The 72,089-nt window shown below is 33.1% G+C and overlaps 1 protein-coding gene, 1 non-coding gene and 1 pseudogene across 3 annotated transcripts; all 3 read right to left on the bottom strand.

Annotated features, from left to right (window-relative positions):
• Positions 1–21,054: 21,054 nt before the first annotated feature.
• On the bottom strand, positions 21,055–23,751 carry LOC107648631 (putative serine/threonine-protein kinase). 2 transcript variants are annotated; one of them, XM_016352432.3, is made up of 6 exons: positions 23,283–23,751; positions 23,014–23,147; positions 22,496–22,736; positions 22,183–22,420; positions 21,931–22,078; positions 21,055–21,724 (listed from the first exon to the last, which is right to left on the bottom strand). In XM_016352432.3, the coding sequence occupies exons 1-6, from the start codon at positions 23,341–23,343 to the stop codon at positions 21,389–21,391; spliced, it is 1,158 nt and encodes a 385-aa protein (XP_016207918.1). In that variant the 5' UTR covers positions 23,344–23,751; the 3' UTR covers positions 21,055–21,388. The 2 variants fall into 2 exon arrangements, with proteins under 2 accessions (XP_016207918.1, XP_016207919.1); XM_016352433.3 differs by having other exon boundaries at positions 22,496–22,712; positions 23,283–23,745.
• Positions 23,752–42,586: 18,835 nt separating this feature from the next.
• On the bottom strand, positions 42,587–47,329 carry LOC107646804 (protein FAR1-RELATED SEQUENCE 5-like; annotated as a pseudogene).
• Positions 47,330–56,465: 9,136 nt separating this feature from the next.
• Positions 56,466–56,573, bottom strand: LOC148555187 (small nucleolar RNA R71). Its single transcript, XR_015887279.1, has one exon. It is a non-coding gene; the product is annotated as a small nucleolar RNA R71 (small nucleolar RNA).
• Between the last annotated feature and the right edge of the window lie 15,516 nt (positions 56,574–72,089).

Here is a 72,089-nt window from a genome sequence, read left to right as displayed (position 1 = left end):
TATATATATATATTTATATTTGCTGGGCAAGCAGCTTTTAGTCATTTTAGGCTAGTATAAATATTAAATTATCATTACCAAAAAAAATATATATATATATATATTAAATTATGTTCAATAAATAAATTTTATTAATTATTATATATAAATTTTGATAAATATAAATATAAATTATGTTAATTTATATATATAAATTTTAGTAAATATAAATACAAATAATATATTTTTTGTGTATAATTTTTTATAAATATAAATATAAATATTACTGATTAAATGATGATAAAAAATAATAATATTTATTTATCATGTAGTATTGCTGATTAGAATAATCACATTATGAAGTCTAAACAAATTTTAAATTCATCAATATATAAAATTAGAGTATTCAGTCATCAAACCACTTAGTAGTCTAATTACTGGGTTATTAATTTAGAGGTTTAACTATGATTTAACCAAAATAAATAAATTATAATAAATAATATATAAAATTATAAATAAATATATAAAAATACACAAATTTAAAATACATAATCTAAATTAAAAGTTTATAATCTCATTCAAGTATAATGCAAAAGTCAAATAAAAAAATCAAATTCTAAACATAAAAACGATAATATTAAGATGTGTGTTATCAATATTCAAATCAACTAGTGATAAAAAAAAATACTAATATTAATAACAATAATTCAGCTTCAAGTGATAATAAATAGATTAGACCAAATCATATTAATAGTCGGTTTGAAAAGTAGTAGAAATTATATTTTTATTTTATTTTTTATTTTTGGATTATAAAAAGTCATCATACGCGTATTTGGCACCATTTTAAAAAAACTTTTAATTCCTCGAAAAATTAATTCACAGTTTTTTTAAAAAGTAGAAATATATTATTTCTTTGCTTTTCGATAAGTTATTTTACCACTTCTTTAAAAAAATTTAACTTTAAAATAAGAAAAAATCTATTTTTTTTCTTGACTCTGTGAAAAATGTTTCCTGTTTCTGCTGGTCTGCTAGAAGCACTGACATTCCACCATCATTCTCACGCAATGTTCCATCAGTTGGAAGTACAGGAGTATTGATCTTCCACCACCATTTTCAGACAATGTTCCATCTGAACAACCTACCTGACCTCCTAGGTATTTCTTTTTATCATTTTATCACTCTATTTTTATTATTAAATTTGTATTTAACTGTGGTATGAAATTTTAGTTTTAATTTTATTTTTTTTTACATGTGATTTTATTTTTATATAACTTGCTATTATTTTTATAGTTAATTATAGCAAGTTCTTGACCTCAATAATAAAGGAGAAGGAAGTTCTAATAGGAGTAAAAAAAATAAAAAGCAGCAACAAAATATACATTGACACACATTTTATATTTATTTTTTATTTTCACATACCATATCATACACAATATTAATAATTAGGTTATGTAAAATCAACATTCAATATTAAAAAGTATTTATTATCATTGTTATTTTAATATTTATTTTCTTGTGTAAAAAAAATTGTATTTTTGAGTTATTTATTCAAACGCTAAAACTTTAAAATAAGTATTTATAACTAAAAATTCAAACACAAAATCATTTATTTATAACCTATTATTAATAAAAGTTCTTATGCTTTAAACTCTTTTTCTAAAAGAGTTTATTTAAGTTATTTACTCGTACTAACAACATCATGGAGTAGATTCTTTTAATTGAAAGGCAAATTAAAATGAAAATATTTAATTAAATATAATGGCACATTATGAAACATATTCTTTTTATTCAAAACATAAAAATTCCAAAACTCACTTTAATGTATAGATTGTAATGAAATTATAATTAAAACAAAAAAATTTAAATACAACTTATTAAATTATATTTTATTATATTAATTAGTATGTTAAATTATAATTTTTCGAATAAGATTTTTATATTAATGTTATAATCATTAGTAGTTTATAACCTTTAAATTCTAACTAAATTTATTAACAATCTAAAAGCTTTAGTGGTTTTAAAGTTTTTCTAAACATAAATATATCTTTTCACATGTATTTATTTTAAATTATATGTATTAAGATTTATTTATATTAATATTTTAAACATAAATGTAACCTACTATAAATATTAAAAAAATTAAATTAAAAAACTAAAATCTAATAAAAAAGAAAAGAATTTTTATTGGATCCAATACAAGAGTAAATAAATCAACCCAAATGTAACCTATAGTTGTCAGAAAGAATCAATGATTCAATAGGTCAGATTTCTTATTTACTTGATACATTAATTTAACCGATAGATCATTGGTTAAACTGATTTGATTCGATTTCATATAAATAAAAAATACAAAACAATTAAAAACTTAAAATTAAAATTTAAAATATATATATCTTTATTAATATTTTAAATAATTAAACTTCTCAACGAGTTATAATTTAATTATTATTAAATAATTATATAAAATTTTAGTATTTTTTGTAATAAATATTTTTTATTTTATTTTTATATTAAAGATTATTTTTAATTTTAATAATTAATTAATTAGTTTATATTTATTATTTTATTATATTATTATATATTATATATATTTATTAAAAAAATAATATTAATAAATATTATATAATTATAAAAGAATTATAATTAATACAAATATTTAATATTTTTATTTATATATATTTAATAATATTTATATTTATATTAATAATTATACATAACAAAAATATAATTAATTTAAACATAGGTGAGTATAAAATTAAAATAATATCTATAATATTAACATCCACTCAAAGAAATAAATAACCCACCTAATAAAACTCATCATCAACCTTTGTCGCAAACATGCAAACCACTTATAGAGGGTATTAATGGGTACCCCCTAACAAAATACACATCATCCACCATGGTCGCGCCGTCACAGGCTCGTCATCGCCGCCCCATTTTAAATCTGCCATTACTGTATTGTGCTATTCCGGATCAGTCGCTGCCACTCCTTTTCGGATCCACCGTCGCTGTTTTCTTACTCATTTCACTCTTCTGATTCCTTTCTTCATTTTTCACTTCATCCTCTTCTTCAATATGTATTTGCTTATGATTCTCTTGCATTCTTTTTTTTTTTCCTGAGGAGGAAGATCCAAAATAATAAAATTTTAACAAGAGGTGTAGTTAATTTTTTAACCAAAATGGGAAAACTTCAAATATTGTTTATTGTTTTCAACATTGCGCAAAATCTAAAAAAGTTACTTGAATACCTAATTGTAATAATAATTTTGCAACACCCTAATGTATGTATGATTCAAGGTGCATTCCGCATGATGTAAAGATCCCCCCTCCTCCTTTTTCTTTTTCCTGAAAACACATTTGTATTAGCATATTTTGTATTAGGGCATCTGCGAAATGGCTTGAAAATTTTTGGTCTAAATAAGGCACATTTCGCAACAAGAGTTGGAGAAATGAGGAAGAGTTTTGTTTCACCTAAAATTCATAAGAGGTATTGTGAATTGTGTGGAATTTTTGTTACCAAAACAAAATCCCATGGAAAAGTTCCGAATACTGGCCCCATTGTGGGAATAAAATCACATAGACTGCGTTTTGGTATCGGATATTGGGACTGAAATCAGAGAATTGAGACTCATTATTGTGTTTGGTAGTCAGATATTGAAATTAAAATTTTTGTTTCAAGATACAAAATTTCAGTTCCTTTAGTACTTTTAAAAAGTAGAGACACAGAAAACTAAAATTTTAGAACAAGAATTAAAACTTTAATAACATTTTGTTCCTGAAAAACTTTCATTATATTTTTTATTTTTCAAATTTATCCCTCTACAAATACAAAGACTCTGACCAGGTTTTATTTCTCCTCTGGAGATCGTGCTTCCCTCTCTGGAGATCTCACAGCACTGTTCATAGAGTGGAGCTAGGGACAATGCCGAGGAGAAAAAGAAGAGGAGGGCATCGCTGGCAAAGAAGGTCGTCACACTATCGTCGAGCAAGAGAGGGAAAGACAAAGATAAAGAGAAGGAGAGAGAACCTGTAAAATCCGGATAATTAGCGAATAATTAACTCATAAATTAAAATATATTCTAGAAAATTAGAAATGAGATTTTTATGGTTTAATATGGTAGAGAAAATTAAAACGAGAATTTCGACACTAATTTTAAAGAAATCGGCCCAAGATTGAACCGAACGGGCCAAATCGGGCCAACCAGACCCATATTGGACCCTTGGCCCAACCAAGCTCAACCTAAAATCTTTAAACAGCACTCTCTTTCCTCTTTTAAACCCCAAACATGCTGAATATGCAACGAAAGTGGGAAGAATACTCTTCCAAAGTTCCAACTCTTACTTGATCTTCAGATCACCATAATTTTTGATCCAGAGCTCCGATTGCCGCACCGTTTGTGGCCACGCGTTCACTGTGTCGAGCTCTACAAAGTCTACAAATTTGTTCTTGAGGTAAGCCATGATTTTATCTCTGAAATTCCAATCTTAATTTCAAAATTTTGGGTGAAAAATCTTGAGATTTGTGAGCTTTTGATGTTATAGGATCCAACTAGCTTGAAGGAGAGGCTTAATCTTGTCTCCTTGATCCTTGGGTGTGGTAAGATTCTCAACTCTAGTGGAATTTATTGGTTTATGATGTTTGGTATTGAGTGGGTATGTTTGAGTGTGGTATTGTGCTTTAGAAAGTGTATATATGTGTGTTGGAGCTTGATTGAAGTCTTGGAAAGCTTAGAAAAATGGCTTTTGTGTGCTAAAAATCTGTTCTTGGAGGTGTTGAAGTCTTGAGAGCTTGTGAAAAAGTGATTTGGAGGTGTTCCGGGTTGAGCGGGGAAGCGGCCAAGGTATGGTTTCGGTTTCCTGTATCTAAAATGTAATGTGGTGTGAAAACTTAGGCTAGAGACCCTAAGATAGGATTTGGACTATTGATGTTGTTGATTGATTGAGATGAATTGTGTTGTTATGTATGTGATTAGTGGATTTTGGATGTTTTGATGGTATGATGTATGAGAGACATGCATGTTATGATATATGCTTAATGATTGGTTGAGATTGAATTGTGGGTGAAACTATGTTTATGGTGAGGATAATATTGATTGTATGTATTGATGGTTGATGGAAATGGTATTGTTGGAAATTGGGATGAGGAAAGATATATGACATGATATTGTGTTTGAAATTGAGTTATTTGATTGAGATTGGTTAAAATGGTAGATTGGTGGATTGTGAATTTGATAAAAAATATTAACATATGAATTGAGGAGGTTTGAGGTTGATTTTTGGTAAGTTTTGGTTAGTTTTGAAAAGGGTTGAAATTGGTTTGTTTTGAAAATGGGCTTTTGTGGGTTTGTATGAAAATGTGGTTTTTGGGTCTACTTTGATAGAGCATAACATGGATTCCGAATCCCCGATTTATGTCAAACTTATTTAGAAATAAAATTGGATCCAAGATGTTTATGCCGTTCGAAGAACGGACGGAAAAGGATTTGAAACGAAAAAGTTATGCCCGTCAGAAGTTTGGGGTTTGAAAATGGAATCCTGCAGTTTTTTAAACTTAGTAAAATTTTTGGTAAAACGTACTCCCACGTGTATGCGTGGCTGACGCGTACGCATCACCTACAATTTTACTCCCCACGCGTGCGCCTGGCTGACGCGTATGCGTCGCTGTACTGATGTAGGTGCGTAGTAGAAAATCCAGAGAGTTGCGCTGGTATCGCGCTGGTTTTGTGCGAGGAGTACAAAACGTACCCACGCGTACGCATGGCTAACGCGCACGTGTCACTCTACCTCTCTGCTTCCCATGCGTGCGCATGGACGACGCTCACGCATCACTCTACTTTTCCACCTTCCACGCGTGCGCATGGGCGACGCGCACGCGTGACCCCGTTTTCACTAAAAACTGATTTTTGAGCTTTTAAAACCGGATTTCAGACTTCTAAGCCCATATTCTCACCCTTCATGTCCTAAATCCTTATAGTATGCCTAGCGATGGGAAGAAGCTGGGAAATGTGGTAACTTGTGGATGAAGTAAGGGGAAAATTAATAATGAATTATGGTTAAAGATAATTGTATGGGCTGTTGATGATGATAGTGGAAGTGCTTTATATGCCATGAGCTGAAGGGCTGTAATTGTTTATAAATTGTGGCTGGTTATAGATGGTATTATGAGCCGAATGGCTGAATTATTGCTAAATTATGGCTGAGCTATTATTGAATTATGGTTGAGTATGATTGCATATATGCTTATTGAATGAAATGTGAATGTTGCACTTCCACTATCTGAGATACGAGTTTTCCTGGGTGAAAGCAGTGGCTAGCCACCACGTGCTCTAAGTGGAGACTCGATGCTCTGCTGACCCTATGTCGTAAGTGTGGCCGGACACTGAAAGTTTCGGATGAGCTTGCCCCCGTAGATAAAAACCAATGTGGGAGTTGTGAATATGTATTGATGATTATGATTGAGAATAACTTGAGTTGGGGATTCACGACAGAGGGACAGTCCAATGGTTAGCTACCAGGACTTGTCGGGTTGGCTTTATAACCGACAGATGAGACTCATCAGCCACTAGGACAGGAGGCATACATCATATGCATTATATGTGAATTGTCTGGAATGCCTAATTGACTGCATATTACTTGCTAATTGTCTAACTGCCATATTTGCTTCTTATTTGTGCATTTCCTTGTTAATATAATTGTGTTTGTGATATCAAATTACTGATGGTGGTTGGGAGGTTCGAAGGATTTGGAAAGGGGGGTGTTAGTTAGACTGAAGATCTTTAGCTAGTTGCCTATTTCATTTATGGTTTAGTCTGTTTATAAGCTTTGATTATCTGTTGGAAGTTCTAGGATTGCCTTCGGCTTTCCCAGAACATTGCATGTTAGATATGTGGGCATTGTTACCATACTGAGAACCTCTGGTTCTCACCCATGCGGATTTTGTGGTTTTCAGATGCAGGACGTGAGGCTCCTCGCTGAAGCATGCAGGAGACTTCTGGATTAACAAAGATCCTTAGCTCTCGGGACTTTATTTAGGTTTTTTGTACTTACTTAGATACTTATTATCTCCACTATATACTTATATACTGTATTGACTCCTCTTAGAGGTTATTTTGGAGAACAGGTTCTGTAACTTGTCCTTTGGATTTTTCTGGGGTTCCTTGCTTTATATATATGTATGTATACTTCTATGCTTGGACCGGTTATCTTCGCAAACCAAGTCTTGAGTTTTGATATCTATATTTTTGTCACTCTCTTGTATATATACTTGCGTTAGCTTATCCTTTATCTGTTTTGTTATGTTATCGATCGGAGTGTGGCACTTTTTAATTTACGATTTTGTTTTACCCCTTTTTCTTCAAAGTCTCCTAGTTATAAATATTTTTCACACTACTATATATACTAAATTTTATTTTTAGAGGTCGTAATACCTCGCCACCTCTGTTTTATGACTTAAGCATAAGGCTCTGTGTGGTAGGGTGTTATAGAACCAGAGAGAGGGATTTTAGGGGGAGAGAGAGAGAGAGAGAGAGAGAGAGAGAGAGAGAGAGAGAGAAGAAGAAGAAGAAGAAGAAGAAGAAGAAGAAGAAGAAGAAGAAGAAGAAGAAGAAGAGGAAGAAGAAGAAGAAGAAGAAGAAAAAGAAGAAGAAGAAGAAGAAGGTCGCGAGGGGGCTTGTCTTCTCGCCCTAGAGTTCAATGTTGGTCCAAAGCGTCCTCAAGCCTGTGACGCTAGTGCTGCCGCCAGAACTAGCTCGTCGTGGTCGTCTGAGCCGCGGTGATGAAGGTAAGTCGCCATTGCATCTTCCAATTTAATCACACGGAACATAAGCGTTGGCAAAAGCAAACATTGAAAGCTGCGAAGCTACCACATTTTGGAGCTCATAACTCCACTGATACACTATGCTTCGATCTCTCTTCTACTGTTGTTCATCAATTGTAGCTCCAAACTGTGAAATTTCATTCTTTGTTTTGTAAATTTTGTTGTTTTCGCTACTTCTACACATTTTAAATGTGGATTTAGGATTCATAGATATCATAGTGTTTACTATATTCAGAATTTCAGATTAATAAATTTCAAAACTTTTGAATTTTCACATTCGGGTAAAAAGTATGAAATTAAGTTAATTTTGAGATCTTTGAAGCTCTTGATCAATGTGATATTGTGCTTCAGAAACATAAAACTGATTGATTTCTCGTTCTCAGGTGCAATTAACGTGTATGATTGTCTATATGTAGAACTAATATAGCTAATGAATTTATGTTTCGTGCTTCTTTGATGCTTATCGCAATGATCAGTCTGATAAATTTTATTGAATAGAATGGAAGAAACGAGAAAAGGAGATGGTGACATGGTTAGGTTGTGTGTTTCAGTTTATTTTTGTAAATCAGTTAAGGATGTTTTAGTAATTCAACTTATTTCAATCACTATATTAATCTTAAATCAAACAAGATACTGAGATATAATTCAGTCCTGTATATTTTATACCAAACATAACATAGATACTTAATTTAGTTTTTGTCTCTCAGATTCTATTTTTCAATTTATGTCTCTCAGTTTTAGTCTATCTTCCAAACGCAATTATAGTGATATTATGAAATCAATGGGTATTGCCACTAGTTTTCTTATAAACATAAGAAAGATTTTGCATTGGGTAAAAGAATTTGTATTTTTTACATTTGAGAGATATGAAAAGAGAGAGGTTTTTGAAAAATTTACTGAAAAGAGAACAACAAAAGAACAATAGCACTAAGCTCAAAGTGAGAAATAAGACATGGAAATCTCAATCGATTAGACGAGATATCATATATCTTTGGTTTCTTCACTTGAAGGTGGAAAAAACTTAGCATGAGGAGGGTTGAATCATGTAAGGCTAATTTTTCCTTTAGTAAGTGATCTGAGAATGCTTATCAAGCCTTTGGAGTTGTATGTAACATGAAGTTTCTCAATGGCCTAGATAAGGGAGGATTGAATCTATGGCTTCTTTTAACTTTGTACTCTTTAACTTCAAACTGAATTAAATCAGAGTTGCTGTTAAGTCTACAATGTTAGTTATGCAGGAGACAATTTTGTTTTGTCTCTTAACGATTGATCAGTAACAGTGCAAACACATTACTTTTGAATGCTTTGAGTTGCTGTGATGTCTGCAAGATTGATTATCCGAGATTGTTCGGCGGATTTTGTAAATGATTTCGAGACGAATGCGTGGCCGCTGATGGCTCGTCAATCGGAACTTTTGATTGAAAGTTACGTGAAATTGAATTTTTGGAGCAAGAGTTTGAGTTCATGCTCCTCCCCCTTTCCCGTTTGTTCAGCGTGGAAAATGAAAGAATGAAAGAAAGTGAGCTGAGTTGCATATTTTATATGTTGGGCCTTGACCCAATTTGAGTTTAGTTCAACCAATTTGGTCTGTTGGTTTAATTTTAAGTTAAAATCTTTAAAATTAGTATCAAAATTCATATATAACTATTTTTACTCTTCTAACTTATTAAATTTAATTTTTTTTAATTTTTTTAAATAATAATTAATTTATTGACTCACTATTTATTAATTACTCGAGATTTACAGGAGTCAAGTCTTATATGTAAACAATTATTTTGAATAAAACTCAACTCATAATGCTTGAGAGATAATTACTCAAAATTATTTAATTAAATATTTATATTTTTACGTATGTAATATATATATAATTATATATTTATTATATTTAATATTATTAGTTATTATAGCGGTAATTAAAAATATAAAATAAAATAAATAATAAGTAAATATTGCAAAATAAAATAACTTTGAATTGTTTTAGATTGTTTTTTATTATTTTTCAAACATTTTTTAAATCCAACAATCTGCTTTTTGATTATTTAACTTCGTAGGTATTGTAAAATTTGTGTCTTAAATCTTAAAAATTCTTAATAATATAATTTGATGCATGGTTATTTTGGTGAGTTGCCGGAATTACGTATCAGATATATTTTACATATGATTTGACACTCGTTTAACAAGCGTATTTTCTATATCCAATTATATTTTAAGAAAAAAAAAATACTTCTTTAAATATGTTTAAACATATCTAAATATTATTACATATCTATGTATCCAATTATATAAAAATAGTATATATTATTATTATTTATTAAAATAAATAATTATTTTAAATATTTATATAATTAAAAAATAAAAAATAATTAAAAATTAATTTATATTTTGATATCAATAAAACATTTAACATCTCGTCTCCATGAAACTAACTTCGGAGAAAAAATTAGTTTTCTCTGAATCTTATTATCATCTATCTAAATATAGTCAGCTAAATTGACTTTGAGTAACGATACTTGTTGTTGACTTAAAAATTTAGGTGCAATAATAGTAGTCAACTGTAATATATAGTATTCTTAGCTGTAAATAAACTCATCCACACCTTCACTGTTAAACGAACTTTTTGAATCAGCTATATATAGCTTTTCTTCAGAACAATGCAAATTTTGTAAGCTATAGGATTCTTTTAAATGGTGACTATTTTTCAAAATAAAACTGTGCCGGATTTGCAGAGGCACTAAAAATTGTAGGATGCCCCCCAAGTTATTTACAGTCGCCATTCTTAGTTTAATTATTTGCGGTAATCTTGATTGTTCTCAGTTTCATCAAAATCCAGATTGATCTGTTTACCAGTCTTAAGAATTGAACCATGATACCAGATATAAGTATTATTTAGTTTTGCATTATATTCAATTCTGTGGCTGGTCTCACATAACATGAGTGGCATTATTGTCAAAATTAAAAAATATATTCCAAAAAGAATATTATTAATAAAAAAATTATCCTTGACTATTGTTAAAATAAAAAACGTAAATGTTCTTTCAGTTCCTGATTATTTGTTGGAAGGATGAAACACTTTTCCATGATTCAAAAATTTTATAATTGGTTTCCACCAATTTGATTAATTGGTCTAAATGATTCCTTGTAAACGGTGACCTTCTAATATGTTAGGGGTCACTTAAACTAGTTATTTAGATGGTTAAAAATTTATTAGACTTTTAATTTGTAGAAGAGCAATTTATCTTTTTGATAGTGATTAAAAAATGTATGTATTTACTTTTAAAAACTTGTTTGTTTAATACTACAAATTGGTTTAATATTTTCGATAATATATTACAAATATGTTTATTTTATTTTACATATTCTTGAAAATAGATTCTTAATTTTTAAATATTCTTAATATTAATAAAAAGAAGATTTTTGAGAAGAAATATAATGGTAAATTTACATGCTAATTTTTATTCTCTTAATATAGAAATATCAAATACACTGGGAATAAAAATTTCAATTGAGAAATAAATTAAGAATTAGATTTCAAAACTTCAAACAAACATGAAAATAATATAATTTAATTTTTTAGAATAAATTAAATTTTTTGGAACAAATATCTACTAAATAAAAGAAACAAGATATTATTTTGTGACTGATTTTTGTGTCCATTGCATAGTTGTTATTTATAAGTCCCTACCAATAGTTTAAGTATTTAACAAAAATAATCTCATAGTCGTATTAATACACTAATTTTACTTCATACAGATCAATATCTTAGACAAAATTTTATGATAAAAGATAATAAATACGAAGCTTCTGATCAGAAACAGCAACTCCATACTGTTGAGGATCCGGTTCGTTTAATACGGAAAATTGTTATATTCTCTGTTCCAAGACAATCGATCGGTACAGTTTTTTTTTTTTTTTTTTTTTTTAAATTCTTTTTCAGTCCTATCCAATATCTACTGTTGCTCAATAATTGAGTATTTGGCTATATGAAAAAATTGTTGGTCAATAATTTATTGCAGTTAATGTTTTGGTCGGTTTCTTTTTTTCTTTATGCTAAAACTTAACATGATTATGATGCTCTTGGCTTTTCCTACCAATCACACTGTGCTTTACGAATATGAAAGGACCAATCACTACTTCTCATTACATTACAAATCATATCATACCATTTTTTGTTTTTACCCATCGTAAATACCAGTATTCTAATTAAGATACTTACCAATTTAACTTTATTGCCTCAACATACAGCACCACCTGTTCCTATGGAAAATTCAATTCAGATAAACTCAAGGAGACAATTCAGCAGTTGATTCAATTGTGCACATAAAAAGGGGTTCAACACCAGAATTACAATCCAGGGCTAATGAATGTATACAAACCTAATAAATAGTTGAGATATGTATTTATAAGAGAAATCATATCAAGTGTAAAAACAAAAAAATCAGTTATCAATCAACTATTTATATAAAATATATACATTAAAATATAAAATATATATTAAAAATATGTGAAGTAGCAGATGTGGATATAACATCTTTTATTAACAAAGTTTAATTTCATATCTTATGTTTGAAATTTTGCATCTTTTATCCTCACAAAAGGTGGAGATCAACAATGAAGAAGACAAGACAAAAAAAAATTGTAATTTTCTCTTTTAATGTGTACTTTTTTTTTTTAACATATGTATTATTCTATACACATGATGGCTGGTTTTTTTTTTTTTTTTTTTTTTTTTTTTTTTTATACACCTAGTATAGGTGTTTTATTTTTTAAACAAAAATTTAACCAAATATCATAAAATTATTTAAACGAATTTTATTTTTGAAACAAAAATGTACATATTTATATATTTGCCTTATTTTTCAAATAAATTTTGCATCTTCAGTATTTAACGAGTTATCAACAGGAGGAGGTTATAGTATGAGGAAGGAACGCATCAACGTAAATCTTGTTATTCCTTTTATTGTATTAGCATTAATTAGTATAGTAATGCAAAAATATTGTATTATTTGTACATTAAAATTAACCACTAAGATTAGTCATTATAATTATATATTTGTATATAAATTTTTGTATTAATTTATTTTCAATGTATATTTTATATTATAACATATATTTTATATAATACTAGTGACTAATTTTGATAACAAATTATATGGTTGATAGTAATAATGAGTCTTGGGCCGTGAATCAAATGAGGAAATTCATAAGGTTAATGCATAGTTATCAAATCTGAATCGGACCTGCCAGTTCGATTGAAAAATCGATAAACCAGATCTTAAATTAATTCAGTCTAAGTCCAGAGCTGCTTAAAGTTAAAAATAAGAGTGAACCGGTCAAATTCGATAAAATCGGTCTAATCAAGCCATCCGGGTCGCAAATGCGGGCAAACTTACGCTGCTCTAGCGTTTTGCAAGCCCATGGTACTCCAACACTTGTGTATTGCACCATCGTGTGTTCTTTCAATGCTCCAGTATTTTGCAAGCCCACCGTGCTCCAGCACTTATGTAAAGGCTTGTGATTTTGGAATAAAATGGAATTAGTAAGTTGTTGTTTTCAAAATTTCAATTTGGACCAAGTCTAATTTCATATCCTAACTTTTGCATCTTTTATCTTCATAAAAAGTGGAGATCAACAACGAAGACAGGACAAAAAATTTGTAATTTTATCTTTGTTGTGTCACTATATCTCAGTATTATGTGTTTTTGTCTTTAAAAGTGTTTTAATTAAATTACATTAACCTAAAGACAAAAGAAGAAAAAATAACAATATTGTGAATATATACACTAAAAATAAGCTATTATATCAACTCTATATACAATACATATTGAAATTATATATATAAAAAATTAGCTATTAAAAGAATTACTAATACAAAATATATAATATACATTAAAAATAAATTAAATAATATATATTTATACAAAAATATATAGTGACTAATTTAATAATTAATTATTTATATACACATAATGTTTTTATATTAAAATATAAAATATATGTTAAAATATAAAATATAAATTAAATAATATATATACATAATAATTAATTTAATAATTGATTTTAAGTCTACAAATAAAATTATTTTAAAAACAAAGCCCCTAGATAAAATATAGGGTAGAGAAATTGTGTCACTAATAACTGTTTATAATTTTTAGAAGGATAAAAACGTAAAACAAATTTTATTTATTTTTTAAAATAAAAACTTACATGCTTTTATATTTGTTTGTTTTTTAAATAAATTTCGATCCTCTACATATAAGAAAATTATCAAAAGGAGTTTAGGTAGTGTTTTGTTTTTAGACACCGGAATTAAGATGAAAAGACTGATATCTAATATTGTATTTGGTAATTAAAGATTAGTTCCTTCAATATCTTTAAAAAGTTAAATAGAGGGGATTGAAATTTCTGGGACTGGAGATTAAAATTTTAATAATATTTTTTTTTAAACATATTCTCATTTAATTTTTTGAATTTAAATTCACTCCTCAATCTTTATATTTATTTTAGACCAAACTTGATATTTAGTGTTTGTTTGGGTGAGTTTCTAAGAAAAGATTTTTTTCAAAAGATTTTATGGAAACGTAAAAGTAATTTTATGTTTGGATATCTCATGCAAAAAGATCTTTTTATTTATCAATTATATTTGGTTATAACCATATAAAAGTATTTTTTTGTTTATTTATTACATAAAAACATCTTTTTTTTTAAAAAAAGATCTTTTAAAAAAAGATGTAAATTATAACTTTTTTTTAAAAAAAGATATTTTTTATTTTTCTATTACTTTTATTTTTATTACTAGAAATTTATCAAACACGCTAAAAAAAATATTTTTTATGAAAAAAAAAATCTTTTTTTTATCAACTTAATAACATCCCAAATAAACACTTAAATAATTAGATATAACTCAATTCAGTATATTTTATACTAAACATAATATAAAAATTTAATTTAATTTTGAGTTTCTGAATTTCTATCTCTCACTCTCAATCCCCTTTTCAAATACAGCTTTATAGTATAAGAAGGAATGCATCAAGGTAAATCTTGTCATTCCTTTTATATTGTATTAGCATTAATTATTAGTATAGTAATAATGAAGCGAGGAGATTCATAAGGTTAATGAATAAAATGGAATTAGTAATAAGTTGTTGTTTTCAAAATTTCAATTTGGACAGAATGCATGTGCAACAAGACCTGCTACTACAACATATAAGTATATAAAAACAACACAAGAAAATACTAGCAGGGGGTATGGTATAAGAATCTGCAATGTGAAGTAAAGGATAACAAGTCTATTATTCCAAACACTAGGACAACGCCAAAAGGTTTCGGTTCCCCGTGGAAAAAGAAAGAAATAAAAGAGAGAAGCTCCAATCATGCACAACTAAGTAATGTAGCTCTTATTTCATGTCATAAGCTTTTCATTTTTTATTTATTATTATAAATTTGTATGGTGGACTACTTTTTCCCACAAGATTCTGGTATGGAAAATCTTGCAGCTTTATTTTTCAACTTGACCATGTTTTGTTTCAGGGAATTGTTCTGGTCCTACTTTAGATTCCTGTCTTACTTGAAGGGAACCCTCTCTTTCAGCCAACTATACTTTTGCATGTGACCCTTGTTTATGCAATTCAGGAGCAACCCCTTTTATTATTTTCTACCATCTATGTCTATGTGTATGCAAATAAAATCATTGAACCCATCCCTTTGATTATGCTATTACCATGTTGAATATGGTGAGCGTGTACGTGTTTGTGTGTGGTGTATTTTTTTTTTTTTTTTTTTTTGACAATTTCAATTATTTCATCTGAGGATTGAAGAGCAATTTCTATGCACTGGCGTGTGCAATGTAACTACTGTTGACTTATGTTGTTAGGTTCAATCATTTGGGAGCAGATAAGTATGGACTTCAATTTCTCACCCTTGTCCTTAATACTTTTATTAATCACTTTAGAATCCGTATTGCTATAATGGTTGAGACACATTAAAAATATTCAAATTGTTTTTTAGAAAATATAACAGGTTGAAAGATAAGTTTGATTATATATTTTTAAAAACCAAAACGGGGAGATACTTTTTTTCTCTTTCAACTTAACATGTTAAACTATGCTGACACTACTACCACATTTTATTTAATAAGAGAATATAGAGATAAGTCATAGTTACAAACTTAGAGAATATTTGATCTCTTCTTTTTCTTGCTTGAAATTCCTCTTATTTGGCAACAAGTGATTTGAAATGACTGAATGAAGAAACTGGTCGAGGCTCAATGGAAAAGTATGAGGAAGAAATAATAATGCAGAAGAAGGTAAACAGGTACCTAAGTGTTCCCTAAGGCCCTCACCCTTTTGTTAATTCCCATCAATAGTTATATTCTTATTCCTGCATATATATATCATGTATATATTATGGTTTAAAAAAAAATAAAAGAAAAGAAAAAAGAAAAAGAACAACACAAGGTGTAAGGGGAAAAGGACAACAGAGGGAAATATCTTGTTCTTTATAAAAGAAGTTCAATTGTTGAAGGGAATAGGAATCTGAAGGGATCCAAGCGCTTGAAGACAAATATGTTTCTGAAGATAAAAATGACTTGCCCTTTTATTTAATTGGAAAAAGAAAAAAAGAGAGGGTTTTTGAATGCTGAGACATCCCTAGAGCCATCCTAGACTCTAGTAAACAGGACAAGCCCCTCTCACTATCTCTTCCTCAATATCTTTACCCTTACCCTATCTTCCTCACGTATTTGTATAATAACCCCACAACTTTTTCATATTTGGTGTTTCTATTTCTAACCTTTAAAGAGTTTAAAAGGGTGGGAAAAAAAAACACAAGGTAGATTACTCGGGTATAGTGTCTTTTTTTTTTGTTTCTCCCACAAAAATAGCTTTGCCTTTTGCTCATGCCAAATTGATAATAACTCAAAAAAGAATCTGCCTGGTTTACTCTTCCCAAGTGAAAGCACTATATAGCTATGCCAAGGGAACTCAGAGGGGTAATTTTGTCATTTAGGGGGGGTATATGAGAAGGCCCTTTATTTCTTCGTGCTATATATATGTGTTGCTCAATTTGTCACAGGTAATATACTTGTAGATCACTTCATGCCTCAGTTCAGCTCCACAGAATTTTCAGAAGCAAAAAAACTTGGTCATCTCAATTCATGTTATCATGCATCTTCCATGTTCTTCAAGAGAGAAACAAGGCTAAGTTTGAATTTTTTTCCCCTTCCTTTTTTGGATCATCATACTTGGTGTGCCTGGCTCCCTGTATGCCATTTGTAGAGCTCGTCAAAACATTGACAGCCTTAACAAATGGCGTGCGAGGAGCCATGCATGCTGTCTGTTATTATTAACTGATTTAAAGGCGAAGTGTTGTTATTATTGGTTTTGATCTCCTTTTGGTCCATTCTTCTTTCTTTCCCATGTTTCTTTTGTGAGGGAAGGAAATTAAGAATTGAAATACATTTAATATGTACTAGTAGATATTTATAACTGCTCATTTCTTAATTTTTCTATGTTAATACATATAGTCTAAGCTTCTAATCTCCTAATAGTTAATTATGCTTAATTGTCTTAAGTTAATCATCAACTCAACCTTCCTAATCAACAATGTCATTGACTTGATTAGATATAGTAGATGGGTAGGTTACATTAGGTAAAAGATTACAAAAGAAAAAGTGATTTTTTTTTGAAATATATTTTAATTTCCAGTATTTTCCTTCCTCACTTCCTTTCTTATTGTCAGTTTAGAGGTTGATTAACTTGCGCTGTCCCTCCTTCTAGTCAAGATCCTTGTCATCTCAAAGTTTTATGAGGTATGCAGCACCAATCATTTTCATTGTTGTATTGTCATTTTTGTTATCATTATCAAGGTTAAGGTCTTGGCTTTATTTAATTTATACGTTATTTGAATATATTCAATTCAAATTAGGCTCCTAGTTGAGCTGCCACTAGTTTACCTTTTTGGACTCGTTGAAAAAATAATAGCACCATAAACTGTTAGAGTGTGATAATGAACCTAAAGTTGACTGAGAATTATATATAAAAATAAGCTAAGCTAGGGAACAATGAATTGCATGTCCTTTTGCTACTTATTAAAACATTATTAGTCTTTTTTAAATGTTTTTTGTGTTACCCTTTGGAGTCACCTATTAGGTAAATATGCTCAAAAAAATTGGACCAATGCCATTTCTTCTTTATTTGTGCACCGCTGCTGTTCAGATCGTTGTTCAATAACTGCATATGTATTTAACCTCTTTGTTTTTCACAATAATAATACATGTACGTGTTGCACTCATACACCGAAATTTTCGTAAGACTTTTATATTCATCAAAAGTCATACATATTATTATTTCATTTGCTAGTGTTCTAAGAACTGTACGTACAACTTAATGCGTACTAGTGCAAAAAAAAAAATGAACCAATCTTATTAATTACCACAAGACTTCCGACATATATATACACCAGGACAATCAATATCATTTATGCCGTATGCAAATTTGTTTCAAAATCGTGATGACTATCATTTTCTTTTTAATAAGTTTTTTATTGTTTAGTTTATTAGATGATGTAGTTGAACAAATATAGCTGTTTTTAGCCCCCTTTTCCTTATGTCCATAGCGTTACTAATTCGCATGCAGTTTTACTTTTAAACTTTTAGTCTTTGCAGGATTATATATATAACAGGTTTCGTGAGTCTCTATGTCTCTGCATAGTTTGTTCATATAATTACATTGATCTTTGTACTATTGTCAGCATAGAATTGTTCAATAAGATGATATGTAGGTGGGTTCTACAGTGTTTATAGTTATATAACGAAACCATTTCCGAAACATTTTAAAAATATTATTAAAATTATAATCACATTTTTTTAAATTTTGGTAATACTTTTATTTTTATTTTTAAATTAGAAAATGTCGTTACATAATAAAAAAAATATTACTTTAATTTTAATAATATTTTTTTTTTAATATTGCTAAAGTTCTATAACCATGGTAAACATGGTAATTATAAATATCATTGCATGCAATATATATATGAGTGCCTTAACTAGAATTTGGAATTAAGTCTTGGAAATGAAACAAATTTTCATTAAGAAATATTTATCTCGTTATTTTACTTTAATCACTATCCTATAAAATTATTATGGGAAAGTATGAGGAGTCAATGGAATATTTATACAATTTGTACAATGGAAGTTTAGGGAGTATCAGAGATATAAATCATTAGTGTTACCCTTTTCCATCAGTTGAAGCTTTTGGGATGAGTGGTATCATGCATGGTATTAAAATATTAGATTCGAAAGGTCAAGAGTTCGATCTTTGGTGAACCCCAAAATCAGTTTAAATCATTGTCTCCCTAGCAGAATCCTTTTATTATACATAAAAGGGTTGTTAAATAGGCTAGTAGTCCAGTTCAGTTAACCCTTGCGAGTTAAACTAACTAGGTTTAAGCCAGATGGGTTATGGGTTAGTTGGCCAGTTAGGTTTCAACATAAATGGGTTATGCTATTGGTGTATTGCCTAATAATAAGCAACTTGAAACTAAGTTGGGTTGATATAGTAATTAGCTCACTAATCCACTTAAGTAAATGTTGGAAATTCAAATTCTACCTTATGCATGCAGTAACTATTGGCCAGCAACAAACCTTTAAATGGACTTCAGAAATTGCAATGGATTAATCTTTAATATCGAATTAGAAAATACATTAAAAAAACAATAAATAAATAAATAAATAAGCAACTTGAAATATGTACAGTTGATGGTATATATAGATTGACCAATGTGCATGTGCACATTATAAAGCAATAAAACAATCAAATTGACTAATCTCCATTCAAACCTGCAGATTTAATCACCTGGCCTATTTGTTCCAAACTTCCAATGTATCAATTCATGGGTTAAATATGTCGGCCAGGTTCACAGTTGAATGTGTACTCATATACATACTATAACATTTTGTTGTTATACATAGATGTACTAGAAAACCCTTTTAATTGGTTTGCCTTGTCCAACGGCTAGAGACAGACAAAATAAACCTTCATCACGTCTTTGTCAACGGATAATGATGATTTACAAAATCTTATCCTCAATTAGTTTTATTGACTTTGTGCAAAAGAACCCCATTAGGCTTTAGCCTAAATTGTGGGCCGAAGAATATGGACCGTCCTCTTCTCAGTGGGCTAAAATAAATTGAAATATGGTATTTATATTACCTTTTGTGTACACAATTTTTTACACTTTTTTATGGTAAAAAAAAATTATTTTCTTATATTTTTATCTATCATTTTTAACAAAAACAATTACAAAAGAGATATCAATGAATATTGAATAGGAATCTTCTTAATTTATTTTCCAATGATAAGATGACAATAGATATTTTTGGAGGCGAATTCCGATATTCTATCACATCCTTATTTAAAAAAAGATTTCGTCTCCTGCCTGCTTATCTTTACCGCAAATTCTTATTTAATTGTTTCTACGGAAAAGATAAATATTCTTGGGTATTTATAGATATTACCTTAATTTTTTTGTTAAGTTAACATAAAAAAAAACATAACAATCATAAATTAAATGGAACACAATTCAACATAATCTAACTTTCAATGCAAACTAAAAATACATGACATATTTATTATGAAAATATAATAATTTAAAACAAAAAAATATGAAAAAATCTTCTAAAATAATAATATAACATAATTCTTGGTGGCGGGAGAGATATTTAAATTGGAGACAAGAATAAATTAATGTATAAATAAATTAAGACAATTTGATAATCACACATTCGCGGAGATTATACAAGTTACTATATATGGAACGGGAACCTACATTTCTGCCCTTGCCTCCATTTATTCACATTTCACAGGACAGATTTTCATTCTTGTGGAGTTTCATGTGTCCCCATCTAATCTTTCTTTACAAGTATTATTCACACTAGTCATTTCTTAGGGTTTTTTATTTATTTTTTTTATTTGGTAATTCTAACATAATTATACTCCTAACATTTAATTAAATAAAAGTTTAAATATATGTTTATTTTTTAAAAATATCAAAACATATATTTATTTAAAAATTGAAAATATAACTAGAAAAATGAGTTAAGATTTTCAATTATTTTTATAGAAAAATATAATGCACATAACATTTTTCAAACAACAAATAATCTCAAATTTGACTTTAACTCAATAAGTAACCACTTGGTTTGACACGGAAACCAAAAAATAAAACAATTTGATAACGAATAATAAGTAAAATAAAAACAATTGAAAATGGAAATAAAATAGGTTAGGCTCAAGTGTTACACCAAATTGTCATTTTCTTTAGGTTATGACCTAATTTACATTAAAGATTTGACCATAAAAAGGAGTGACCCACCATTGTGGGTTGTGACCACGGAGAAGCAGCTCCACAAAGGACTTCCCAGTGGGCAAGGGCAATGTGACTCTGCACCCAACTCTTCAACAAAATAATGATTGAATAAATAGAATTAAATGCAAAGAAAAAACAAACCGAGAAAGGAGATCGCAAAGACTTTGACTAAGAATTTGGTGTGATCCAACTCTACAATTTAACCTCAAGCAATGAATTGCAAAGTTTTTAACGGGCAAGAGTAGAAGTAGTCAATGATGAACTACTTGCAAATGTTGCTCCACCAGAACTTGATTCTTCCGATGAGTGCATTACTTCCTGCCTGATTCTAATGTTCCTTAGATCCTCAACAAAACCTGGTTTCGAAATCTGTACACATTCCATGTCCTTTTTGTTCTTCAACATGTCTACAACCTCTGGCATCCGCGGTCTAATCTTTGCAGTTTCTTGAACGCAAAGCAAACCCACCATGAGGAATCGTTTCGCCTCCTCCCCAGGATAGTTCATATCTAGCACTGGATCAACCATTTTTAATAGATCATTCTCTCCATATGCTGCCCAAGCCTAAAACACATACATGTTTAAAACGTTTTTAATTTTGTTCTAATATTTTAGATGAAGTTAATGTCTAGTGATAAATTTAAAACAGATCGAAAACGTCAGGACAAATTAAGTAATTTATCCTTTTTATAACATGACAAGTTATTTACGTTCCTAATCCTAATTATGTCCAAAGATGTGTAAATGGTGAAATGTTACAACTTTCATACCTTCTCTACTATGAAACGTTCCATGTCTTCATAAGCACCAACCACGGGTCTTCCACTAATAATTTCTAAGAGTAGCACTCCAAAGCTGTAAACATCTGATTTTCGCGACACTTGTCCGGAACTAGCATACTCTGGAGCAAGATAACCCCTGTGCCAAATGATTTGAGAGAAAACCCAAAAGGATCAAATATAGCTTTCCTAGTTTGTACATATATTCATCTTAATCAACATATATATATGAGTAGCACTCACAATGTCCCAGCAACTCGAGTGCTGATATAAGACTTGTCATCTCTTAGTAGCTTTGCGAGACCAAAATCCGAGACCTTTGGTGTGAAATCTCGATCAAGAAGGATGTTGCTTGATTTGATATCTCTATGCAGAATATGAGGCTTAAGTTCCTCATGAAGAAACGCAAGAACAGAGGCCACACCTATGGACACTTCCTTCCTTGCTTCCCAATTGAATCTCATCCTACTTTCCTCCGAACCTATAAATAATAATAATAACAATTTCAAGGCTTTCTTCGTTACAAGCTCTAATTCAATAAATTAGGTTAAAGTACCTAAGAAAGTGTGGTGAAGGTTGTTGTTCTCCATGTAATCATAGACTAGATATCTTTTTGCTCCTTCTACACAGCACCCTCTAAGAATCACCAAATTTTGGTGCTTGATATTTGCAAGCGTAGCCAATTCAGCCACAAACTCCCTCTCTCCTCGCATGGACTCCATCTCTATGGAAAGCACTTTCACTGCCACCAATGTCCCATCCCGGAGCCCCCCCTTCACAACAAACCAATCAATCCCCTAGATCCACCTCACACATAATTTCATGCCATTCCACGTGACATTAAATACACAAAAGTACATATAAAAGAGTACGATATAAACAAAATTCAAAATACATGTAAAATATTATGTCGTCAGTGGATTTGTAATTGGTTCGGAAGTATATTTTTGTTCATCAAAATAAATTTTATATATTTATTTTAATATTTATAAATTTTAGTGTGTACTTAAACTCTGGTATATTTTTGTCTATTTGTTCCATAACTAAAAGAGTGAGAGGTTTATAAGTTATAACCTTGTAGACAGAACCAAATCCTCCTTCTCCAATTTTGTGAGAGGGATGAAAACCACGGGTGGCTGATGCCAATTCCCTGTAAGTGAAGACCCGAAAGCTTTCATCACTCTCGTCTTCCTTATTCCGCTCTTCTTCTGTTTGGTGAACCACACAAATAAACCAACTATAATTGGATGAAATTCAGACGTGGAAATTAAAGAGAAGAGGAATAAAAGAACACATTAATAATCACGTGGTTAATTACAAAGTATACATAATGATAATAGTACCTTGTTTGGTTTCTTCTTTGACAGAGAAACAAGTAGAAAAACATGAATGAATAATCTTCATCTCGCCAGAGAAGTAGAACAACTTCCGAGGATCTCGGGTTTTGGTGTTAGATTATTGAAGATTTTAATTTGGAGAAAATAAGTGTTGTGAGAAGGAAACATGTTTGAAAGAGTAATATTGGTAACTAGAGTAGTCTCATTTTTTGTCCGTAATAAACTAATAATAGAAAAACAAGAAAGGAAACACGGCACTCTCTAATTATCGTATAGTGGTGGAACCTTAGCTGTCTGGAGCGTTGAGCATTCATACATACATCATTCATATTTCGTTGACCAACGGAGTTTTCCAGTTTCCACAGCTAAAATTTCCATTTTTCTAAGCAAACAATTAATGCTTGCTCGTTGCAACCAAACCTTGTTTTGGATGCTTCTTCCAAAACTATTCCTCTAGTACTGCGGATTTAAAATTAGACTTTTGCTGGACTCAAGTAACTTATATAAAAGAAATTTTGATTTTTTTTTAAAATATTGTTTTATATAATAAACATCTTAAAATCACTTTTTTTTTTTTATATCTTTCACTTTGAAAATACTTTAGGACATTCATTAGTTAAATTCTGAAAGTCAAACTAATATTAATATTAATGATATTGGATTAGGCATATGGATCATCTTTTCAATGGCGTATTATTATTATTATTATTATTTTAAGGACATATGTTAAGATTACAAATTTAAAAATTTTAGATTTAGCTAATATATATTCTAAAAGTACATGATAAGCTTACCACTAGTAAAAAAATTTAAATATTTTTATTTAACGAATACAAAATAAATATATTAAAAATTTAAATTTTTTATATTTTTAATGAAAATTATCTTATTTTGTAATATTAACATGTGTCCTTAAAGTATATGATTTTTTTTTTTATGGTTGGTAAGATTCTCGACCCGAACAAGAAGAAAATGTTAGCATTCCGTGCTAACAAAACGACAAACAGAAGTTCACAACAACTCAAATCCAAAAAATAACAAACAATCAAATATACAAATAACCCTAAACATAAATTACTAAAGATTCCTACACCCTTATTAGCCGCAATAGCTAAGTAAAACACTACAAAATATCAACTAAGCAATCTGATACCACCTATAAAAAATTTTACTATGTAAGATCTCTTCTTTTTACATGAGAGAAAAGTCCTTGAAAGATGTCACCTTTACTGCTTACGGTTCGCCATTATTCTCTTTCTTATTCTTGTTATGATGGAAATCTCATCTATCTTCTTAGTTTTAGCTAGTTCCTTTATGAGATATGCTACTTCTGTTTCATCATTGCTGCAGGTCAACTTTAATTGAGTTCCCACTCTCCAAGTTTTGATAGCTTCATCTTCAGACTCTACCTCTTCATTTTCGCTACTAAGGTCTCGCACAAAACTAGTCTCTTTTTTCTCTCTGGTGAGCACTCGTCTAACTTCTCTTTTTGCTGATTTCTCTTTTGCGGATCTCTTCCTATTTCTAGAGCTATTCGCCTTCGTTCTCTTATCCATCACATGTTTATTAGCCACGATATCTGCTCTCAATCTTCTTCTAGGTCTCTCTGATATGCACTTTCATTTTTCTCCATATCTGATTTTAGAACATATATCAAACTCTACTCTTTTTGACTTTGTTGTCATTACTTTATCCATTAAAGAAGCTTCTATTTATAATAGCTTCTTCAAAATTCGGTGGATATAGGAGACAAATATAGATTCATCATCGTCCACTATGTAACCACCCTACCCCATAAGACCTTAGATTTCTCATTTCTTATGACGTTCACCGACACGCATAGGTTTAGGTATATATATGACATAGGTAGTAAGTTAGAATTATAACCCATGGCGCTAAAACTTTTTAGCTTTTCCAAACAACAAGTTTTGTGTAATTAATTAATTACCGCTATAATCAAATTTTCTTTATTTTGTTAATTTATTAAGTTCACTGAATAATAAATTAGCAGAGGAACAACCCTAGATGCATCATCAATTAACAATTAGTACACGATCACAATTTCTATTCTTAACCCAAAATACTTTTGCCATAAGATAAATTCAATCAAAGCTTTAGTCATCCTTATGTAAAACCCTAAGATCAACTAAACCATTAGCTTACCTAACCCAATTATAGTTTAGCCATGATTAGAGACAACAATATTAGTTTTTCTTTTCTTTTGATTTCCACAGACAGCACCTCCTTCCCTCCCCCCAAAACCATGATTACACCTCATGGTCAACTAACCAACTAACCTAGTGAATGCTTAGTCACTGCTCTTAAACATATGTATTACTTCATCCCTCTCCTTGAGCCACGAAACACATATGAAACTTACACCTATCCCACCTTCACTCATTTAAACACTTACAAAGTATATCACCTAATTCAAAGAAGGAAAAAGAGAGAAGACCAATAGTGACCCAACAGAAGAACACGGCTAGCATGCAACCTTCTTCAACCCTTCAATTTTCATAGGAGTTTGAGGACATAACTCTCATCTTCCTGCATCAACCTTTGCTGACTTGGAACCCCTCATTAGGTAAGTTAGCTTCGATTCTTTCCCCTCTATTCAATTTGGTTTTTATCATCATCAAGTAGTCCAAGCTTGTTCTTCCTTCCAGTTTGTGAAGCTCAGGGGAATTTTTCTTAATTTTCCTGAACCACCGAACCATCTAGCTTGAGGAGGTGAGTATTTTATCTTTTCCTTTTTTGTGATCATAGGTTCGGCTTCAAGGCCAAAATGATGATGATAAATGAAATTAAATTATAATGCATTAGGTGTTGTAGCCGAGCAAGTGAACTTAAGAGTAAAGCCCCTCGATTTTCGATACCAACAAGTAAGGGGTAGGATAGTTAGATTGTTATTCTTGTGGTTGTGCCTATTATGAGAATTGATGGACTATCATATGCTTTTTTGATGTTGAATATAGCTCTAGTGTGTGTTTGAATGATGGTTAGAATATATGAATTGTTATGTTTGATATAATGCTGAAAAGTGGAAGTTTGATTATGATAAAGTACTTGAAATTGTGGAATTCATTGAATTTGAGTTCTTAGGCTGTGTTGGCTATGGAAGCATTTTTGAATAACTGAAGAAAGGTTAGAAGTATGATTTTGGAAAGGTTATAGGTTTAAGTATGGAATATGGTATGTAAGATTGCTGAAAAAGTCTAGACAAAATTTCTGCATAATTGACAGTAGAATAAATCCATTTCTGGGAGCATTCTAGGCCCTCCCTTTTTTGAATGAGACTGTTTTTTTATGAAACTTTAAAATGTTTTGAGCATCTCATAAAAAATTCAGAATTTATTGATGAGTGGTTTGGGAAAAATAAATTTTTAAAGATTGATGGTTTCTGCAGAAAATTATGTTTCTTTACTACACAAACACCAACTTCTAATCTACCTAATTTACATTTCTGATGAGTATTTGAGCTAGAACCAATGGCAATTCCAAGCTTTGTGTTCCCATAATCTTCAATTTAAATTTTGTATCAAAACTCTTTTTAACCAATTAGATATGTTGCAAAAAGTGTGAGTTGCTCGCTGGATTTTGAAAACAGAATTCTAAAAGGCAGAGCTGTGTTTCTAACCTCATAACTTTTTCATGTGGCATGGTAATGATCTGGAGCTTGATTTGTTGGAAAACTGAAAGAGTCTTGTTTAAGGTCATAAATTTTGAAATGATATGGGTAAAAATTAGATTTTTAGTGAATTTAATAAATTTACTTCCCCTATTGTTTTTTCTGCACTTTCTTAAAAACAATGACAGCATCTTTTTTAAAAGAGATAGTACAACTTAAACTATGACCAAATTACCTCAATACCAAGTTTTGGATTCTAAAACAGTAGCATTAGAATAACCAAGGAAGGTTTAAGGTTAATTGGTGATGCGGAGGTATGTGTAATTAGGTGGTGATGCAGAGGAATGTTTAATAATGTAGGTGATGTGGGGGTGTGTATATAATTGGTGATGTGGAGGCATAGTAAAGAAAAAGGAAAATGAGAAGTCACGTATGAAAGAGATAACTGAAACGGATAATAATTTATGAAAAGTGTATGTTGAATGGGCCTTGTGCCAAACTGCTATGCGAAAGTGCATGCCTAACTGATAGCCTGAGATTGCTAATGCGAGAATGTTTGCCTAACTGATAGCACTGTTTCTTACTGTGATGCACATTAGAATGTTATTATGATGAGGCCTAACTGACACGGGTAACCGTGATGCCAAGGTGTCTGACTGACACAGTAAGGAACCATATTCGGGGTTCACTCCGAGTAACGTCGAGTTGCGGATAGACAACCGACGCATGAGCTCATGGCCTGCACTAGGAACAGGCATGCATCATCTTATTTGCATATATGAACTTCTTGTGAATTATTTATTGCTATTTCCAAATTGTTTATACTATTTACTTGTTGTATGTATATTTGTGCCCTGTGTTTCTGTGCTTATTCTTCTTTTTGTTCTACGACAACTTAGAGACAAATATCTTAGATTCCCTTTTTACCTTGCTGAGAACTCTAGGTTCTCACCCTTCTTCTCTTTCTTTTTTCCCCTCCCTAGATGGGATCGGTAGAGGAGTCCATTGAGTTTCGGATTTGGTACATCGCCCTTGTTTCGATCCCAGCATGTCGTACGTGTTCACTCTAGATGAAGACCATTTCGGAGATTGACCTAGCTGACTTTTTACTCCTTTTGATGATTAGTAGTATTACTTTTTCCTCGCTTTTGTAGTACTTTTAGAGGGGTAGGACCTCTTAGTAGTTTGGTTCCATTTTAGGAAACCCGTATGAGGGTTAGGACTGACTTTCTCTTTTGTATCTGTATACATATATAACTTAGTGTAGTCTCTTTTAGTAAGGGAAACATATTCGGGGTTCACTCCGAGTAACATCGGGTTGCGGGTAGACAACCGACGCATGAGCTCATGGCCTGCACTAGGAACATGCATGCATAATCTTATTTGCACATATGAACTTCTTGTGAATTATTTATTGCTATTTCCTAAATTGTTTATACTATTTACTTGTTGTATGTGTATTTGTGCCCTGCGTTTCTGTACTTATTCTTCTTTTTGTTCCATGACAACTTAGAGACAAAGACCTTAGGTTCCCTTTTTACCTTGCTGAGAACTCTAGGTTTTCACCCTTCTTCTCTTTCTTTTTCCCCCTCCCTAGATGGGATCGGTAGAGGAGTCCGTTGAGTTTGGGGTTTGGTACATCACCCATGTTTCGATCCCGGCATGTCGTACGTGTTCACTCTAGCTGAAGATCATTTTGGAGATTGACCTAGCTGACTTTTTACTCCTTTTGATGATTAGTAGTATTACTTTCCCCTCGCTTTTGTAGTACTTTTAGAGGAGTAGGACCTCTTAGTAATTTGGTTCCAGTTTAGGAAACCCGTGTGAGGGTTGGGACTAACTTTCTCTTTTGTATCTGTATATATATAACTTGGTGTAGTACTCACCTTTTGATAGATGACATGAATCTCTAAGTTTAACTCGTATATAATTGTTGTATGATATTTTCTGTTACCATGTATTTATCTATGATATGGCTTTAAGTATTAACTTTGCGAGTAACTAAACGATTTTTTCTTGATAAATAAGTTAATTACGCTGAACCGATAAAGGCTTATATTAATATTTGTTTACAAAATTCGAGTCTAGAGTCAAGTAGGTCCTTACAACAAGTAACACCTAAATGATTGACATTGGTCATGACGTGTCAAAAGTTTGGGTGTTACACACTATATGAACTGAAGCATCCTGTTTCACTTCATTTTGGATCACTCCTTGGCTTAGACCACCAACCAAATCCATTTGGGTTTCTTGTATCACCTCATCCTAATATCTGTCATCCTCAAAATATTTAGTTGAGATAGAACTATCAACACTATTTCTAAGTTTTAATCTTGCATATCTAAAAAATTACCCCTTTCATTCTCCACGACTTTACTTCGAGACAAAACTATTAATATATCATCATCTGCACCCACCTTATAAATAATATTGTCTCCTTTTCTCCTCTTCACATGTTCGTTTTCTTCTTTCACTTGTTAGTCTGGCTATTCTGTATCTCCGCTTGATATTCACATGTCTTTCATAATCAAAATTATTCCTCCTTCTTCTAAACCTACCTCTCTCACTTTTGTCATCATCAATAAGAGAATCATCATTTTTTTTTTGGACAAAAATTTGATATTTTACTTTATTTATTTTTAATTGAAGTCTATTTTATATTATTGGTATCAATAAAATTTCCACCATGATACTTATCGAATTAAAGTTTGAAGCTTTAATTTTGAAATGAATTTTTGTTCCATTTTATAACACATTTTCTTAGGATATATGATAGATAAATTTAATTTTTTTATTAAAAATACAATAAATTAAATTTAAATTTTTAGTACATTATTTATTATTATTATTATTATTATTGCCAAGCAGAGTCGTGGCATATGAATGGGAATTAATTTTCAACGGATATTTTTTTACCTGATCATTTATGGAAAAAATTTAAGTTTTTAAGCGAAAAAGGAAACAAAACAAAAAAGGAGGGATCCCGCCGCGGGGGTTTAATTCTGTTAAAGGCTTAAAGCTGCTTTCTATGTGATAACGATAGTTATTAAAATCCTATTGACAATCCATCCAGTTAAATGGTTGGTTTCTTAGATTATTGATTCAATTAGAATTATTGATTGAATTGTTTGATACAATAATAATTAAATAAATATAAAAGGTAATAATAAATTAAAATTTAAATGATAAAAATAAATAAATTATTTAAACTAGTGTATTTAATCTATTTTTTATAAATTAAATATAGATAGCAATAATAATAATATATAGTATAGATAATAGTTAAAAAAAGATAAAATATAAAGAATAATGTACTCCGAGACCAATGTATAATATTATTATAGCATAGGAAAGTTTTCACCTGTTCCATTCCACTTTATTGGAACTAAGCTATATCAAATTTAATCATCGTCCATTTTATGAATAAATTAAATGGAAGGATCAGATTTGGTGGATATAAATCTTTGTGTGCATAACACGAAATGGATCAGGGTGGAATCAAACTGATTGATCCATTTACCCATTTATTGAACATGATAAGGTCTAGCTTGTTCTAATAAGCTTTTAAGCCAGCCGTGATATTAATGTGAGTCGATTACTATATTGTTTGTTCAGGCTAGTGGAATTGAATGGGCCACATTTTGGACCGTTTACAACAACATAGGTAAAAAATATGTTTTTTTAAAAGAAGAAACAAATTAAGCCCATTTACATGTTTTGAAAATAATGATTTTAAATATTAAAAAATTATGTTATTACTGTGTTTTAATGTATTTCAAAATAGTAGGGAAGTCTATTATTATTGCCAATATATTGTTGAGGTAGACGTTGAAAACCCACATTGCATGAGAAGTGAATATTGAATAATTTATTATTTTTTATTATGAATAATTAAAGTTTGATTTGAAATTAATTGTTATATTTTATGTTGTTTAAATTCATCTTTACTAATGTTTTTCCTTTTTAAAATTTTGTTTTAAAGACGGACACAGTATTACGTGGTGAAAAGCACAAGCAGGGACATGTAACATGTAGGTGAGTCTCATTTTTTTATAGATAAATATAATTAATAAACTAAACAAATTTAAATATTATATGAAAGTCCTAAATAAAAAAACATACGCATCTTTTATATATATTTGTATGTAAATCGAATTTTTGAATTATATTTTTTGGTATTAAATCGAATCAAATGTGACTCGAATTAGTTAGATAAATAATATATAAATCGAAATTGGTAGTTTCGATTTATGAAAAAATGAAATTCGATACAAGTAAATTAATACATCTAGACTCAAGTAAATTTGCATGTGTCAATTTATTTGTATCGAATTTCATTCCTTCATAAATTTAAGTTATCAATTTCGAGTTCCTATTTATCCTACTAATTCGAATAAGATTAATTCAATTTAACACTAGAGAAAGTAATTCTAATTTGATGAATTCAATTTACATAAAAACTAGCGGCTCAACAGATACTATCATACATATGCTGCTTTCCTATTATGTTTTATTTAAAATAAATTTATTTATTTTTTTAAGTATATTATTTAGACTTTATTTTGTTAATTAAATATTTTCTATCATTTTAATATTGTCCTAACTTTATTTATATCATTATTTTTTTGTTAAAATAAAATCAATAAAAAATAAAGACATTTAAAATACTAAATTATAAAAGTACACAATAAATATATCTATCTTATTTAGAAATAATAGTTCAAAAATTAATAGATATAATTTTTTTATCAAAAAATTATATATAAAATAAAATACACATTAGTTATTTATGAAAGATAAATTTTACCTAAGTATTATAAATATTTATCTTTGTCTTCATCTTTTAAATATGTTAGGTAAAAATATAAATTTAAGAAGACCTTATTTTTTTAGAAATAGTAAAAAGTAAAAAGATAAAATAGTTTCTTTTTTGTCTTCTTTATAATTATTCACGCAGTAAATATAAATAAATAATTTTTATTATCTTAATAATATATAATTGGATATATATATTAAAATTATTTTTATATTTAAGATTCATCATTGATTAATTTTTAAAAATGATGAAATAATGTGATTTTGTTAATAAATATTTAAAAAAAAGTTTTTAATTTTTTAATAAATATTTTTAAGACAATTTTAAGTAATATTTATAGGATGATATTACTGATAATTATTTTCTTTCTTAAAGCCCCAAATTGTTGTCTTATTTTTTTAAAAAAATTCTATTCTTTTTACTATTAAATTTGAGTTGGAATTTCAAAGAAAATGTATGTTTTAGTCTTTGATGGTTATCAGTGGCTAAGAGAAGGGGGTTGAATCTTAGCCCCTTTTTGTTGCGAACACTTTCTGCCCTTTAAGAAACCTCTAGGAGATATTTCTGCTTTTTGTCTCGTCACTGGCCAAAAGACATTTTTTTTGTCTCGTGACTGATGAAGATATATTTTTCAATTTTGTCTCCTATTCAACAGAAACAGTAATGTAGTAGAAGAGAATGAGAAAATCACACCAAGATGTATCCTGGTTCAGCTGTTAAGTGCAATGTAGCCTACATCCAGTCTCCATCACAACTATGATGGAATTTCACTATAATAATACAGATTACAAACACTAATTCTTTCTGGGAACTACCCTTCCTATCAAGGACAAGTCCAGAATCTATCCCCAATCTTGAACTTGACTTGGTCACCCACCAAGCTTTCAACTGCTAAGTGCTAACCCAATTTGCAAGGGGACTCCCACAGAATGATGATACACAACACATAGATGTACAAAGCACCTCTAAGAAACGTATGGCTTTTTCTTTAATTTTGTACACTCTGCCTTTTTTGGCTCACTGGATTTTTCTTACAAATCTCACACTTGTTTACCTTTTTCACTATGAGACTCAAGACAGACAAAACTAAAGAAAATACAAAATGAAACACATTGAAGGAGAAGAACTTCTGTTAGCTTTGGGTAGTTATGATAACCCTGTGCTTTCTCTCCTTATCTCAAGCCTTGTCCGTTCACCCTTATTATAGAAGGGGAAGCTTCCTAGGTTGAAACGGTTCAACCGAGCCAACTTCTTCTGTTTCAATCACCAAAACCGGTTCGGACAGAGAGAGGAGAGAGGGAAACCGAAAGCAAAACCAACATGCAATTACCTCTCTCTCATCCCTTCTCATCAAGTTTCATCAATTGAGCCTTCCATGTTGACATGGTCACCAAGAAGGATTTCTGACCCTTGATGAATCCTTGATCCTTGTCAGCTCCATCTGTTCCACTTCTACTTCCTCCTCCACGTAGCTATAATAGCTACCTTCTGTGATGGATGAACAAAAAGTAGAGACAAGCCACACCTAAGGGATCTTCTTCTCTGACCGAATCGGATAGCAACTATTTTTGGGCATGGAGATCTTGAAACTTATTTACCACATCTTTGGGTTTTAAGTTGCACTAAGTCCAATAACAAATATGCACAATAACAGAATTATTAATCAACAACTGTGAATTAAAATTCCGTTTAATAATTTTGTTATTAATTATTTTTAACAATGTTTGATCATTATAATATTAATTTGGAGTTTTTCAAATTCATCAGTCTTCGTTATTGATATTTTATGTTAGCTTTTTTTTTTTCATTTTAGTCCCAATCTAATCCGCTAGGTTGATATACTATCATACATGCAAATTTGGATAAATATGATGTATCTAGATCAATTTTTGTCAAAAAAATATTAGGGGTGACAAAACGGATTGAGCTATCAAGCTAACCCGCTAAAATATACGGGTCAGATTATGATTTGGAGTCCACCAAATTTAAGAAAAAAATGCCAAATTCGCACTGTAAAATTGGCTAATTTTACTGATATCGTATGTAATATGAGTATCTAATTTTATTTAGATCACTATAATATTATCATTTACATTCGAATATGCTATTGTTATTTACATTCAAGTAATAAAAAAAATAAATTTTATCATCTCACTACTTTAAGTACTTATACATGTTTTAATAATGACATTATGATATATATAATATGATAAATATTTTTAGTCAATTATTTTTTTATTGAGTATGTTGGTTTTTTTTTATCTGCTACTAATAAAATAATGTAAAATAAACTGAAAGAATTTTTTTTGGTAATTCTTAATTTTTAAAATGGTCATTGATTTAATTTTCTTAAAAAAAACGCAATTGTTTGACGTAATTTTTAATTGTTGATTCTTAATTTTTATTTGTATATATTTTTAAAAAGTTTATTATTAAATTTCTTTTGTAAAAAAAAATTTTACACTCCTCTTTAATTTTTTATTAATACGATTTAATATATGTGAATGGTCAAATATGTCAGATGCACATATATATTTATATCATTGTCTAAATTTATTATGTATTAAATAAAATAAAATATTATTATTTATAACATAAATTAAATAAAAAATGTCCAAAACTTTTATAATAAAAAAAATTAGAATTTTAAAAATAAATAAATAAATATTTATCTTTTTAATATATTAACATAATTTTTTTATGAGATATAAATTATAGACTAAAAAAGTTACTTGATGGAGATGAAGCGTGGCAAACCACTGCTGATTATGAGAAAAATTAAAGTTGCCAATTATATTATGAAAATATTTCAATTAAACTATATTAAAAAGAATTTTTTAAAATTAGAATCTAAATTTATTAGGTATTAAATAAAATAAAAGATTAAGTCACCAAAAAAAAAAATAAAATAAAAGATTACTATTTATAGCATAAATTAAATAAAAAAATATAAATACATAAATTCATCATTTTTTTTAAGAGAATCTTTATATATGTTTATTCACTGTTTAAGGTATACAGTGTAGAGATAGGGCTGACAACGGGTAAGGAAGAGTAGGGTTTAGGCTCTACTCTAATTTTATCCGTAAGTTGAAAACTTATTAAAAATTCTACCCTATTTTACCTATGGGTTGACAATTTATTAACCCTAACCCTACCCGCACCCAAAAATTCTAAATCCTATTCTATCCGAATGAGTTGGTCCGGATTGAATAGCCGCAAGTAAAGTATAGATTACCAATCCTAAGAGGTACAGACAAATTCTAATGAGACAGTGGCGCAAAAAAAAAAAAGAAAAATTATATGTGATGCATATGATATTTGTGATGCATATATTTTCATACTTAAAATAGTGTCAAATTTTGTTTTTTTGATAAATTTAAATTTTTTTTATTCATATAACCCTCAAAAATAATATATGCTATTGTAGTGTCATGTAATATTTAAATCTGTTTAGTTTATTAATGTTGTTTAAATCCTAAAAATGTTATAAGTAATGACAAAAAATATATGAAAACAAAAATTAACTCTAAACTAATTTTAAATTATTAGTAAATTAAGTAACAGATAAAAAATATCTTACTTTACACATATTAAAGTAATAATTGATAATTATTTTCAGTTTAGGTTCAACAAATTTAAATATTTTTAAGCTGTATATATTATTTAAATAAGTATTTAATTATTTATTATTTTATATTTATTTACAAAATTGTACTTGCTACATAAATTTTTTATTTAAAATATTTAAATAATTTAATTTTGGAAATTTTGTAGGTGTCCCTCTAAGCATTATTTTGTTTATTAAAAATAAGCATTTATTAAGATTTTTATTTTTTATAAACAACGGAATTTATTTTTTTATTACTTAAAAAAAGTTCGTTGAGCCCTATTTGTCACTCATATTTTTTATCTTCGCTCGAAATAAAAGAATTATAATGTGTCTTCCCTCCCCCTAAATTCATCACTAACTTTTGTTGTTAGTAAATAGGCACAAGCATGAAATTTTAAAACCCAGGGCATGAAAGAAACTCTTGCTATTCTCAGAATAGGTGTCAACATAGAGAAAAATTACGTGATTTTTCTGAGGACTACACAAAAGTTGGAGATGACTATCAGTCCAATTTTTTTCACCATGTCAAACCTATTAATTTTGGCGGGAAATGATGCATTTTCTTGAAAAGGTGCAGCTGTTGCAATTCAATAATGATGCTGCTTTTGTCAGTCTAGGTATAGTGCAATATAGATGAAGAAAGTCTACAAAACTTGTATCCTCCCATTCAGAATGCCAAAAGGTTTTCTAACAGGGATCAACGACCAAATCTTTTAGCTTGATTTGGTTAATCCCATGCTCTGTAGTATTTAATCATTTCTCTTTGAAAACACTCCTAATTAACAATTTTTATAGTGTGATGAGACTTCAAGTTTTGGCAACGGTAGGATTGAAAAATAAAGTAAGTGCATAGAAAATAAGTTATCATTGTTTTATTTATTTTTATTTTCGACAATATATCCTACATTAATTTTTTTTATATATTTTTGATTCTGTTATTCTGATTGTTTATTTGGATGAAACTTGCTAAATTAAGCAGCACACCTTATATTTTGTTTTTATTTTTGTTTTATATACACATAATATTCATCAAATTATTTTACGAAAAAGATGTTTTTCTAAAATAATTTTTTTGAAAATTTTTTTTACAAAAATAAAAATAATTTTATTTTTTGAAATCTCATGTAAAAATATTTTTTTACTCTTTCAAATAATATTTGAATAAAATAAGATAAGAGTACTTTTTTTAATTTATTATCATGTTTGTTAATAATTTTTTTTAGAAAAAAATCTTTTTGAAAATAATGTTAGTTGTAGTTTTTTAAAAATGATGTTTTTTTTATTTTAGTCTTACTTTTATTTTTATTATTAGAAAATTCTTAAATACAGTAAAAAAATCATTTTCATTTAAAAAAATATTTTTTATCAATTTCATAGCACCCAAATAATCACGTTATCTTTAATGGCTTATTAGTTCTTACTTCTCTAGGTTTTATTGTACTTTATGTATATGTTTCCATGTATGACATATGTTTTCCTGTCTAACATACATTGTGATATAATAACGAGAAATAACAAGTAAATCGAAATGACAAATTTATATGTCTGTACTCCTAAAATGTTATGTATTTATTTCGATGATCATTTTTGATTATGCATGTAAGACTTATATTAATGTGATCTAAGTCAGTCAAGTTCTTTTTGATGGGTAAATTAGTAAAATTAGTTACTATTATTTAATTAAAAATATATATATTTTATTGAGATATATCTAAACCTAGTATAACAATTCTGTAAACATTAGATATGTCACATTAATATATATCATCAGATGTTATTAAATGAAATTTAGAAGTTGATATAAAAAAAGAATTGAGGTATTTTAATAAGTATAGAATTTTTTAGTACATAAATACCCCTTTTTTGATATATAATACTTTAGATGATAGTTTAATTTTTTATTTTTAATTAAAAAATATAAGATATATTAATAGTTTTATATAGAAGAATTTTATTCGTCAAGATTAATAATTATGCAATAAAATTATTATAATATTAAAAAATTATATTAAAACGATGTTTTAAACACCATCCAATATAAAATAAAAAATTCTTTAAATTAAAAAATTTTATTCATTCTATGTTAGTTGAATAATAATTAAATTATTATAAAAAATATTAATATCTATTTATTTTGTGATAGTTGCTAAACCCACCGTTTTAAACAACTCTAATATTAAGTCGGTTCTATTTCTCACCGTTATGTTAAATTAAAAAAGCTTGATGTCGATTGATTAACCCAACAATTGTGGGCCATGACCTTTGAGCAATAGAAGGTACGGAGTAAGCAACTGTGGTTGCCTTGAAGGAACCATCCTCGCCTTATAAATAGGGCATTTGAGGCATGGTCTTATGCACCAGTCTACATCTTTCTCCCTCCTTTACTTTCAATCTTAATATTTGTTGTGTTCTGAAGTTGTGACCATGGAAGAATATCGGCCACTTCCTGCGGATGACTCACAGGAGCCTCAGACGGATGATGCGTAAGTGCCACAACAATGCTTTAAGTTTTTTGTTAATGCCTTTTTGTTATAAGTTGTAGTGCATTTTTCGGATCACACGTCCAACCACCCTAGTCTTTGTTATACTTTTTGGCTTGAGCATACTACATTACTGTTTGTACTGTAGGGTTGTTCCAGCACTGAGCCCCACGTCTGTCCTGAAGGTGCATTCCGTGGAAGACAACAATAACTTAAATCTGGAGCTTATGATCCAAGGGGTTACGTGTCTAACTTTTGTCTATTCGTTTCGTTAATTTTATAGTCATTTACTTAATGATGACGTGCCGCACGTTATTTGTGCTGATGTCTCGCTTTTTCATGACTCTAACAGTCAGTAGATCAATTTGTGCATAAGGACTCTATCGATGATGCTGTTGACGTTGTCGATAAAGCCTCTATCCAGAAGGTGCTAGATATTGTGTAGGTTTGTATACTGTACAAGTTTTGAGTGTTTTTTTCATTGTTATATGTGGTACATGTTGTGTTCATATGGGTAGACAAGGCCTTCCGACATAGACAAATGCTTTTTTAATCTCATGCATATTTTTATTCCGACACTTCTTTTGGAACTTCATCCCCTGATAGTATAGTCAAAAGTAATGCTAGTTGTTTTTTTGTGTAGAACCATGAGGTTAGAACTGCTGTCATGGAGGATAACATGCAGTGTTTTGAGAAACGCCTGTTAAATATTGAGAAGAACTTCACTGACCTTCATAATAATTTACCCCATCTTAAAGGAGGTGCTGAGACATTCACGTCGGGGATCTGTAGAACCAATACTCAGGGCATGCGGAACTCATCAGAAGCACAATTAACTGGTCCAAAGTTGTACTCTAACACTGATGAATGCCTCGCCGGTGAAATCCCTATGCCAGCAGACAAAAAAATAAGAGAAACAACTGCACTCAAGTCGCATGACAAGGGAAAAAGTATTGCAGGAGAATGCCTAGTAGGGATGTTTGACATTATAGTCCCCAATTCTCCTGGCTACGACGACGATGTTATCATCGACGAGCAACGTTCTACACCGAGGCCTAACTCTCGTGTAGCAAATTCGAAGCCCCCACTAGCTCGCAAACTGCATTGGTCGACAGGAGTCCCGAAAGTCGGTATCTCCCGAACTGTCGCCAGGAGTTCACCTGTCATAAGATCCACAGAGATGGTATAGGTTCTGTTAAAAAGTTGTTGTCTCTTTCTTTATTTTTCAGATTATCCCCAATCAATATTTTACACTATCTAGTTTGCTGTAAATGATGTAAGGTTTTGATGAACTAGATAATGCATTCTGTCACGCAACTTCCGAGCCTAACCCACATGGATTGCAACACCCAGGTTGGTGAGTTGTTTTCAGGTTCACCTTGTAGGACTAGACCAACGAAACTATCCAAGATGGAGCCTGTAGACAATGACAGTGTTCCTCATTCAGCTGAAATTTCACCCTATATACCAGTTCTTTCGATGAGAGGGTGTGTGAACAATCAAGTCCCCCTCATAACCCAAGTTGGTCCACTCACAAGTGTCCTGCAACATCCACTCTTAAACAGCTACGATTCCCCTGTTTTTCTAATTCCACAGGCAAGTACATAAGAGTATTTTATAGTAATAAATAACCCGACTCAAGGAAGAAAGAGTTGATGCATTTCTTTTGTTGCTATTATGTGCAGACCTACGACATGGAGTTCAGGCCGACCCCGGAGATGGACGTTATGTATGATGAAGTCCGATTTGTTGCTTATATATTTCGAAAAACTAATGAGACTAATGACTACGGGTACTTTCTTTTGCACCCGTTTGCCAATATGGTTTGATTTAGTTTTTTTACTTTTTTTTTATGCCATTATTTAACAAATGTACTCACTTGTGCCATTCATGCATAGGGAAATTTTGTTCAAATTCACTCAACTTGAGGTTTCCAGAGGGCAGTTATTTTCTCTATGTCCACGTTATGTGCCCCATTCTGATGTGAGTTAATTCATTTCGGTATTAGAAATAATATTGACACGGGAAGGCACAGAAAATACATTGACGTATGGTTTCTTTTAAAAAAATTTGCAGATTGTTAATATTACTGTAATGATGGCTTCGATGAAATCCTCAAGAGCATTACCACCTCGTAAATGGTTTGTTCCTTCTACCATGGCAAATGATATTCTCCTTCTAAAACCTTTGGAGGTCATCATCAAACGGTACCTTGAGCGATGGATGCCTGAAATAACCCAACTGGAACATGTAATATTTATCATCGAAATCTTATTGTAATTGAGTATCTGTGAAATTAATTTACAAATAAAGTTTTAGTTCATAATTATCTTTCAAATGATGAGTTGTAGGTGTTTGTGCCAATTTGCGAAGCAAGTCATTCATGGTATTTGATGGTCATAGATGTATCAAATACAAGGGTGTACTCTCTTGACGTGACCAAGGCACCGGATACAATAGAACGGCGAGAACGCAACATGCGAACCATAGTAGGTTTTAAAAATTTGTTTTATATTCATAAACTACTAATGTAACACCTAATTTCCTGGTGAGATAAGATGGTAATTTGAGCTATTTATTAATTAAATTTTATTTTACCTTTCAAATGATTGCACTATCACAAATTTTTAGGCTAGACCGCAATGCTGGAAGCTTCCAGCTTGTGTCCCCTGACCCTACTACATGGGGACCTATTCAATATCCACAAGGAGTTCCTACTCTGGATGACAGGTATGAGAAAATCAAGCTCGTGAATGATTGTTTACAAAAGAATGATACCATTGTGAACGTGAAGTAATTTATGGTGAAAACAAATGGCAGCTTTCAGTCGGCAACATGGATGTTATATTGGCTTCAACTGGCTGGAAAATTCAACCTCACTGACATAGGAAACATGGTAAGATATACAAGATTTATTTTAAAATTGGGACAGAAGTTGCCTTCCTCGACCGATGTTTCACTTCGTTACTTAAATTTTGTGTGAATTTCATGAATAGACAATGCCGGATAGGGTGCGGATGAGGACAACTATAAACATCGTCTGCTTTCCAATCAACGAGGTTCTAAAGAAGGTTGACTTGAATAGTGCAGCGGCATGGAACACCATTCTGCACATCATTGAGTAGCAAACATGGATTATGCCTATTTATCTTAGAATTGCAAAATGTTAATGAATTATTTAGGTCTGTCATGATATTAAGATGTAATGCTCTACTTGTTTAGTTATTTTGGTGTGGAGAATAGTGATCTAGGGTACCCGTCATAGCACACAATCCACATTTCCAAGCTTAGGTATACTCTTTTAGAGTTACCTCTTTTGAACCATGGTGAAATATTAGTCTTTAGGCTTCACTGTTGTTAAATCTATCTATGCATATGTATTTTGAATCTGAATCATGAAGACCACTAGTATTGATGGTATGTGATATTAATCTGCTTAATTATGGGAATTGTCTATACTTTGCAAAAATGGACTCTTCAATTATGTTTAAAGTAAAACTAAGTTATCTTCCTTAACTATTACCGACTGCTATTTTAAGAGACATTTTTAATATAATAATCATAGTAATAATTTTTTAGTTTCAATATTTTATTAGTTCTTATCTTTACCAATTTTTAAATTTAGTTCTTATACTCTAACATTTTAAAATAAATTCATTGTATTAGACAAAAAAAAGTAATTAGATCGTTAGTAGTTATCATCTTTAAAAGAAGAGAGACTAACTATAAAATATTTTGTTTTTAACATATTGTATAAGACATCCTAGTTTAAATATAAAACAGTTGATAACAAAAAAATTAAAAAGAACCAACTTAAAATTTTTTATCCAATATACAAACTTAACATAAAGACAAAATTTTTAATTGTGAGTACGTAAATAAAAATTTTGCGGAAGCTATAAAATCTAATAGAGTATTTAAATCTAATTTGTATAAAGTTTTTTAATTATGTAACTACAATCATTTTAGAATTTATCTCCCTTACGATCAGCAGACCGACTCTTCTTAATATTGAAAACTTATATAATTGTTTCAGATGATATGAAAAAATTAAAGCTAATTTTAAAAAGTAAAAACAACCATGGACACACAATATTCTATCAAATCTCAACCAATTTCTAATAAGAAATACATTTTTTTAATTACCTCCAAGAATTGATCATGAAAATGCATATCTAAAAGGAAACTCTCATGACTATCAAGTACACATGATTGAGGTAAAAAATTCCAGCAATGACAAATGAATGAATTTAATAGGGATAAATAGTTATTATTGTTATATACTGCTCCAGAAATTTCATTAATGGTAGTGTTAGCATTTTGTTCCCACACTCTATTTCATAGATTCGTCCCTACATACAAGTATAGTTTAAAAGTCTCCACTGACATGTGTTAAGTGGAAAATTTGGTAATTGTTACGAATCGGAACATTAAAAAAAAGTCTTTCGAACCATGACAAAATATGGTGATACAGCTTAAATCCATTTGAAAACGAATATTTCACAATTTATACCTCAAATAATTATTCAAAAGCATCAAAGGTGATGCAAGTACTCTCATCTGCATTGGAATGTCACCTGCTTAGTTTAATAACTTCCACCAATACATATAGAAGCAAACAGATTACATGACTCAATCTAATGCAACAAATAAACCCTTCATTATCGTACAAGTACTTATCCAATTTAAATAGAGGTAAACACAAATTATCCAAAATATAACTTTGACAAGTATCACAGCAAAATTTAACCCTAAGGGTCACACCTCTGGCAACTAACTACATTCACCAATACATGTGGTAGAGTCGGAGAAAATCCGTTGGTGGACAATAGAAGGATCACAACCAATCTTCCGCTTCTTGGTCCGAACTGCTTTTTCGCCACCCTACGTGGTTGAACAGTTTTGTCAACAGAGACCTTCTTAGTTAAAGTTCGGTAGTGCAACAAAAGAATAAAACATAATCACTTTGTTTAAAATAGTTTTGGATGATTCAATAGGATTGGTATTCGATTAATGATTTAGGAAAATAAATGATAGTATGCATACACCGAGGTAAGCCTGAATTTTATAATATATTCTAAAAACTAAAACTAATTTAAATGGTTGAGAATGATCACATGAAACCAAACTTCGAAAGATGACAACAGTAGTAAAAATTAAAAGATGTAAGAACTTATGCCACAAGTTACTTCAATCTTGCCTAATATTCTTTCATTTAATGTTACTTTTTTCTAATAGTCTTCCATGATCCCATCCTCATTTAAGGTAACTCATTTAAGATACAATAGCCTTTCTTATTAGTCTAATAGCTCATTTCATAAGATTGGACATATGCACTCAAGTGTTGCTAGTGCCTGTCCTGTCATTATATTACCACCTAATTTTTAGATTGAATTCAAATTTTTATAGCCTTACCACCTAATCAATTCTTTTACAATTTAAATATCACCAACATTAAAAAAATTCACTAGTCAAGAGTCACTAATTAAAATATGAGAATAATAAAGTTGAGTGTCAATAACTATGAACTAAAACTAATCAAGTACCATCTTTAATGTATCTTAATATTTTAGTTTCATAGCAAATTAGGTTTCAAAAGTTAATTCATTAAGAACAACGTTATACTTACCTGAACTTCTTGAGTCATCCTATTAAGCACAAAGTCGTCTCTTGGCCGTAAGGAAGCCTGGCTCGGTGCATTGGGACATCGCGTCCTTCGATGTCCAAGTCGGCCACATGTGCTACACTTTCGTCGCTTCTTCCCAACTGACGGAGCAGCCTGGGAACATCGTCCGGTGCCCTTTGTTCTAACACGGACCGGGTCCTTTATCCCTTGACGGACTAACCCGCTTGTCACCATAGGTTCAGCGGGTCTCAACCTGTACTAAATTTCCAACACAACTGCATCACTTAGAAGCTTCTTAGAGTATTGCTTGAAGTCCTCATCACTCATGCATGCGACCCATCCTAACCTCTTGCATATCTGAGAAAAGGCACCCAACCTGCTTCTATAAGTTGCTGCGTGATCCGTTGTTTCTTCACCTGATCCAATCGTTAACTTTGCTGTTTTAGCCCACCTGCGCAACACAAGGCTATCGGGCAGTGCACATAAATCCAACTTAACACATACAGCAAGGATATGCACACATGGTAGCCCGAAGGACTCCATCCGCATGCATGTGCACCTGAAATTATTTGTGACAGGTTCCCACACAACAATCCACCTCATATCCGGTCGCCGGTACTTTTCAATCCTGTAAATGTGGCACTGATCTGTAACCTTGCTTTCAAATATCCTAACCCGAACACATCGTCTGAGGGACTCGCGAAATCTCCAAAACATCTCTTGTGTGAATTTACTCCATCCGGATTTTTTCAGCTCCACAAACTCTGTTTGCAACACGGGAGTACCATAGCATGACCTAAATTCGAGCTCATCCTCGTTATCATGAAGAAAATCTATACATCTTTGAAAGTTAGTGACAAACTCCAATACTCTATACCTACTCTCAACAAACCTCCCAAGCTTAGCATGTAACGACTCACAACGAGACGTGGTTCTTATACCGGCAAAGAACCTCCCTCGTATGTAGGCGGTCGCCCAGGAATTCTTTTTCCTATACAAGTCTTTCACCCACTCTACATCAACAACGCCACACTCGTCGACCATTGACTGCTAGTGCATTTCGAATTCTTCAGTCTCCATGTCTGCCAACATACAATGTCTTAGCAATTGCGTGAAACGCGGATCACATATATTCTGTGTTGCATTTCTCAAAAGATGCCATGCGCAGAGCCTGTGATGAGCTTGGGAAAAAACAGATTGTATGGCTATTCGCATGGCAGGATCACCGTCTGTGATCACTGAAATTGGCGATTTTCCTTGCATGCAATCGAGAAATTATTGTAAAACCCAAATATATGACTCTTGAGACTCACATGAAACCATTGCCGTGGCAAACACATAGGTTTGGTTGTGATGATTAACTCCTGAGAACACCACCACCGGTAGGTTGTACTTATTACGTCCATAAGTTGCATCAAAAGCAAGCACATCCCCAAAAACAGCATAATCATCCTGACTACGACCATCACTCCAAAAAAGATCGTGTAAGTGCTCTTCCGATCCCACCTTATACCGCCAAAACATTCTACCATCTACACGAGCAACCCCCTCCAAAAACCTAATAGCAGCATTCACATCTCCACCTTGCAATTCTCTTTGCCTCCTAATCTCGTTATACATATCTTGTTTCGTGAAAGAAACCTTATTAAAACCTCCAAGCTGTGCTGCAAAGGATTCGTATATCTTTGGAATACTAATCCCAATTCCCCTCATATTAGTCAGCTGAGCAATCTCAACCTCTGATATCTTCCTATGTGATCTTAGATAATTTACAAACTTTTCAGATACCATCTCGTGGTTATGTTCATCAATGAACCGCGACACGTACCAATTCCCGGTTTCATCTTTTTTCTTAATCCTCATCTCAGCGAGACACCCACAACGAGTGACTACCTTATGCTCCCTTTTCCTATCCAATTTTTTCCAACCATTTCTTCTCTCGAAAACCCTGCCTGTTACATACAAATGTATATCTAACAATCTGCCCTATGCTATTCCTTATTTTCTTCCCTTGCCTTGATGCAAAACCTTTCAGTCGATTATAGTTGTTGTAGAAACCACTTGCTTCTTCGGGAGTGCTGAATTCTATTTGAAGAACATCATCTACAGTAACACCTTCCAGGTTTATCAACTGGTCTGGGGATCCACTAGCTGTCCCCTCCACCTGCACAAGAGCTTCATCTGCCTCAACTCCCATATCATACATTTCATCCTACATTATAACACAAAACAGATTAGTAAAATTAACTCAACCATTTTACTATCAAATGGATAATGTATAAACACTACCCATGTAAATATTTTCAGTAATCACGTTTCTTTGATCTCACCCCAGCTAGGCAAAATAAAAGAGTTTTACAATTTAGAAAATAAAAAAAATGATAAATATTCCATTATGCTTTCATTGAATGTCTTTAATTTATCCTAAATAATAATTTTTTAGGGTGATCATATTTAATATCTTGCAAGTGAAGTTTGAAGTATTAAACTATTAATGTTATTTTATTTGATGAAGTGAAATGCAAAATAACGCACAAATTAAGTCTCAAAGTAAAGAATTTGAGTTGATCAAATATAGGTAAATTTGACCTTTTTTTTAAGTTATTTTCCGTTCGAGTCTAAAAAAACAAAAAAATTATGAATCCTAAATGGGACATTTAAGAAAATAAGTTGCTTTTGTCTAATAAGAAAATAAGTTGCCTTTTTCTGAATCCTACACTATTCATTATTGAATCTCATGCACTATATTTGAGATAATAAAAAAATTTCTTAGATTTTGATTGTTGATAAAAAACTTATTCTCTACTGCTCTTATTTAAGATCTAGAATCTATTTTATAACAAACATTAGTGAGTCGATTTAGTGTATAACAAAAAAATGAATGCAAATAAGATTTTTTCTTTGAAAAATTTGCCAATCATTTCAAATAATAAATCAATACTTCAAATTTTGAGTCTACAGTAACATTCTTAACTTTTCAAAAAATTACTCCAATAAAATATTACCGACGTATAGGCAGCATTTGTTTTTAGTATATATGTTCATCAAAATATAAACACAGGAGTACACGGGAGTACATATATAATATTTGTTTATTTACACAAAAAATGATTAAACACCCATTCATTTTATGTATCTCTTGTAGAAAATAGTTTTTTCGATATTAATTTTTTTTATAAAATATATTTGTTCTTAGTTCTCTAATTAAGAATTACGTATTTTACAATAATTTATATACATGAATACATAATTATATCAACAAGAGATAGCTAAATAAAAAAATAATTTAAGGTTATATGTGTATTTTAAAAAAAAAAAATTTAGCCATCCAAAAAATCTTATACAGTGACTTTATCTAAACTTTTTTTCTCCAATAATTTTATTTTATTTATTAATTTTTATCCAAACATGTAACATGTTCTTGAGCCTGTGACATTGATTCTGAAAAGATACTTTATTATTTGAACTAAACTAAAATGTCAAAGAACAAGACATAAAAAGCTATGAAAATTATAAGCATATAATATCTAGTAAAATTTGGCCTGTATATTACTGTAAAAATTTAACTTTTGATAAATTGCCTAAACTAATTAACTAACCAAGCTGATAAAAATGTGATTGTAACACAAAAAACTATAACAGCGAATCAAATTTTTTTATGCAATAATAGTTCAATACATCCACATAAATCAGTTCAGTACATCCACATAAATAGTTTTGTAGTAAATCACATATGCATGCACAGCAACATACGGGAATGGTATCACAGTATTAAAAGTCACACATACCTGCATGTCAACATCACCAACATCGCTTTCTTCCGTCAATAAAATTTTTCTTGAACCACTCCATAACCATGCGTCCTGGACGACACTGCTGCTGGCTTCCATTTTTTCCAGTTACAACCGAGTGAAATTCACAACAAACAAACTTGAGAAAACAATAACTACAGTGATGATTTTGAGGACTTCATCTTCTCATACAAACACACAATGTGTTTCATCCCAAATCACAAATGGTCGCCGCTTAGGTATTATTACTAGACCCTTATTTTTTTTTGTAACAAGACCTTTTTCTTTTTGGCTTGGGCTAAGCCCAAAACCTTATCTAAACCCATAACCCAACCCATTCAAACCCCAATCTGATCTTCTCTCCCAACGCATCGAATTCTACCACCAAGAGTCAAGCTCCCATGGCCTACACAACATGAACATGTTTAATTCCACTTAACGGTTCATCCTCAACTTTGGAATCAAGGCGTGATCTGATTCATGAAATATGCATTAGGTCTCTCTGTTAGCTTCACCTTGGCAAGAAGCTTGTTCGTCTTTGCTCCCTTTGTTTCAGTGTCCCGATTTTTGGTATTGATTGAAGCTCCGCCTACCCCGCTTTTTCTGCAACTGCTGCTACCTTGTAACAATACCCTTGAATACATTGAAGGAACAAAGGCTTCTTCCTACACCATGGGCTTTCCCCAGCTAAGAAATCTACATGTGTTCCACTGAAAAAAAGAGTTGGGTTTGGGTAAAAGAAAAATCAATAATGACCCAATGCCATTCAGCCCATCGGCTTAGAGCCGTTTATAGTCAACTACAACTATGCATATCGGCTTCCTTACTATCCTTTTTGTAATTTGCCTTCTTAGCTCAGGGATAAGTTTGAAATTACACTATATACAACACGACAAATAAATTACCTGCAACCGTTTTGTCCCTGGTATAGCTTTGTTCCACTATAATACATTGGAACATGTGAAAACCTTCCTATAGCATATTACATACTTACATAGTAAGAGCTACATTGGCTTGGTGGCTCTAACGATGGCCGTAAGACCTTGGACCACAGTTCACACGTCTGACGTCTCAACCGTTTCATGACTTTCTTTGGTTTCGATTTGTAATGACCCAATTTTTAGTATGATATGATCATATTGAAATATTGAGTGTTATCAATTTAATATTATACTAATACTGTTATTAATAATATCAAATCTGTAATCAGTTTAACGAAACTCGATTTTTATGAAAAATCTTTTTTAAAGAAAATTAAAACCACAAATAAAAAGAAACGCGAGATTACACAAACTAAAAAGATAAATAGATACATGCATAAACAGGATAATATACTATAATATATATACAGCACCTATTACTCCCTCACAGTTATGTATATATATACAACTCAAAACATTTTCAGAGTCTGGTCTATATAAAGAACTCCTAATCTGACGTCCAGACTAGTCTAGTCTTTTAACCTGATCTCTTGAAAAACGAAAGTGAGAGTCTAGAACAAAAGTAACACTAAACTGGAGCGCTGCCAAAAGAAGATGCTGATGTCCCTACCTAATCGCTGTCAGAAGTCAAGTCCATGATCTCTGTATCCATCTCGGGATCCTCATCGTCCTTAGAAGTCAGATCTACAATCTCTATCTCCTCAATATCCTCATTGTCAGAAATAACGATCTCCGCTGGTATACTCTAGAGACTACCATCACTGTGGTCACCTGCGAAAGCTATACTACTAGGAAAATCTGCTCAACAGCAACTGAGGTAGACCAGACGCAACGACTGAAGTCCCGATAGGCTCTATGGTAAAAGGTCAGAGATGTAACACTCTAATTAGCCTAAGCTTTACCTCGCGTCATAAAGCAAAGGATAATCAAAGGTTATGACAGTTCTAAGCTCATACGTATAATATATAGAAAGAATTAATATAATCTAGAAGTCCGATGAAGGATATAGCTCAAAAACAGGATTTGAAAAGTGCAAAACGTACTAACAAAGCTACTAACTTAAAGCACAAGATATAGACAAGATATAGCAAAAGATAATAGTATAATATCATAAGAATCTAGCCACGGCTCATGGAGTTTAAGCCGGCTAGTCATATTTACAGACATACAGAAACCAGAAAGTAAAATCAGCTTATACAAGTTTTGTTCTCTCAATACATGCCTCTAGGCTAAAGCAAAATACAAAAGTGAGAGATGTATAACAAAATAAATAAAAAAGACTCCAAGAGTAACAGGATCCTCCGCTTTTGTCACCATCCAAGCAACTCACCGAGGTGGGTTGCGACCTGCATCTGAAAAACACAACAGAAATATGGTATGAGAACCGGAGGTTCTCAGTATGGTAACGGTGCCCAGTGATGTAGGATATAAGACCCCGGGACACCAAAGGCAATCCTAGACTTCATATCCATAACAAGATTCATTTTAGACATACTAAAACAATAAAGCATGATATATAAATCTTAACATAAATAAACAGGGAACTCTATCTTAAGGGATTTCTATTCTAACCAAACACAGTTGTCCCACAGCCTTCACCAACCTATCCTCCATGCGATCCCATCGCCACCGCCTTCCGAACCTCCGCAATTCCAGTAGAAATCACAATTAATTACAATGTAAGTAAAACACAAGTAGAAGCATATAAGGCAAGTAATTCAAGTAAGAAAATAGGCATCTTATTCAATTAGGCATACAATTACAAGTCGAAAAAGCAAACAAACAAATAGAAGATGCACATGATGAATGCCTACCCTATTCGCTGTGATATCACATTGTCGGTTCAACTGCCAACCCGACACATCACCATGGAGATGTCGCCCTTCAGAATCATCATTGGGAACCCCCGAGATATAGTGCTCGGATCACTGTCCAGGGTTTTGTGCCTGCACACTCTATTGATCCGAAGGGATGCGAACGGGATACTCTTGCCACAGACCTCACATCTCAACGTAAGGGGGATTTAACCACCGTCCTTATGCCGCCGCTACTACCTCGACAGGTGGGATCCAACCGCCGTCCCTGCCAAGCGCATAGCGTCTCATCATTTCTCACTATAAAACAGTAGTTCAGTGGTTTTTTAGAAAACATTTTCAATACATCAATGATTCATCATTGCACATTCAAGTCCTCGACTCATCTCAACCACTGTAAATCAACATTTTCATTCCGAGTCCTTGACTCATCTCAACTACTGTCAATCCACATTTCAAATCCGAACTCAACAGTTCATCAGTTCTCATTTCACATACCAATCATTCTTCACACGCTATCAAACCCATCCTCAGTACACCAAAAACCTAGGCCTCCATTTTCTAATTTTTCAAAACAATAACAAATTAAACCTTTTAAATTCTTTCCCATGCTTTAAATGCCCAAAACTAGGTCCAAGAGTCTTAAAATGGTGTCATAGAAGCTTACAATCTTGTTGGGAAGGTGAAATAGTTGAAGACAAACTTAAATTTGAGAAACAGGATGTGTGCGTACGCACAGGGGTGTGCGCGCACACGCCCATAAGATTTTTAAAATGTGTGCGTACGAATAGAGGTGTGCGTACGCACAGGTACAAAAATTTACAAGTCTGTTCACTCGCACAAGCTATGCTAGCGCCCTCAACAGACTGCCCTTCCCGACTTGTGCATGCGCACAGCGCTGTACGTACGCACAGGTCGTAAATCCTCGTTGGGTACGTGCGTGCACAAGCTATGCTAGCGCTCCAAACAGAAAGCCTCTCCCTGCCTGTGTGTACGCACAGGTCTGTGCGTGCGCACAGGTTTAAAATTTTGCAGGGTTGTGCGTGCGTACATACCAGAAATCATAAAATTCTGTAACTTTGCAGAATTTCAGATTTCGATACCAATCTTTGAATGATCATAACTTCCTCTACAAAAATCCAAATTTTGCAAACTTTATATCGATTCGAAGAGTTTTCAATAAGCTTTAATTTCAAACAAATCTCAACCAATGTTGAAAACTGAGGCATAAGTTATGATCACTCAAAGTTCGCCAAAAACCAATTTTTACTAAAAGTTCATCATTTCGTCAATTTCTTATCATACACAATCAAAACCATACCAAACCATTCCAAACTCCATTTTTCATCAAAATCAACCCTTTCTGTCATATTACACTAATCTTACCACATTTTCCTTCACATTTCATTGTTCTCAACCTCAACATCAACTATATAACACTTATAATCAATCCACATTCAAATTTACCATCCACATTACCATTTCATCAACCTCAACATCACATCTATCATAACAACCCACTTTTCCAATCCACACAATCATTCAACATCATCATATCATTATCAATCATCGTAATTGAACTCAAAATTCATCAACTCATCATAAACTATCATACATCAACATTCAATGACTCATCAACCATTTTAATTCAATCCTATCCTATAGGTCACTAGCCTAAGTGTCCATGAATATTATATACTACATAGAAGAAACCGAAACCATACCTTGGCCGATTCCCAATATGTCTAAAACTCAGAATTGAGCACAAGCAAGCTCTCAACCACAATCCAAGCTTTCAATTCCACTTCAACAAGCACCAACAAGTTCCAATAGCTCTAAAGCTCACAATTATTCAAGCTATATATACGTAAATCATCACAAATCAATCTAGGGCTCAATATAAACATAATCTCACAAGGGTTCAATGCCTCTTACCTTGTCCAACAGTTTTGATAGTCAAAACCCAATGCTATGTAAGGATTAGAGTGAACCTAAACACCCAAAAATCACAAAACCTCACTTAATCCAAAGCCCTAAACTCGAAATTTTGAAGAGAAGAACTGAGAAGATTTCGTGGTTACCTCTCCAGTTTTTTGTATGGGTCTTGTAGAGCTCTTCACAAGGAACACGTAGCCGCAAACGGTGCGGCGATCGGAGCTCTATAGCTCAAGATATGAGCTTGAGAAGATGAAGATGAGTAGTGTCAATAGAGGGTTTTCTTCTTCTTCTCTTCTCAACTGTGTGGTTGTGATTGTAAGTGTTTCATGCTGAAATGGGTTCACTTATGAACCTTTTATATGTTGGGCTTGGGCCCAACTTGGGCCCGGTCCAATCCGTTAGCGTTTTTAGCCTGTTCGGCCTAACTTCGGATCAAACCTTTAAAATTAACGCCCGAATTTTGACTTCTAATATTTTTCTAAGGTTTTTGACTATTAGCGGGCAGATTTGAACCGGTTGAACCGGTTCGACTGCCGGTTCGCGTTTTTTCGCAATTTTTCGCAAAAAACATATTTTTTAACTCAGAAAAATCTACTGAGTCCAAAAATCACATTTAAATCCTCAATTTCTGATGAGCGGATAATTTATATGCTTTTTGGCATTTTTTTAGTAGGATCTAGTTACTTTTAGGGATGTTTTTAATAGATTTTGTGTTAAATTCACATTTCTGGACTTTACTATGAGTTTGTGTGTTTTTCTGTGATTTTAGGTATTTTCTGGCTGAAATTGAGGAACTTGAGCAGAAATCAGATTCAGAGGTTGAAAAAGGACTGCTGATGCTGTTGGATTCTGACCTCCCTGCACTCAAAGTGGATTTTCTGTAGCTACAGAACTCGAAATGGTGCGCTTCCAATTGCGTTGGAAAGTAGACATTCAGGGCTTTCCAGCAATATATAATAGGCCATACTTTGGCCAAGAATAGACGACGTAAACTGGCGTTTAACGTCAGCTTTCTACCCAAATCTGGCGTCCAGCGCCAGAAAAGGATCCAAAACCAGAGTTGAACGCCCAAACTGGCACAAAAACTGACGTTCAACTCCACAAATGGCCTCTGCACGTGCAACACTTAAGCTCAGCCCAAACACACACCAAGTGGGCCCTGGAAGTGGATTTATACATCAAATACTTACTCATGTAAACCCTAGTAGCTAGTTTATTATAAATAGGACCTCTTACTATTGTATTAGGCATCCTGGATTGTATTTTGATCCTGTGATCACGTTTTAGGGGGCTGGCCATCTCGGCCATGCCTGGACCTTCACTTATGTATTTTTAACGGTAGAGTTTCTACACTCCATAGATTAAGGTGTCGAGCTCTGCTGTTCCTCAAAGATTAATGCAAGTACTACTGTTTTCTATTCAATTCATCTTATTTCGCTTCTAAGATATCCATTCGCACCCAAGAACGTGATGAAGGTGATGATTATGTGTGACGCTCATCACCATCTCCCCTATGAACACGTGCCTGACAAACACTTCCGTTCTACATGAAATAAGCTAGAATGAATATCTCTTAGATCTCTTAACCGGAATCTTCGTGGCATAAGCTAGAATGATGGCGGCATTCAAGAGAATCCGGAAGGTCTAAACCTTGTCTGTGGTATTCTGAGTAGGATTCAATGATTGAATGACTGTGACGAGCTTCAAACTCGCGAGTGCTGGGCGTTAGTGACAGACGCAAAAGGAGGGTGAATCCTATTCCAGCATGATCGAGAACCGACAGATGAATAGCCGTGCCGTGACAGGGTGCGTGAGCATATTATTCACTGAGAGGAGGGGATGTAGCCACTGACAACGGTGATGCCCTTGCATAAAGCCAGCCATGGAAAGGAGTAAGACTGATTGGATGAAGATAGCAGGAAAGCAGAGGTTCAGAGGAACGAAAAGCATCTCCATTCGCTTATCTGAAATTCCTACCAATGATTTACATAAGTATCTCTATCCCTATTTTATTAATTAATATTCGAAAACACCATTATCAATTTATATCTGCCTGACTGAGATTTACAAGGTGACCATAGCTTGCTTCATACCAACAATCTCCGTGGGATTCGATCCTTACTCACGTAAGGTATTACTTGGACGACCCAGTGCACTTGCTGGTTAGTTGTATCGAAGTTGTGACAAATTATGAATGTGTAATCACGATTACGCATACCAAGTTGCTCACGTGCCAGGAATAGTTTGAGCCTGGACATCACAATTTTGTGCACCAAGTTTTTGGCACCGTTGCCGGGGATTGTTCGTGTTTGGACAACTGACGGTTCATCTTGTTGCTCAGATTAGGTAATTTTCTTTTTTGTTTTCTTTTCAAAAATTTTTCAAAAATCTTTCAAAAATCTTCTCACCTATTTTTGAAAAAAAAAATGTTTTCAAAAATATATTTTTCTTCAAAATTTTTAAGAATGAATTCTAGTGTTTCATATAACATGTTTTAGCTTGACTGGCTATTAAGCCATGTCTAATTCCCAGGATTTTGATTGAGGACTATGAATTCATTACTTCCTTTTTCCCAAGTGTTTTCGAAAAAAATTATACAAAAATTCAAAAAAAATTAGAAAATCATAAAAATCAAAAATATTTTTGTGTTTCTTGTTTGAGTCTTGAGTCATATTATAAGTTTCGTGTCATTTGCATGTGCATCTTGCATTTTTTTTTTCGAAAATTTCATGCATTCATGGTGTTCTTCATGATCTTCAAGTTGTTCTTTGTAATTCTTCTTGTTTGATCTTGATGTTTTTTTGTTTTGTGTTGTATGTTATTTTTCATATGCATTCTTGAATTCTTAGTGCGTAAGCATTAAAGAATTCTAAGTTTGGTGTCTTGCATGTTTTCTTTGCATTAAAAATTTTTCAAAAATATGTTCTTGATGTTCATCATGATCTTCATAGTGTTCTTGGTGTTCATCTTGACATTCATAGCATTCTTGCATGCATTCATTATTTTGATCTAAAAATTTCATGCATTGCATAATTTTCATGTTTTCATAAAAATTCAAAAAAATAAAAAAAATATCTTTCCCTTTTTCTCTCATCAAATTCGAAAATTTGAGTTGACTTTTTCAAAAATTTTTAAAATCAAGTTATTTCTTATGAGTCAAATCAAATTTTCAATTTGAAAATCTTATCTTTTTCAAAATCTTTTTCAAAAATCAAATCTTTTTCAAATTCTTAGTTATTTTCGAAAATTCCAAAAATATTTTTCAAAAATCTTTTTCTTATTTTTATATCAAATTTTCGAAAATAACATAATCAATTAATGTTTTGATTCAAAAATTTGAAGTTTGTTACTTGCTTGTTAAGAAAGATTCAAACTTTAAGTTCTAGAATCATATCTTGTGATTTCTTGTGAATCAAGTCATTAATTGTGATTTTTAAAAATCAAATCTTTTTCAAAAACTAATTTCTATCATATCTTTTCAAAATATCTTCTTATCTTATCTTTTTCAAAAATTTGATTTCAAAATATCTTTTCTAACTTCCTAACTTCTTATCTTTTCAAAATTTGTTTCAACTAACTAACTAACTTTTTGTTTGTTTCTTAACTTTTTCAAAACTACCTAACTAACTCTCTCTCTCTAATTTTCGAAAATATCTTCCCTCTTTTTCAAAAATTTCTTTTTAATTAACTAATTAATTTTATTTTTTTATTTTTGATTTCAAAAATTTTCGAAAATTACTAACATTTTTCAAAAACCATTTTCGGAAATCACTAACTCTTTTTCAAAAATATTTTTGAAAATTCTCTCTCTCCCATCTTATTCTATTTATTCATTCATATCCTAACATCTCATCTCACATCTCTAGCCTCCTCACAGTTGTGTTTCTTCCATTATATTACATTCTTTATCTCCCCCTTTTTTTCCACTTACAAAGGGATCCCTATACTGTGGTATAAAGGATATCCATTATTATTATTATTATTTTTCTGTGCCTTCTTCTTTGTCATATGAGCAGGAGCAAGGATAAGAACATTCTTGTGGAAGCAGATCCAGAACCTGAAAGGACTCTGAAAAGGAAACTAAGAGAAGCTAAAATACAACAATCCAGAGATAACCTTTCAGAAATTTTCGAACAGAAAGAGGAGATGGCAGCCGAAAATAATAATAATATAAGGAAGATGCTTGGTGACTTTACTGCACCTAATTCCAATTTACATGGAAGAAGCATCTCCATTCCTGCCATTGGAGCAAACAACTTTGAGCTGAAACCTCAGTTAGTTTCTCTGATGCAGCAGAACTGCAAGTTTCATGGACTTCCATCTGAAGATCCTTTTCAGTTCTTAACTGAGTTCTTGCAGATATGTGATACTGTTAAGACTAATGGAGTAAATCCTGAAGTCTACAGGCTCATGCTTTTCCCTTTTGCTGTAAGAGACAGAGCTAGATTATGGTTGGATTCTCAACCCAAAGACAGCCTGAACTCTTGGGATAAGCTGGTCACGACTTTCTTAGCCAAGTACTTTCCTCCTCAAAAGCTGAGCAAGCTTAGAGCTGATGTTCAAACCTTCAGACAGAAAGAAGGTGAATCCCTCTATGAAGCTTGGGAAAGATACAAACAGTTGACCAAAAAGTGTCCTTCTGACATGCTTTCAGAATGGACCATCCTGGATATATTCTATGATGGTTTATCTGAGCTATCAAAGATGTCACTGGACACTTCTGCAGGTGGATCCATTCACCTAAAGAAAACGCCTGCAGAAGCTCAAGAACTCATTGACATGGTTGCTAATAACCAGTTCATGTACACTTCTGAAAGGAATCCTGTGAGTAATGGGACGCCTATGAAGAAGGGAGTTCTTGAAGTTGATACTCTGAATGCCATATTGGCTCAGAATAAAATATTGACTCAGCAAGTCAATATGATCTCTCAGAGTCTGTATGGAATGCAAGCTGCATCCAACAGTACTCAAGAGGCTTCTTATGAAGAAGAAGCTTATGATCCTGAGAACCCTGCAATAGCAGAGGTGAATTATTTAGGTGAACCTTATGGAAACACCTATAACTCATCATGGAGAAATCATCCAAATCTCTCATGGAAGGATCAAAAGCCTCAACAAGGCTTTAATAATGGTGGAAGAAACAGGTTTAGCAATAGCAAGCCTTTTCCATCATCCACTCAGCAACAGATAGAGAACTCTGAACAAAATACTTCTAATTTAGCAAACTTAGTCTCTGATCTATCTAAGGCCACTGTAAGTTTCATGAATGAAACAAGATCTTCCATTAGAAACCTGGAAGCACAAGTGGGCCAGCTGAGTAAAAGGATCACTGAAATCCCTCCTAGTACTCTCCCAAGCAATACAGAAGAGAATCCAAAAGGAGAGTGCAAGGCCATTGACATAAGCGCCATGGCCGAACCTGTGAGGAGAGGAGAGGACGTGAATCCCAAGGAGGAAAACCTCCTGGGATGTCCAGTGGTCAATAAGGAGCTTCCCTCTGAGGAACCAAAGGACTCTGAGGCTCATCTAGAGACCATAGAGATTCTATTGAACCTCCTTATGCCCTTTATGAGCTCTGATGAGTATTCCTCTTCTGAAGAGAATGAGGATGTTACTGAAGAGCAAACTGCAAGTTTCTTGGTGCAATTATGAAGCTGAATGCCAAACTATTTGGCATTGATACTTAGGAAGTTGAACCTCCCTTGTTCATCAATGAACTAAGTGATCTGGATCAACTGACATTGCCTCAGAAGAGACAGGATCCTGGAAAGTTCATAATACCCTGCACCATAGGCACCATGGTCTTTAAGGCTCTGTGTGACCTTGGTTCAGGAATAAACCTCATGCCCCTCTCTGTAATAGAGAAACTGGGAATCTATGGGGTGCAAGCTGCTAAAATCTCATTAGAGATGGCAGACAGCTCTAGAAAATAGGCTTATGGACAAGTAGAGGACGTGTTAGTAAAGGTTGAAGGCCTTTACATCCCTGCTGATTTCATAGTCCTGGATACTGGAAAGGAAGAGGATGAATCCATCATCCTAGGAAGACCTTTCCTGGCCACAGCAAGAGCTGTGATTGATGTTGACAGAGGTGAAATATTCCTTCAATGGAATGAGAACTCCCTTGTGTTTAAAACTCAAGGATCCCCCTCTGCAACCATGGAGAGGAAGCAGAAAAAGCTTCTCTCCAAGCAGAGTCAACCAGAGCCCCCACAGTCAAACTCTAAGTTTGGTGTTGAACTCCCATATCCAAACTCTAAGTTTGGTGTTGGAGAGTCTCAACAAAGCTCTGCACATCTGTGAGGCTCCATGAGAGCCCACTGTCAAGCTATTGACATTAAAAAAGCGCTTGTTGGGAGGCAACCCAATGTTTATCTAATTCTTATTTTTATTGTTTTTCATGTTTTCTTAGGTTCATGATCATGTGGAGTCACAAAATAAATATAAAAATTGAAAACGGAATCAAAAACAGCAGAAGAAAAATCACACCCTGGAGGAGCATCTGCCTGGCGTTCAAACGCCAGAACAGAGCATGGTTCTGGCGCTGAACGCCCAGAATGGGCAGCATCCTGGCGCTGAACACCCAGAACAAGCATGGTTCTGGCGTTCAACGCCAGAAATGGCAGCAAATGGGCGTTGAACGCCCAAAATGGGCACCAACCTGGCGCTGAACGCCCAGAGTTGTGTGCAAGGGCATTTTACATGCCTAAATTGGTGCAGGGATGTAAATGCCTTGACACCTCAGGATCTGTGGACCCCACAGGATCATCTCAGGATCTGTGAACCCCACAGGATCCCCACCTACCTCATCATCTCTCTTTCCATTCATGATCATCCCTTCTGTTTTCCATTTACCACTCACATCCTTACACCCACTTACCTTCAAAATTCAACATCTCTCCCCCACCCAATCCCACCCATATGGCCGAATACACACCTCCCTCCATCTCCTCTATATCTTCTTCTTCTTCTATTCTTTCTTCTTTTGCTCGAGGGCGAGCAACATTCTAAGTTTGGTGTGGTAAAAGCATAGCTTGTTTGTTTTTTCCATAACCATTGATGGTACCTAAGGCCAGAGAAACCTCTAGAAAGAGAAAAGGGAAGACAAAAGCTTCCATCAAGGGTCTATAGCTCAGTGGTAGAACATTTGACTGCAAATCAAGAGATCCCTGAGATACCTCAGGGGATACATTTTCTTCCACACAATTATTGGAAGCAACTAAGGGTGGAACATCAAGAGCACTCCATCATCCTTCATGAAATCAGAGAAGATCTAAAAGCACTGAAGGAGGAGCAACAAAGGCAAGGAAGAGACATAGAAGAGCTCAAGGACATCATTGATTCCTCAAGAAGGAAATGCTACCATCACTAAGGTGGATTCATTCCTTGTTCTTAATTCTTCTGCTTTTCGTTTTCTATGTTATGTGCTTATCTATGTTTGTGTCTTCATTACATGATCATTAGTAGTTAGTAACTTTGTCTTAAAGTTATGAATGTCCTATGAATCCATCACCTCTCTTAAATGAAAAATGTTTTAATTCAAAAGAACAAGAAGTACATGAGTTTTGAATTTATCCTTGAACTTAGTTTAATTATATTGATGTGGTGATAATGCTTCTTGTTTTCTGAATGTATGCTTGAACAGTGCATATGTCTTTTGAAGTTGTTGTTTAAGAATGTTAAATATGTTGGCTCTTGAAAGAATGATGACTAGGAGACATGTTATTTGATAATCTGAAAAATCATAAAAATGATTCTTGAAGCAAGAAAAAGCAGCAAAGAACAAAGCTTGCAGAAAAAAAAAATAGGCGAAAAAAAATAGAAAGAAAAAGAAAAAGCAAGCAGAAAAAGCCAAAGCTCTTAAAACCAAGAGGCAAGAGCAAAAAGCCAATAACCCTTAAAACCAAAAGGCAAGGGCAAATAAAAAGGATCCCAAGGCTTTGAGCATCAGTGGATAGGAGGCCTAAAGGAATAAAATCCTGGTCTAAGCGGCTAAACCAAGCTGTCCCTAACCATGTGCTTGTGGCGTGTAGGTGTCAAGTGAAAACTTGAGACTGAGCGGTTAAAGTCAAGGTCCAAAGCAAAAAAAAAAAAGAGTGTGCTTAAGAACCCTGGACACCTTTAATTGGGGACTTTAGCAAAGCTGAGTCACAATCTGAAAAGGTTCACCCAATTATGTGTCTGTGGCACTTATGTATCCGGTGGTAATACTGGCAAACAAAGTGCTTAGGGCCACGGCCAAGACTCATAAAGAAGCTGTGTTCAAGAATCATCATACTGAACTAGGAGAATAAATGACACTATCTGAACTCTGGGTTCCTATAGATGCCAATCATTCTGAACCTCAATGGATAAAGTGAGATGCCAAAACTATTCAAGAGGCAAAAAGCTATAAGTCCCGCTCATATGATTGAAGCTATGTTTCATTGATAGTTTGGAATTTATAGTATATTCTATTCTTTTTATCCTATTTTGATTTTCAGTTGCTTGGGGACAAGCAACAATTTAAGTTTGGTGTTGTGATGAGCGGATAATTTATACGCTTTTTGGCATTTTTTTTAGTAGGATCTAGTTACTTTTAGGGATGTTTTTAATAGATTTTGTGTTAAATTCACATTTCTGGACTTTACTATGAGTTTGTGTGTTTTTCTGTGATTTCAGGTATTTTCTAGCTGAAATTGAGGGACTTGAGCAGAAATTAGATTCAGAGGTTGAAAAAGGACTGCTGATGCTGTTGGATTCTGACCTCCCTACACTTAAAGTGAATTTTCTGGAGCTACAGAACTCGAAATGGCGCGCTTCTAATTGCGTTGGAAAGTAGACATTCAGGGCTTTCCAGCAATATATAATAGTTCATACTTTGGCCAAGAATAGATGACGTAAACTGGCGTTCAACGCCAGCTTTCTACCCAAATCTGGCGTCCAGCGCCAGAAAAGGATCCAAAACCAGAGTTGAACGCCCAAACTGGCACAAAAACTGGCGTTCAACTCCACAAATGGCCTCTGCACGTGTAACACTTAAGCTCAGCCCAAACACACACCAAGTGGGCCCCGGAAGTGGATTTATACATCAAATACTTACTCATGTAAACCCTAGTAGCTAGTTTATTATAAATAGGACCTCTTACTATTGTATTAGGCATCCTGGATTGTATTCTGATCCTGTGATCACGTTTTAAGGGGCTGGCCATCTCGGCCATGCCTGGACCTTCACTTATGTATTTTTAACGGTAGAGTTTCTACACTCCATAGATTAAGGTGTGGAGCTCTGCTATTCCTCAAAGATTAATGCAAGTACTACTGTTTTCTATTCAATTCATCTTATTTCGCTTCTAAGATATCCATTCGCACCCAAGAATGTGATGAAGGTGATGATTATGTGTGACGCTCATCACCATCTCCCCTATGAACACGTGCCTGACAAACACTTCCGTTCTACATGAAATAAGCTAGAATGAATATCTCTTAGATCTCTTAACCGGAATCTTCGTGGCATAAGCTAGAATGATGGCGGCATTCAAGAGAATCCGGAAGGTCTAAACCTTGTCTGTGGTATTCTGAGTAGGATTCAATGATTGAATGACTGTGACGAGCTTCAAACTCGCGAGTGCTGGGCGTTAGTGACAGACGCAAAAGGAGGGTGAATCCTATTCCAGCATGATCGAGAACCGACAGATGAATAGCCGTGCCGTGACAGGGTGCGTGAGCATATTATTCACTGAGAGGAGGGGATGTATCCACTGACAACGGTGATGCCCTTGCATAAAGCCAGCCATGGAAAGGAGTAAGACTGATTGGATGAAGATAGCAGGAAAGCAGAGGTTCAGAGGAACGAAAAGCATCTCCATTCGCTTATCTGAAATTCCTACCAATGATTTACATAAGTATCTCTATCCCTATTTTATTAATTAATATTCGAAAACACCATTATCAATTTATATCTGCCTGACTGAGATTTACAAGGTGACCATAGCTTGCTTCATACCAACAATCTCCGTGGGATTCGACCCTTACTCACGTAAGGTATTACTTGGACGACCCAGTGCACTTGCTGGTTAGTTGTATCGAAGTTGTGACAAATTATGAATGTGTAATCACGATTACGCATACCAAGTTGCTCACGTGCCAGGAATAGTTTGAGCTTGGACATCACAATTTTGTGCACCAATTTCTCACTCTAATTTCTCGGAACCCAATTTGGGAAATATTAATTACTTAATTAAACAGGTAATTAGTCGCAGTTCTTACATAGAGAAACACGTAGAAAGCGACTCTATCGACATATCCAATCCTACTGGAGGAGACTCAGGCACTACCTGTAAGATCCAGAACATTTGGAAAATCTTATTATGAATCAATTTCAATTTATTTATTCATTTAAGACTTTAGTTTTAGGAGAAAATCTTGTTATGAGTCATTTTCAATTTATTTATTAATTTAAGAGTTTAATTTCAGGAATTATTTTATTAAAGGTAATAAAATCAAGTTTTGATTATTTAAATTAGAATTTTTATCTAATTTTACAATTATTGGATAATATTTTATATTTAAATTATAAAGTTTAGTAATTGTAAAATAATAAGAATTTTTTTATGATTTAATTTAAATAATTGAGGTTTTGGAATTTAGCACTCTAGTTTTTATAAATAAAGAAAATTAATTATATTATCTAAACTTCTTGCATTAGAGTATTTATTTAAAAATAATTTGTAAATTGACGAACAAATAGTATTTTTATATATAATTATTGTTGGATTAAAAATTGATTTTCAATTACTATGTTACCCCTAATTTTATTAAAATTACTAAACTACCCAAAATCCTAATTTATGAAACACACAACTCAAATCCTAGCTCACTTTCACCTCACACACTCAGCCGTCACCCGCAACCTCCCTTCCTCACTTTCTGATAAACTCCAATTTTGTGGTTTATCTTGTACTTAATTTAGGGGATTTTATCACCTTTTCTCACATTTATTCAATGAAATAGCATGGTTTTGTAATTCTCCCTTAATTTGTGTTTAAGTGTAAAAATATGCTTTTTAGGCCCTTAAATTGGTGATTTTAATTCACTTTAATTCCATTGGATGTCTTGATGTCTTTGTTGAGTGATTTCAGGTTCATAAGGCAAGTATTGGATGGAAGAAATGAAGAGAAAAGCATGCAAAATAGAGAATTCACAAAGAAATGAGCATTTGGAGAATTGAGGGCCACGCACACGCATCATCCACACGTACGCGTGCATTGAAGATTTGTAAGCCACGCGCACGCGTCGCCCACACGTACGCGTGAGTAAGAGTTCGGCCAGCGACACGCACGCGTCACCCACGCGTACGCGTGACACTTGGCACGTGACTCACTTAAAGTGAAATCGTTGGGGGCGATTTCTGAGTTGCCCAGGCCCAAATCCAACTCGTTTATGAGGGTATTTCATGCAGAATTCAAGCTTGGGCAAGGGAGGAGCACTTGGTTGTAGCTTGGCATGGAATAGTTTAGTTTCTAGAGAGAGAAGCTCCATCTTCTCTCTAGAATTAGGGTTCTTAGGCTTATTTCCATTTTAGATCTAGGTTCAATTTATTGTTCTCATCTTGTTTTCTTCACATTTTCATGCTCTAGTAGTTTGATTCTCTTAGTTTTCATGATGATTTTCCCTTTATGCCTCTTTTATGTTGTTGATGAAATCTTGTTGGATTTGGATTCTCTTTAATGCAATTAATGTTTGATGTTCTTTTATTGTTGATTTCAGTTGTGGATCTTACTTTGCTTGTATTGGGTAGTTGTAGAATTTATCTTTCATTGGAATTTACTATGCTTTCCTTTTATGCCTTCCAAGTGTTTGACAAAATGCTTGGTAGGATGTTAGAGTAGATCTTTGAACATTCTTGGCTTGGAAAGAGGAATTAGGTGACCTTGAGTCATGAATACCCAACCTATGTTGGTGATCTAGAGTTGTTAGCTAGTATTGTTTTCATTGACTCTAATCTCTTGCTAATTCAATTAGTGAGTTGATTAGGACTTTTGGATTAAGATTAGTTAGTCCTATTTGACTTTTTCTCATGTGAAGATAACATTATACCTTCTACCATTGTTAGGGATGACGAAATAGGATAAATTCTTGTTAATTATTGTTATGATTAGTGACTAGGATAGAAAGCCTATGATCTCAACCTTTGCCATGAATGTCTCTCTTTATTACTTGCTTTCGTTAGTTACTTGATTTACTTTTGTTGCTATTTATTTTCTTGCCCTTTTACCAATCAAACCACTTTGCATCTTCATAGCCAATAATCAAACACTTCATTGTAATTCCTTGTGAGACGACCCGAGGTTTAAATACTTGGTTAATTTTTATTGGGGTTTGTACTTGTGGCAACTCAAATTTTTTATGTGAGAATTGTTTGTTGGTTTGGAGCTATGCTTACAACAAAATTCTTATTTCTACAAGAGAAATTCTAGATCGACACAACAATTTCTCTCACTATCAAAATAGCGCCGTTGCCGGGGAATTGCAATGGTGCTATGTTATGGCTATTGTATACATTGTGAATATGTTTGCCTTTTTTCTTCGTTGTTAGTTGTTGCTAGTTGTAGGACTTTGCTTTCTTTATTTCTTGTTAGTTTTTGTTTTTGTTTTCTCTTATCACCATCAATTCTCATCACTTTGGCTATGAGTGTGGTTCAAACTATGTTGTAGGAAATGGAAGCTTTAATGAGGATTTGCATCAAGGATTTGGAGATCAACGGTGGGAGGAGCCCCGAGCTTATGGACAATCTTCTTGGCAACAACCTCCTCCCGAATCAAGTTTGACAAGAGTGCTTGGGGACATGACTACTCTCCTCACAGAGATGCGCAAGAAACAAAAGGCATTTTATTCTATCCAAGCCGTTCAAGCGCCACCCCAACATGATTACTCTCTGGTTTCTTATGGGTACAATCCAACTCTTGATGCATACTAATCTAATGTGTGTGATGACCCTTATTGTGATTGTCAACCACAACCACCACATACATATAACCCTTTCCCTCAACATGGTCCCCAACAATCTCATTCACAAGCCTCATACCACCATTCACCCCCATATAACCCTAATCTATATCCACCGTACCAACCACCATGTGAACCATACCTAGAGCCACCATTCCAACACCAATACTCCCAAGAACCACAAACTCCATACACACTACCTCAAGACTTTCACCAATATGGACCACCTTTCAACTACAATACCTTTTCCTCAAACAATGAACATTTTCTTCTACCACCACTTTCATCGGACGACCTAATGTGAGAGCAACAAGAACTTCTAGCTAGGTGTCTAAATCAAGATGAAGAGCTCAAGGAGATAGAAGCCAAGGTTGCTATTGTGATAGAAGCCGTTAGCAACATGGTCTCATCCCGCCTAAGCCTATGCGATCAAGGCACTTCCATTGTTGAATGTCACTCAAGGAGCTTAGTGAGGGAATGGACTTAAAGCTTCAAAGGGAAGAAGATGAGTTAAAGCAAGAAGTCCAACAAGAGGAGGAGGTAGAGATTATTGAACAAGAGAAAATAGTGGTTGGAGATTTAGAATATGTATAGTACATGGGAGTATCACAAGTTGAAAAGCCCTATTCCAAGAAGCTTGATATTGGTGTTGAAGAGGGTATACAACCCCCAAAGCATATTATGGTTGAAGACTTGGAAGAGGTTGAAGAGATGGATTTAATCATTGAGAATTTCTTATCTACAATCGAATCCTCTCCCATTGGGCTTGAAATTGAGATTAAGGAAGAAGATGCACAACCTCCCATGCCTTTGGTAAGTAATGAAAATGAGATGGAATTGGAAGAAAGCTACGAAGAAGAATGTTTGGAAGAAGTTGGGCAATCAACAAGTCCTCCTATATATGATGATTCTGCATCAACATATGATCCTTTTGAGCTTGATGAATCCTCCCCTACTATGCTTGGAATCGATAATGAGGTAGATTTCACTAAACCTCCTATCTATGATGAGAGTGATGAGGAAGAGCTTGAAGAAATTGGTGAAGAAGAATGTGGACTTGAGGAAGCTTGGCAAGAGGCAAAGCTTGAAGAATCTTTCCAAGTGGTGGAAGCCTCTAGAAGAGGATGTACGGGAGTGGAACATGCTTTGTCAAGACCGTTGGGAACTCCTCTACCTGAGTTGCCATCTAACCTTTCATTTGAGTGGGTAAAACTTCTAACTCTTAGCTTTCTTATCCCACTTGAGTATGGTATTATCGAGACGGATGGCCAACTTAGGGTGCTTTGTGGAATTAAGCGTAAGCAGAGGATGTTTAGTGGTTGACGTTGTAAGTCTAGGCTCATTATGATTGGAGGCTCAAAATTGAGGAGCATGGATTGGTGTAGTATTCAAATAGATGGGTCTAAGAGGGTAGTTTGGTGCCCTCATGAGAATTCGGCTTGCTTACCACCCGGAGAGAATTATCATGACCAATTTGAAGACGGGTGTGAGAACAAAGTATGGGATCCCGGATTATAAGGTGTGGATCAACTTTAGGAGCTCATAGTTTGTGAAGAAATCCATCAAAGCTTGGATATATCAATTTTGAATGATGGAGCTTATTGGAGGTCCAAGCATTGGTGGATGTTCAAGGATGGGTTCAAGCACAAGCCACCTTGATGAAGAGCTCCCCATAAGTCCAACTTAAGGACAATAAACAAAAGTGCTAGGTAGAAGACACCCCACCATGGTAAAATCTTTTCATTTTTCTCTTTTGTAAATATTGGTAAGATTAGTTTAATTTCATGTTTTGATTGGTTTGTTGAGTTTAATTGGAAGTTTGGTATATTAAATAACGTTTTATGGTGTTTTGGTAGCTGCTTGGAGGTGTGAAATGCTTGGTTTGGTGCAAGAACATGGAAAAATTTTGAAAAACTGAGCACCAACCCACGCGTATGCGTGACCCAAGTTTTTTTCGACCATCCACGCGCACGCGTCACCCACACGTACGCGCGGATTCCAAATTTTCACCCCGAAGCCAAAAACCCGAGAGTTGTGCGTGAAGTGTGCCAACTTTGTGCCTTCACCCACACGTACGCGTATCTCACGCGTACGCGTCGACCTTCTCTGAATAACCCACCACGTGTACACATGCTTTACGCGTACGCGTCGCTCCCATTTCACCACTCCACGCGCACGCGTCACTGACGCGTACGCGTGGGCTGCCTTGTTTCATCCATCTCCTTTTCTTCTCCCTTTTCCATTTCTTTCCTTCTTCTTTCTTCTTCTCTTTTATTTCCACCCTTCAATCATCATCTAACATTACCAAATACCATCTATAACAAATTATTTTAGTTAGTTGGTTGGTTGTTTAGTTAGTTTAATTTTTGTTTAATCTTCTCTTTTCTTCATAATAAATGTTGGATTATTAATCTTGTTTACTGTTTATTGCTGCTTATTATTAACTGAATGCTATTTTACCATAACTATTTTTGATATTCATTATTGGATTCTTTGTTGAGGGTACAATTTTGTTACTTGGTTTCGAGTTCTTAATACTTAATGTTTTGAATACCAAGTGCTTGTACATTGCCTCCAAGTATCTTAACTCTTTTGAATTGCATGTTTTGGCCGCCATGCATTCATCATCCATCGTTAGGCAATTGTACATTATCAATGCATTTTTTAGGTGATGCTTGCTATGCTTGATCCGTATTCACATCACCTATTTCATGCGTTGAGATTTTGGAATTGTGAAATTGGATCGAAAGCTTACCTGAGTGATATATTTTTGAGCTCTTCAAGCTTTGTGGACCATGCTTGCTATGTGATTGATCTTAACTCTTATATTTCTTTTCCTAAGTTCCATAACATCCATGTGCTCCACCTCTATGTCACTTAGGTGTTGCAAACAAACTTCAATATGTGTCATTGTTTGATGTGTAAGTTTCACATTTCATCTTGTTCATTAAAGTTACCGTGCACATCAATCAATGTCCATCCATTATCCAATTCACAATTGCTTGACTTTGCTTGAATGCTTTATGCTCCCTTATTGCTTGTTTGGTTGTCTTAACCTACAAGTTCTCTCCGAAGTATCTCAAGCACACTAGAATGAGTGACGTGCATACTTTCTTTGTATAATTGTGACATATCTCTCTATGATAGTGTGTGTGTGTTCTAAAGGGTGCCTAATTTATAACTCACACACCTATTCTGTATCAATGTCACACTAGTTCACTGATGAGCGGATATTTTATACGCTTTTTAGGGATAATTTCATATAGTTTTGAGTATGTTTTTGTTAGTTTTTAGTCTATTTTTATTAGTTTTTAGGAAAAATTCATCTTTTCTGGACTTTACTATGAGTTGTGTGTTTTTCTGTAATTTCAGGTATTTTTCTGGCTGAAATTGAAGGAGCTGAGCAAAAATCTGATTCAGGCTGAAAAAGGACTGCTGATGTTGTTGGATTCTGACCTCCCTGCACTCAAAGTGGATTTTCTGGAGCTACAGAACTCGAAATGGCATGCTTCCAATTGCGTTGGAAAGTAGACATCCAGGGCTTTCCAGAAATATATAATAGTCTATACTTTTTACAAGGATAGACGACGTAAACTGGCGTTCAACGCCAGTTCTCTGCCCAATTCTGGCGTCCAGCGCCAGAAAAGGATCAAAAGCTGGAGTTGAACGCCCAAACTGGCATAAAAACTGGCGTTCAACTCCACAAATAGCCTCTGCACGTGAATTGCTTAAGTCTCAGCCCAGCACACACCAAGTGGGCCCCAGAAGTGGATCTCTGCATTATCCATCATAGTCTACTCATATTTTGTAACCCTGGGCTACTAGTTTAGTATTTAAACAACTTTTAGAGACTTATTTTGTATCTCATGACATTTTAGATCAAACTTTGTATTCTCTGACGGCATGAGTCTCTAAACCCCATTGTTGGGGGTGAGGAGCTCTGCTGTGTCTCGATGAATTAATGCAAGTATTTCTGTTTTCCATTCAAACACGCTTGTTCCTATCTAAGATGTTCATTTGCGCTTAACTGTGATGAAGGTGATGATCTGTGACACTCATCACCTTCCTCAAACCATGAACGTGTGCCTGACAACCACCTCCGTTCTATATACGATTGAATGAGTATCTCTTAGATTCCTTAATCAGAATCTCCGTGGTATAAGCTAGAACTGATGGCGGCATTCATGAGAATCCGGAAAGTCTAAACCTTGTCTGTGGTATTCCGAGTAGGATTCAAGGATTGAATGACTGTGATGAGCTTCAAACTCCTGAAGGCTGGGCGTTAGTGACAGACGCAAAAGGATAGTAAATCCTATTCCAACCGGATCGAGAACCAACCGGTGATTAGCCGTGCTGTGATAGAGCGCGTGAGCGTAGTTTTCACTGGAAGGATGAAAGGTAGCCATTGACAACGGTGATCCACCAACACACAGCTTGCCATAGGAGGATGTGCGTGCGTGAACAAGAAGACAGAGGAAAGCAGAGATTCAGAAGACAAAGCATCTCCAAAACTCCAACATATTCTCCATTACTGCATAACAAGTAACCTTTAATCCATGTTCTATTGTTTATTTGCAATTCAACTGATAAACATAATTGACTTCCTGACTAAGATTTACAAGATAACCATAGATTGCTTCAAACCAACAATCTCCGTGGGATTTGACCCTTACTCACGTGAGGTATTACTTGGACGACCCAGTGCACTTGCTGGTCAGTGGTACGAGTTGTGAAAAGTGTGATTCACAATTTGTGCACCAAGTTTTTGGCACCGTTTCCGGGGATTGTTCGTGTTTGAACAACTGACGGATTATTTTGTTGCTTAGATTAGGAAAATTTTTCTTTTTAGTCTAGAGTCTCTTATTAGTGTTCTTGGTTAAAAATATCCTTCTTTAAAACAAGTGTTACATTTACTGCCCAACTGGCTAGAGCGTTAGTCTAAGCCCGTGGCAGTTTGGTACACTCTTTTTAAAACCTTTTTCATAAATAATATTTTCTCTATAAAATTTTGTGCCAAACTTTAAGTTTGGTGTTTTCTTGTTGATTTTTCTGTGTTTTTCGAAAATTTATTTTGGTTTTCTAAAAATTTTAAGTTTGGTGTTCTTGAGTTTTCCTTGTGACTTGATCTTAAAATTTTTAAGTTTGGTGTTCCTTGGTGTTTTCTCTCCAAAATTTTCGAAAATAAGGAGCATTAGATCTAAAAATTTTAAATCTTGTGCTATCTTATTGTTTTTCTCTTTCCTCTTAAAAATAAAAAATATCTTTTCTCTCTATTTTAAAAACAATTTTTCGAAATATATTTCTAAAAATTCAGATTTTTATTTCAAAATTTAAATTTTTTCAAAATCATCATATCATTTTAAAAACTTCCTAACCACTTTCTCTCTCCTCAGTTTTTCGAAAATCTTCACTCAATTTTTATTTATTTTAATTTATTTCATTTTCGAAATAAATATATAAATAAATAAATAAAAATATTTTTTCTATTTTACATCATCTTCCTTTTTCCATCATGGATCTAAGTGGAAATGAACAGTCCAGGAGGACTCTGGGGTCATATTCAAACCCCTCTACTGCTTCATATGGGAGTAGTATCTGCATACCCTCCATTGGAGTCAGTAGCTTTGAGTTGAATCCTCAGCTCATTATCATGGTGCAGCAAAGCTGCCAGTATTCCGGTCTTCCACAGGAAGAACCTACAGAGTTTCTAGCAAAATTTTTACAAATTGCTGACACAGTACATGATAAGGAAATAGATCAGGATGTCTACAGACTATTACTGTTTCCATTTGCTATAAAAGATCAAGCTAAGAGGTGGTTAAATAACCAACCTAAGGCCAGCATAAGGACATGGAAACAGCTGACAGAAAAATTTCTGAATCAATATTTCCCTCCAAAAAGGATGACACAGCTAAGGCTGGACATCCAAGGCTTTAAACAAGGAGATAATGAATCTCTTTATGATGCCTGGGAGAGATACAGAGAGATGCTACGAAAATGCCCCTCTGAAATGTTTTCAGAGTGGGTTCAGTTAGACATCTTCTACTATGGGCTTGCAGAAGGAGCTCAGATGTCTCTAGATTACTCAGCTGGTGGATCTATCCATATGAGAAAGACAATTGAAGAGGCTCAAGAGCTCATTGATACAGTTGCCAGGAATCAGCATCTGTACCTAAGCAGCAACCCTTCCATGAATGAAGAGGTTAACACAGTAACTGTTGAATTCAGTACTGTAAAACAAGCTGCTGAATTCAATCAGCAATTGGATTTTCTAACAAAGCTGCTAGCTGAATTCAAGGACAGGCTACAAGAGACAAGGATAGCTAATATACATATGGACGAACAGTTTAAGCAAACAAAGCAGCAGCTATCAAGGCAAATAGCAGAAGAATGCCAAGCAGTTCAATTAAGAAGTGGGAAAACATTAAATACCCCACCTCAAGGCATCAAAAAGTCAAGAAATGAGCAACCCACCAAAGATTCACCTGAGGACAGTAAGAGCCCAGGGAAAAATAATTCTGGCGCTAAAACGCCAGAGAATTGGTGGAAGGCTGGCGCTGAACGCCCAGACTATGCCCAAAACTGGCGTTCAACGCCAGAAACAAGGCAGGATTGGCGTCCAACGCCAGAAATGGGCAAGAATCTGGCGTTGAATGCCCAAATAGGGCAGAATCCAGCGTTGAACACCCAAAATGGGCACAGTTCTGGCATTCAGACGCCAGAAGCAGACAAGGAGCTGGCGTCCAGTTTCACTCCAGCTTCTAACTCTGGCACTCAATTGCCAGTGAGGGATCAGACACACACAAGTGCTGATAACAACCCTTCTAAAAAGGCTTCTTTAACCACTAAGGTTGAGGAATATAAAGCCAAGATACCTTATCCTCAAAAACTCCGGAAAGAGGAGCAGGATAAGCAATTTGCTCGCTTTGCAGATTATCTAAGGACTCTTGAAATAAAGATTCCATTTGCAGAGGCACTTGAGCAAATACCTTCTTATGCCAAGTTCATGAAAGAGATCTTGAGTCATAAAAAGGAGTGGAGAGAAACAGAAAGAGTTCTCCTCACTGAAGAATGCAGTGCAGTCATTCTGAAAAGCTTTCCTGAAAAGCTTAAAGACCCTGGGAGTTTTCTGATACCATGCATATTAGAAGGTGATTGCACCAAGACAGCTTTATGCGA

The sequence above is a fragment of the Arachis ipaensis genome, chromosome B6 (assembly GCF_059453495.1).
Source record: "Arachis ipaensis isolate K30076 ecotype BB chromosome B6, ASM5945349v1, whole genome shotgun sequence".
Lineage (NCBI taxonomy): Eukaryota > Viridiplantae > Streptophyta > Magnoliopsida > Fabales > Fabaceae > Arachis > Arachis ipaensis.
This window is presented reverse-complemented; position numbering and strand designations above follow the sequence as displayed.

Bases quoted from the DNA above. Each gene is read 5' to 3' on its own strand.
- LOC107648631 (XM_016352432.3), bottom strand. From the start codon at position 23,343: ATGAAGATTATTCATTCATGTTTTTCTACTTGTTTCTCTGTCAAAGAA. The intron at 22,421-22,495 runs GTACTTTAACCT...TATTATTTATAG, and splicing joins CCTTCACCACACTTTCTTAG to GTTCGGAGGAAAGTAGGATG. The intron at 22,079-22,182 runs GTGAGTGCTACT...CATTTGGCACAG, and splicing joins ACTCGAGTTGCTGGGACATT to GGGTTATCTTGCTCCAGAGT.